The following is a 71,641-nucleotide window of genomic DNA, read 5'->3' as shown; positions in this document are numbered from 1 at the left end:
AAGGCTGGATGGGCCACATTGATATTCGCAGGGCTTTGTGCATACATATTCAAATTGTTTAATTTCAGGGGCATTTGGGGCCGCCTCTCTTGGTCTTCCAGTTGTTGTAGCAGGGACAGAACTGCTTGTTGCCGTAGGTTCCCGGCGGCACGCACAGGCACTTGGCGCAGCACTTTTGGCAGAAGAACAGGCACGGCTTCTTGTACGCCGTCGCCGAGCACCGCCCGGAGCAAGCTCCCGAGCACTCTGCATGCATTTAACAATGAATTCATCATCCATCAGTCGCGCAGTTCGCTCTCTATGGTCGAGGATTATACATGTTTATCAGTACTTACCTTGAGGCTGGAGGCTTCCTGGAGTGGCTCCATACTGCAACCCAACAACAACAATGACAGTGATTATCTGTGCATAAGATTAGCTACGAAGAAGTGATACATGATTTATCGATCACCATGGGGAACTTGATTGGCTGTGGAGTCGGGGCGAGTGGATTCCCAGGTTGTGCAATCGGGGCTGGAGACGACTTGTCCTGCACCGAAAGAATTAATGGTTTATGCAAAGTTGCAGCAGTTCTTTAAAGCATGGAGAGGAGAGGATGAGATATAGACCTGGCCTTGGACGACCAGAGAAAGCAGCATGGCGATGCAGAGGAGAAGACAGACTTTGGTTGCCATGGGTTGTTGGTGCTGATGACAAAGGAAACGATAAGGTGGTCAGTCTCCCACCCTTTGCATGCATATATAGGCGGTTGGTTGCCTCTGCCTTTGTCGATTTGGCTTGTGGCTAAAAGATACTTCATCAATCGCACACTACGCTACAAAGATCAACCATCAATGATATAAATCCATGTGCAGTGGGAATCAAAAGGATGCGGCTTCCACAGCACGTGAATGGATGCACAAAAGCGAGAAGAGGACAAGTCTATCAAGGGAGGACGGCCCCTGCTCATGGTTCCTATCGCAGTCTCGTGAACCTGAAAATCGTCCACACTCGGCAGCGATAGATATGACATTTGGTTTTCGAATTTGGGATCTCCGTGTAGCCATCGTCAGGGGTTGTTTGTAGTAGCTCGTGATCGGGTGTTGGAACTTAGTGCGATCATTTATTAATAAACGCCAAGCCAAGTTTTGGCAAACGACAGAATGAGGTTGCATTGCGTACAAGTGGATGTTGATGAGCCACCACGCAGGAGGAGGGCAATTCTCATTCCATACTAATTCAGTCTACACTTTGTTGATATCCAAATTATCAATCCATGTAGAACGCCAAGTTTAGAGTATTAGTAATGCGATCTCAAGCTCAGATGACAACGATTGATAATTATATTAAATTTTGACAACCAAAGTTACTAAGATAACAAATCAGAAGCTACCATTAGTGAATGCAGATAAGAGAATTTATACCAAACTCAAGAGACTATTTGGAACTGTAGTGGACTGAGCAACAAGTTCCAAGCTAGGCTCTGAGTTTAGTTTGTACGATTACACAGACGTCCAATGTGGCTGAAATTACCAAATCATTCCATCTTCTGGTGGCAAAAGGTCAAGCCTTGCCAGTTGCAACAGGTTTAACAGGAAAAAAACAGTTCATATTAACATTCCGCACTATCAAAAATCTCATTTTGCTTGGGGATGGGAAGCAATGAAATCCACAGCTGCTTTAATCGAGTCAATCTTATCTGCTTCGTTATCAGGAATCTCAAAACCGAATTCTTCTTCAAAAGCCATCACAACCTCAACAGTGTCCAAACTGTCCAGCTCTAGATCCTTTTGAAAATGAGCAGTTGGAGTGACCTACCAAGACCAAAAAACAAGATAGATCAGCATAGGAACATACTACGTTGGTACTGAAGGTCACAGGCCTTCATCATTTGACAATTGAAAATAAGCAAGAAAAAAAAATCCATGAATATCGACCGGCCAAAAAGTACTAATAGAAACCCTGACATTATATGTTATGAAATTATTATTGAATGAAAATGATTCCTAAAGAAAATAGGAAGTAGGATGTGCGAGATTCAATATCATCATAATCAAACCTTTTTTGTCTTAAATATCTAGGGTCAGCCACATGAATTTCATCTCTCTCTCTATTAAGTTGTATGCAAAGCTATCTCTGTTAATTAAATTAGTTTTTATTATATTGACTAAGGATTTCTTCGGTTAACCTCTATCCAATTTCCAATTTTACTTACAAGTGTGTCTCAACTATTTGAAATTTATTACATGCTATATGAATCTTATTTCATTGATGTAATTTTATGTAAGGGTATACTGCTGATAATAACTTAGATTATTTGAAATAATTTGAATTACATTATATAAGAATTTTCTTTAGCCTCCATCTACCTCCCACACCTTCAATATAGTGCATTTAGTTGTCAAATTATATAATCTATCAGTCATCTTCCAATACAACAACAACTAAACCTTATCCCACGAGCTAGGGTTAGCTATATGGATCCATCTACGTCATTGGACTATATCCCCTACTATATTATCATCTATACTTAAATAAATTTTATCTTATTAACTAAGTCTTTTTTTGATCTTCCTCTTCCTCGTTTAGTATACATATTTGTCATAGTTTCATATCGTCTAACTGCATTTATTGGCCGTCTAAGTACGTATTTGTACCACCTTAAATGTGTGAGTTTTCCTTTAATAGATGCAACTCCAACTTTCTCTCTAATGATCTCATTTATTATTCTGTCTATCCTCGTATGTTCACACATCCACTTTAACATCCTCATCTCTGCAACTCTCATCTTTTGCTCATGTGTTCGAGTCATAGACTCATAGCCCAACATTCAACGTCATATAATAAGTCTAACTGTCGTCGTTTTGTAGAACTTCCCTTTAAGTTTTAGAGATACTTTATGATTATATAAAACACCTGACGACCTCCTCCATTTCAAAAAGACATCTATCTCAATCCTTCTATCATTTTACAAAAATGATCCTACATACTTAAAGAGTTCCAGACAAATTGTCACCTCCTATCTTAACAATTATCTCATTACGTCTAATATTGTTAAACTTAAATTCCATATATATTCTGTTTTTACTCAATTAAGCCTCAAACCTTTCACTTCTAATGCCAAAAAATCAGTCACCTTGAATTCAGTCATCTTCCAATATATTTAAATAATCACATTTGATTTTCCACTTAAAGGTATAATTAATCTACATTATTGAGACTCAGCTATGCCATGTGATGGTTACAATTATGTCTGTTAAGGTTAAGGTGATGTTTCTCAAATCATGTGGACCTTCCAACCTTACCGTCAAAGCACGTTTGCTATAGGGTTGAGTCAGTAAAGTAGAAATGTAGAAGGGTCACGACAGATGGATGTAGGACCAAGCGAGAGACCAAGGTGAGTTGTCGAATTTGGGAGAAAAGAGCAGAAAGAAAGTGTCTAACTCTATTATCACTACTCACAGAGGACAAAAATCTTGTTCTCTGCTCCCCAACGACCTATATAGGCCTTGAGTTTGTGTTTGGACCATAGAACTTTTCCATATATCTCAATGCGACATTATCTATATTATTGTGTCCCAATCAAGGCATCACCTATTGATCTGGCAGCCAACATGGCAAGCCATTTACCTAGTTGTTGGAATCGATGCTCAAGCTTTCAATGAGAACAAGTAGGGCATGTGGTCACCCCTACCAGATTGCTTGGTCAATGTGTGTTAGAGGGTAGGGGCAGGGATATCACCCTTCATCAGTTGTCCAATGTGATTGTTTCCAAATTTTTCGCACGTGATCAATAGGCACAATTAAAACTCACAATATTGGGCATAATTCCAACTTGCTTCAATACAAAATACGATCAATAGGTATCTTTTGATTTTTTTTCCATTAATGATTTTATTAAATAAATGTCTTCTATAATTGATCTTCTAAGTAATTAATAAATTAATTATAATTTTATGTTTCATCCCTTTTTTCAAGGATTCTTCAAAAAATTCAATGTTAAAACACATCAACTAATTGCTCTATAATCAGAATAATGTTCAAACATTAGCTTTTTCAATCATAAACTCAACACTAAAATTTTCTACCCAACATTCTTTAGACATCTTATTAAGCTTCAAAATTTTATTGCCTAATTTAGTTACTCAAATTATACACTAACCTTCTAGTCTCTTCTAAACCTCAATACAATGTCTACATCAACACTTGTACATACCTTCATTTTCAAAGCTTCTTTAATCGTGATAAATTAATGTTCCAAACATATATATGATTCCTAAACTTGCATAATTTTGATTCGAAATCTTTTTTTTTTGTTGAGTCCTTGATAAACAGTTAAGTAATACTTTCGATATTAACTTTTTAAAATCAACAAATATTCTATGGTTTTAAGCTTTATAGCTTTATAGATCTAATATTACCTCGATATCTTAATTTCCTTTTAGAGCTTTGGTAATTCAGTATATGGTTTTCTCCTCCATATTTCTTAGGTTGGCATAAAATTATCATATGATTAAACCTGATTAAATTTGTACTTTTTCTAGCTCAATTTTTCTACCTTATATTCATGTACTTGAATATACAAATATTAAAAACCTTTAAAATGTCTTCTTAAAATAATCATTTTTTGCAATTTCTCGCACTACCACCATCTTTAAATATTACACCCTCATCTTCAAGAATTGACCTTATCACATTACTAACTCTCTTTTACCATCAAAGTAGACATGATATAACTTTGTTTCATACTCAAAAATGCATTGTTTTGGCAGGAAGTCTTGTGAAAAAATCCAGTTTAAAGGGTAGAATATTCAGACAAGAAAGAGACTCATTGTCGTATCCCACCATGAATAATAATAAACTGTAAGTAACTTCCTTTTTCCATCTTTGACTGTCCTCTCCAAGTTATCCAAGGAAGATTTTGACAATTTATTAGAATCATAAAAGTCATGGAACTTTTAAGTATTTATCAGTAAGTGTTACAGTTGGAAGTTGCGGATTTGAGACTTCACGTTGCTCCAACGCCATTAATGTTAATATGACTGTTTATTCAAAGTATTAAGAAATAAATGATTAAAAATAATGGGCGTTCCAAAACAAAATAAAACAATAGAATATATTGCGGAAAATTCGTCAAAGCTCAGAACTCATTCACAAATCCCAGTTCCATTAACGAAAAAAGTTTAAGGATTCAATCGAGCATTGCTTGAATGATGATTAGGTAGCGTACCTTGGAGGGATCGACCTTTTGGAAGCTCTTGACCACGGTTATGACTCGATCGAGAACCTCTGACTTATCAAGGAATGAGGCCGTGGCGTCTTGAGAGAAGTAGCGGCGAAGGATATCCGCGAAGGAGACGGTCCCCGCCGGTGCCGGAAAAGGATAACCCACTTTCACCCGGAGGTGTCTGAGGACAGCGTTCCGCATGGCCGCCATCTCGAAGGAGAGGGAAAGCTCGGATCGCGTGGATGGAAGCGGAAGTGAACTGGATCGAGTTAGGGTTATAGTTTTTTTTTTTTTTTTCCAAATTTATGTTTTGCCCTAACGTTTCAAATATTTTTTATTCAATTCAAAAACTCACAATAAAAAATTATAAAATGCACAAATTTACACAAAATAAACATAGGGCATTTGGTCTAGTGGTATGATTCTCGAGTTCAATTCTCGGAATGTCCCTTTTTTTGTTGTTTTTTTTTTTTTTTTTGCTATTCTTATAATTATGAAATGCCATTAGTGTTTCGTTTAGATAACTGACGTCTCCTCACAACCTGTTTTATTTCTAGTGTTACTTTCATTTTAATATTTCTTTATTATCTCACTCAGGCTCTTTTTTATCAAATTATTTCTACAGCCATTGATTTGTGAATCTCCCGAATTAAATCAAAATAAATTTTTAAACTAGTAAGAGTAAAACTCATACAAAATGTGATTGGAGGGTGACATTGAGAAACTTATTGAACTCCAAGAGTGGAAACTAAATCAAATTCTCTAAAGGGTTGTAAAGTAGTTTGATCCTTCCGGTAAATATCGATGAGTAAATCAGCGGTGAGTTGGCTCTATTACCAACTTAATCGTTGAACAAGAATAAGGCTAATGATGTGGTTAGAAGTCTGAACAAAGGTAAACAAGAAAAAGAAGATTAGAATAATGGTCGAGGGTTCCCCGACATAGTCACTCCAACGCCTAAGTTAGAGGATGAAGAAGATGAGTATTAGGGTTTTAATATGTAAGTGCGTATATATACTTGTATACCGAAAAGGCTCCCTCTTATAAGAAGACCACATACTTTTTTCTTCAGTGCCTCTCCCCATGTTATCATTATTTAATTTCTTAACTAATGCGGGACTTATTCATGTCATTGTTTTTTTCTGAAATAATCCCAGATTTGTGCGATGATTTATTCTTTTCTTGAAATAGTTTTGTGTCCTATATCGCCAAAGGCTGAGGAAGCCAAGGAGGTAATGGCCCGAGAGTCAAGACTCAAGACGCTAAAAAGTCAAGAAGTCTGAGAAACCGAGAGGACTGAGAGGCTAAGTTAGGAGGCCCGAGTGGCCTGGAGGCTAAGGAGTCGGGCATCGATTTGACTTTTCTCTATTGGAACCACATCAGCAAGTTTCACCAATCTTCTCTTATCCATGTGGTGCCCACTGATAATTTTCCGGATCACGAGTCTTCCCTTCAAGTCTAGCCAAGAGTCCGACTCACTAGATTATTGTTTAATCAAAATGATTCCAACCACCTCGACTGCTTAAGCCACATGACAGATCCACTATGTATTTCTGAAGAGATTAAGCATTAAATGTCAGCATGCTTGATTATCATGTCCTTAAATGTAATCATTCCTTTTAAGCATGTTGGATGCATCATCCGTCTTGATTTTTGAGCCCAAAATACATCAGTGAGCCTCCAAAATTGCATCACATAAATGTGATGGAACTCACGGCAAAAAAGACTTGGTGTCTTTTAATAAATAATGATTACTCTGAGTTTTTATTTGTCCCATGTGTTTGATATCACGGTGGAAAATTTGTCCAGTTCTTTTAACAATAGAGATCCAATGGTCTCTGTTAAACGAGTCAGGTTATATTGAGTCAGATAAGAATGTTTCTATATGCACTTGCTGATTCTTCAATCGTCGTTTCTTCGTCTTCTTCGTCTCTAAGTTTTCCTCTCCACCTAGTAAGTTATTTTAGTGGGTCTTTCCAATTCTTTCTTCCACCAGTCCCTTGGTAGCACATTCCATGAGCAGAGCATCTTCTTCCGCTCCCTAGTACACATCTAATGCTTCAAGTTTTACCAAGGCATTCCTTGAATAGGTTGAGAACGACTTATGGAGTTTCGACCAATCATCTGTTAAGGCTTCTGAATGACAACAATTGATCATATTGTCCTCCTTCAGGCTTTGTAACCTTCTTTCGAAGTCACATGCTCATCAAGCTACGCTTCCCTATCCCCATCTTCTTTATTGAAGTATCGCTATACTTTCGCATCTCATTGTCACAGCTTGACCCTAATTCTTTTCATATTTTGACTTGGGTAGCAATTATTTTATGTTTGTATTGCATTCCGCTTTCCCCTCACTTCTTTCATTTTTTTCTTTTACCCAAAGAAGACAGAAGATGGGGTCTTCTTCTTTTCCTCCCAATCTGGGATTAACTTGAGCAAGGATCTTCCTTCAGTTTCAGCCCATAAGGGATGGAAATTCGAATTATTTTTTGTCAAACCATTTCTTGGCCGACTCATTGGAGTGAGCGTTGCCCCTGCTTCCGGCTTTGAAAGACTGTCATTTGGAGCAGGGCTATTACAGTGCATCCCAGAAGCTATTAGGCCTACAATTCAACAACAATGTCTTACTCAAGGAAGAACTGTTGCATATGTTCAGACTGAACTCAAGACTGACTCCCCTCAATGCTTCATTTGATAAGAATTTTTCATCATTATAAGTTTTGATATCTAACTAAAAGTATTTTTTTACAGCCGACATGTTAATAAGGGCATCGCTGAATAAGGTGATGAACCTCACTATAGTAGAACTAGAAGCACAGTGTCTATCATTGACCTTACTGAGGCGACCCCCGAAGAAGGAGCACCACCAGCTCTAGCTATAACCCCAACAGAGGGGACTTCTCAATTGGGGGTGAGAGCGTCAAGCCTGACAGGAGAATTGAGAAGGTCTTCTACTAGTCAACCCGATGTCTTGAGATCGACTTCATCTGTGGAGTCGAAAGACCCCCTCAAAATTTTGATAAAAATGCATCACTCGTTTAGACCCTCTGTCGAACAATTAGGCCCATCCATCCTTGTACAAGTCCTGGTCGGATCTTCAGCTTCACTGATCCATTCATCAATTCAACCACCAAATGCATCAGTCATAGGACCACCTGGTTATGGCGCACCTCCCAACATCTCCTAGGACGTCATTTCTCTGCCTCCTGTCAAATCGAGAACTTCTCGCACGAAAGTTGGTCCTTCTCATGCTCCTTTGAATCCGAGTTCTTCAAGTCATTAAAGGAATTTGTTAGGCAAAGAAGGCATCCCCTTCGCCATAGAATTATCCGAAGACCTAGTCCAGGAAGTGCACAGGATAGACCTCTCCCTTTATGGTCCGACAACCCTTACCTGGAAGAACGGGGAAGCAGCAGCCAAGGATATGCCTATCCAAGCTTTAGCATCATCACTTCTGCGGAATGGGGCTAAACACATGTCTTAATTGCTAATATTCGACCAACAATACCCTGAGATCTGCCAGGATCATCGAGATCTGCAAGCCCACATTACTGAACTAGAGACCCAGTTAGTTGCATCCCCTTCTCAAGAAGTTTTGGTTGTAGTTCAATAGAAAATAATCATCGCACAATCAAAAGTCGATCACCTAAAGTGACAACAAGTAAACATCGCTTCTAACCAGGCAACGGTCACCCCATTGAGGAGGGGGATAGCCAAGATGACGATAAAAAGAATCAATCTAGTGCATTGCGTGAGCCAACTATAGGTGAAGATAGACACACTAACAACTGTTGCAGTTGACCATCAAATGGAATTGGAAGCCACTATAGCTAAGGTGGCAGTCATCCGGGCTGGTTTGGATGCTAGCTGGCAGGAGCTGAGGCTCTTGAGAGTAAAACTAGGATCCACTTGAGGGGAGGCTGAGTCAGCCAATGCCTTGATAGAAATCCGATGATGTGATTTGGAGGCAACCCTTATCATAGCCAAAGATGCCTGAGCTGAGACGCTAGGCTAGGAGGTCTCCTTGATAGAGCTACAGACCTCTATGATAGAGTTGAAGGCCCAGAATGACCAGTTGGAGGGTTAGATATCCGAGCTTAAGGAGCACCAAGCAGGAGAGGATGAGTGTTAGGCCATCAAGAAAAAATAAACCTTCGATCGGAGGAATTTTATGGTATGGTCAGCATTCACTTCGTCCGAATGGTGCAACATGAAATTGATGATACCTTAAAGCAACTAGTGGAAAATGGGAAGCTTCACGCCGACTCTCTCCTCCCAATCATTGACCTTTTAAAAATTAATGAGAGTATCCCTGATAAAGATGTTATTGACTTTTAAGAAGTACTGATCTTTTATGTAACAGTTTTTTGTCAATATGATAGAAGTTTTGGGAGATTTGTATTGCTTTCCACCATGATTGTAGAGATAAGTAGGATCTCGACCCCGACTTTGTTCGAGTCCGGGGAAATTTGAACCCTTAAAAAGATAAGATAATATGATATTCACTCGACCCTTGTACGAAGGGGAGTCTACTACCACAGCCGAGAGAATCTCAACCCCGACTAAGTCCAAGTCCAGGGGAGTTTAGCCCCCAAAAGGACAAGTTGATATGACACTTGCTCGACCCTTGTACGAAGGGGAGTCCACTTTCGCAACCTAGATGATCTCAATCCCAGCTAAGTCTAAGTCTGGAGAGTTTGGGCCTTGAAAAAAATAAGATGATACAACACTCACTCAACCTTTATACGAAGGGGGTTTGCTACAGCAATCTGAAAGATCTCAACCCCGACTACATCAAAATTTTGGGAGTTGGGACCTACCACAGTATAGAGGATCTCAACCCTGACTATTTTCAAGTCTGGAAGAGTTTGGGCTATGAAAAAGATAAGGCGATATGACACTCGCTCGACCCTCATATGAAAGGGAGTTCACTATCATAGCCTGGAGAATCTCAACCCTGACTATGTTTAAGTCCGGGGAGTTTGGGTCGTGAAAAGGACAAGAGTATACAACATTCACTCAACCCTTGTATGAAATGTAGTCCGCTACCACAACCTAGAGGATCTTGACCTCGATTATGTCCAAGTCTGGGAGAGTTTGGGCTCTAAAAAAGACAAGGTGATACGACACTCGCTTGACCCTTGTACGAAGGGGAGTCCGCTATCACAGCTTGGAAGACCTCGACCTTGACTATGTCTAAGTCTAATGGATTTTAGGTCCTGAAAAGGATAAGATGATATGATACTCATTCAAACCTTGTATGAAGAGGAGTCCACTACTACATCCTAGAGGAGTTTTGACCCTGAAAAGGATAAGACAATATGGTACCTGCTTGACCCTTGTATGAAGGAGAGTCCGTTATCCCAGCTTGAAGATCTCAACCTCGAATTCGCCCAAGTCCGGGGGAGTTTGAGCTCTGAAAAGAATAAGGCGATATAGTACTCACTCAACCTTTATACGAAAGGGAGTCCGCTATCGCAACCTAAAAGATCCAGACCCCAACTACGTCTAAGTCTGAAGGAGTTTGGGAGCTCAAAAAGACAAGGCGATATGGTATTCGCTCAACTCTTATATGAAGGGTAGTCCTCTATCACAGCCTTGAAGATCTCGACCTTGACTACATCCAAGTCCGAGGGAGTTTCGAGCAAGACTTGAGTATAAAAGAGAAATAATTATTTATTTGATAAAAAATATGTTGGCCCCTTGTGCAACCGGCAAGAGGGGAGGGGTGAATTGCTTGTAAATTAAAAATGGAAACCCCCTTCTCATTATTTTAATGTAAATTAGGAGCACAATAGCAATTATAATAATAATAAATGAACAACTAATAAAATAAAGAATAGGTAAAAGGCCAGAGGTTTACTTGGTTATAACCTAGGTAATTGTTAATGCAAGACATTGAAAAAGCACTAGCAGATCTCCTTCGTTGAAGGCGAAGAAGCCTTTTACACACTTTGGATGCTCAGAAAGTTGCTAGGAAATGAATACCGAAGTTGTTGAATATTTTCTAGCTTCAACGACCTTTTTATGTCTCCTGAAAAATCCTATCCGTAGCTTGAAGGCGCCTCCAAAGAGGTCCAAGGCGCCTTCCATTAGATAAGCTTTATCCGCTGAGGATAAATCTTATCCGCGACTAATGGCTATCGGAAGGGACCTTCAAAGGCTGGAAGGTGCCTTCGTACTATTCATCGAAGGCGCCTTCCAGCCATCGAATGTGCCTTCCACAGAGAAATAAGGGGGCACCTTCAACCCTGTTAAAGGCGCCTTCAGCACTCTTACAGTACACCCTTTGCTCTTTTGTTGCTCCGATCATCTATGTGATTTCTGTTGGATCGTAGACGTTCGAATGTAAAATTCGTTCGAGTATAAACGCAATGGAAATTATAAGCTAAAAGAAACAAGGCTAACACAAACCAATTTTACTCGGTTCGGAGCCTGTGTCGACTCCTACTCCAAGGCCCGCACTCTTTGAGTGCTTTCGGTGGGAAATCACTAGCAATTCGAAATTTATTACAAACTACGTACGGGAAAATCTAATGAAAATGACAGCAATACCGACAAAGGAATGAATCGAAAAGAGAAACGTGTGTTGTCGGAGCTTCGTTAGCGTTGCAGGAGCGTAGAGCAAGCAGTAGAAGATCTCTTTTTTCAGTTGTATATGAAGATCCCCTCTGACCCTCCTTTTATAGGATGCTCGGGGCGTCTGGATCCCTTCCGGGCGCCCTGGTGTGACGTAGCCCGCCCAACCAACGAGCTCCACGTGTCGACGCACGCCAGGGATAAAAATTGCCTCCCGGGCGCCCGGATCCCTCCCGAGTGCCCGGACCACTTTTTCTCCAGAAATTCCTTTATCTGCAAGAAAGAGTTAGTCCGAGGCAAATAATATGTATATCCTGCAAAATAAGATGTTAGCACAGTTTATACTTTAATCAAAGAAGATTATGACTTAGATTTCGTCTTTCCGAGACCGGAATCTAGTCACGATCTCGACTTAGATATCCGAAATGGATCTAAGCCGGATCAACGCCTAATGTTCCCTTCCCGGGAACGCGTCCTCACAGTCACTCCCTTCCAGTGACTTACCTTTACTCACCTACCAGACGTTCGGTCAGTCCTTCGACCCGTCTGGACTTCTCGCCAGCTATCCGGTCAGCCCGTCAACCTAGCTGGACTTCTCGCCAAGCGTCCGGTCAGCCCGTTGACCTGCTTGGACTTCGTGCCAGACATTCTGTCAGCCCGTCGACCTGTCTGGACTTCGTCTGCACACTCGGTCAGAGTTTTAGATCACGACAAACCTAACTTAACCCGATTTGTCATTCATCAAAATCTGAGTTAGACCGTTAGTGCTAACCGCACCAACAATCTCCTCCTTTTTAATGGAATGACAACCTGGTTAAGTTAGTAAAAATATGCGAAAAAAAAAAATTAAGCATGAGGTTTAAGTTAGTTTTTAATTGTATTTTGTTTTTCTAACTTAACCACCTATCCCTCCCCCTTTGGCATTCATCAAACAAGGATATATTTTGAACATTTAAAAATACAGAATACATAAAAAAATATGTAGGAAACGATGTCAAGTTAACTTGAGGGAGTTTGAGCTTTCGAAGATTTGTTTAAAACATTAAATTGATTTTTAAGACTCAGTTTTTAAAGTAGCTAAAGCATGTAAAACAGTCTTTTGAAAAATAGCTAAGTTTTGAAAGAGTAACTAAATATAAAACATTTAAAGATTTATTTTTGCAAAGGTTAATTTTCAAAAGTGACTTTGCAAATTCATAGAGGATTTTCAAATCATAAATTTGAAAAGCTAATTTTCTAATATAAGTATAAGTTTCGAATTTTAGGATCAAGGTAAATTTTCAAAATATGTTTCAATTTTGAAGTGTTTTTCAAACATAAGTTTTGACAATCAAAATTTTAAGGCTAAGTTTTCAAAGATAAATTTTTCAAACAACATTTTTCAAATTTGAAAAAATTTCAAAACTGAGTTTTAACAGATATTTACTTTTCAAAACTGATTGAAACTAAGTTTGAAAAAAAATCTGAGTTTATTAAATCAAATTTTTATAACTTGAGTTTAATAAAATAAGATTTAATAAACGAATTGAAGAATTTAATAAAAGCTAGTTTTAAGAAAATATTTGAAAAATAAGATTTCAAAAACTAAGTTGGAAGAACTTTTCTTTTCAAGACTTATTAAGTTTGTAAAAATTTAAAATTTGAAATCAAAGACCAATTTGAATACAGAAAAAAAAATATTATGTTTAAGGTGGAGAAAATAATATTGATGTTAAGTGTTGATTTAATCGTCCCCCTAAATCGGACATCTAAAGTAGCTGTCTAACCAATTAGGTACTTACTGACTATCAGAATATAGCAGCTTTCACTTGGTTAGTCAAGTCAAGTTCGTTGTAATCAGTTAGCGGTTGACTAAACTGAATAACTTAACTTGATTAATGTATATTTTGTATTTAACGCACAAACTATCGATGCACTGACATAAGCATCTTAAGTCCAGGCAATTGACCTATACATCTCACCCCTTTCTATGTTTGTCAATCACAAGCAAGGTAATCCTAGGGTGTTGGTGAGATGCTCAAACACTAGTCCTAGGGGAGCATGATTTCTAAGGGAATTTTTCTAGTCTAAGGCTAAAATTGTTTTGAAATTCTAAAAGTAGAAAGGTTTTAAAAAAATAAAACAATTTTAACCTAGAACTTAAAACAATTTCGAATTTTGAAAATCCTAGTCTATTAAATTAGAGTATAACCAATCAGATCTGAAAATGAAGATCAATATAATAATATGTACTACAAAAGGCTGTAATAGTGTCAAAACAATGCTATGTAATAATCACGACTACTGAGACGATGACGAAGGTGGTCTGGAACCCATCGACCGAAGCAGTGCCAATATCTCAGTGTGACGAGTCCGGTTGTCCTCTCGTAGGTCTCATCGCAGGTCGGAGATCTCCTGCCGCACATCTCGCCATAAATCAGAGACCTCCTGTCGCACCTCTCGTCGTATGTCTCGATGAAACTCGGAGGACTCCTGCTGGAGGCTCGACATAACTCTCTCTAGCCCGGATACTCGATCGGCTAGAGAAAACAAACATGCAATAATACTCTTAAACTTTAAATAGAAGACAAGAATTTTACCGAGGAGTCATTGCTAGAATAATTTTAGAACTGACGACCTCGGTTGATTCGCGACAGCGTATTAACCGTAGAACGAGAGAAAATTTTAACTTTGAATGCTTTCGTAGTAAAGCTTGGAAGAAGCTTGAACGAAAGCTTGGAGGAGGAGGTGCAAGGGTAGGGGGCGCCCCTACCACCCTATATATAGGGGAGTCCGAGCGCCCGGACCTATTCCAGGCGCCCGGGGTCAAGTGGGGCGGGGCGTCGGGATCCCCTCCGGGCGCCCCGGGTCCGTATACCAGGGGCGCCCACCCCTGATTTTAGACTCCGGTATTGATTTTTTTTTAAATGAATTTTTAAGTTAAAAAATTTAAGTTTTAATTTTTTTAAAAAATAGATTTTTAAGTTAACAAAAAAATTTTAATTTTTAAAACAAATTTTTAAGTAAAAAAAAAAATAAGTTTTAATATAAATTTTTAAGTTAAAAAATTTTAATTTTTTAAAAAGAATTTTTAAGTTAACAAAAAGTTTAATTTTTAATTTTTAACATAAATTTTTAAGTTAAAAAAAATTAAGTTTTAATTTTTAAAATAACTTTTTTTAAGTTAAAAAAATTTAATTTTTAATTTTTAAAATAAATTTTTAAGTTTAAAAAAAAATTAAGTTTTAATTTTTAAAATAATTTTTGAGTTAAAAAAAAATTTAAGTTTTAATTTTTAAAATAACTTTTTAAGTTAAAAAAATTTAATTTTTTATTTTTAATTTTTAAAATAGATTTTTAAGTTAATTTTTTTAAAAATTTTTAAATTTTTAAAAAAATTAATTTTAGTTTTAATTTAATTTAATTTAATTTTAATTTTAATTTAATTTTAATTTTAATTAATTTTAGTTTTAATTTTAATTTAATTTTAATTTAATTTTAATTTAATTTTAATTTAATTTTAATTTTAATTTTAGTTTTAATTTTAATTTAATTTTAATTTAATTTTAATTTTAATTTTAATTTTATTTTAATTTTATTTTAGTTTTAGTTTTAATTTTAATTTTAATTTTAATTTTAATTTAATTTTAATTTTAATTTTAATTTTAATTTTAATTTTAATTTAAATTTAATTTTAGTTTTAATTTTAATTTTAATATAATTTAAATTTAATTTTAAATTTTAATTTAATTTAATTTAATTTAATTTAATTTAATTTAATTTAATTTAATTTAATTTTAATTTTAATTTTAATTTTAATTTAATTTAATTTTAGGTTAATTTTAAATTTTAAATTTATTTTAATTTAATTTTAATTTAATTTTAATTTAATTTAAATTTAAATTTAATTTTAATTTTAAATTTTAATTTAATTTAAATGTCGTTAGTCATCTCACCCGATTTATGTTTTCAATCTGGGAATCCTATAATTTTGTGAGATGAATTAGATTCAATTTTAGAGTTTGTTTTTAACTTGTGTTAGATTCAGGTTTAGCTTTGGGTTCAATAAATAGGTGTTCTCTAGATAAACTTCTGGGTTATGGTGAGTCACTCGGACATCATTAAAGTAATCATACTTTCAAGGTTTTCCAAATAGTCCTATCCACTGGACTTAGTACAAAATCTTGGTATAACTGGTTAGGATCCATAAAAGGTAGCTTCGGTCAATTCCACTTAGCCAAATGCACCAGGTCGAATCTTCCTAGACATGCATAGACTAAGCTTCCCTAACGTATTATCATCCAAAATTTCACCAGTACCATTTTTTCAAATTAAACTTGAACCCTTTTTAACTAATCCTAATTACCCTGTCGGGTAGGTTGGTTAGGGTTACCCTGCCGGGTAGGTTAGTTTTAGAGGTGTCAGCTATTCTGGAGCCTCCCCCTGAATTAATGACCATTTAATTTAATTTTGTTCTCAGTTTATGTCTATTCCTTTTATAATTATATTTTACTTGGTGATAGTTTACATTTTGTTGAGTTTTACTATATTTAGATTTTAAATTTTTTGGTTTAGATTTGTATTTTGGTCTTTGACTTGATTTGTTCGAGTTTATATAAACTATTTTTTCTTTAGGTATGTAGTATTGATTAAGTCCTACTTGCGTGATTAAAAACGCTTTCGGAACCCAAGCTTGTTTTGTTGGTTTGTGTTGGGTTATTAATGACTTGAATGTTTTATTTGAGCTTGACTTATAGCCAAGTCCGGTTTTATTATAAATTGCTTTTTGATTATTTAATATTAAATCTAAGTTTTTGGATCTTGTTGTGAATTTTTCTAACATTTCTTTTAAATCATTAATTTCTAATTTTAAAGATGAATTCTCCTCCTCAAGTGTTAGATTTTGAGTTGGATTTGAATTTTTTATTTGTTCCTTGAGATTTTTATTTTCTTCAAAGAGCAACTCATTTTCTTTTTCTATTTTAACTAATTTATTGTTTAAACAAGAAATAATTTTAAAAAATTTCTGGTTTAAGTTTAGGAATACCTCTTCGGAACCTTCAGAAACGAGTACGGACTCGTGGCTCGATTCGGGTTCGGACCCGTCTTCCGATTCTTCTTCACGGGCCATCAGCGCGAGGTAACTCTTGTTCTTCTGTTCTTCGGCTTCCGATTCATCCGAGGAAGTGTCGTCCCATGTTGCTTTAAGAGCATTCTTTTTGGTCGTCCTTGGTTTTGTTGGGGTTGCAAGGTTGCAAACATAGTCCCATATTGGAAACACATGGGAAAGATCATAGGTTTATAAGAGAAAAGATATCTCCATTGGAATGAGACCTTTTGGGTAGAGCCCAAGAGCAAAACCATGAGGGCTTAGGCCCAAAGTGGACAATATCATGTCATTGTGGAGATATCTAAATTCTTCTCGATCCTACAATTGGTATCAGAGCCCTGACTGCCAAAAGGTTTCACCGCCGACTGTGCACAAGAGCTATGGTCTGATTGAACCATGTGGGTACAATATTGACCTCAAACAAAGAAAGTGGGGGCTCCTATGTTCGGATCAAGAGGACCAGACACCAGGCAGGAAGTCCTAGTTGCGGCTAGGCAAGGAAGTCCTAGTAGGTCGGGTGGACCGAGGGGCAGGAAGTCCTAGTTGCGGCTAGGCAAGGAAGTCCTAGTAGGTCGGGTGGACCGAGGGGCAGGAAGTCCTAGTTGCGGCTAGGCAAGGAAGTCCTAGTAGGTCGGGTGGACCGAGGGGCAGGAAGACCTGGTGGGTCGAAGATCAGACGTGGGAAGTCTATGGTCCTTTATTTGAGGGGGGATTGTTGGGGTTGCAAGGTTGCAAACATAGTCCCATATTGGAAACACATGGGAAAGATCATAGGTTTATAAGAGAAAAGATATCTCCATTGGAATGAGGTCTTTTGGGTAGAGCCCAAGAGCAAAACCATGAGGGCTTAGGCCCAAAGTGGACAATATCATGTCATTGTGGAGATATCTAAATTCTTCTCGATCCTACAGGTTTCTCGTTTTTCAATTTCGGACACTCGTTCTTGTAGTGGCCCTTTTTGTTGCATCCAAAGCATGTCACGCTCCTTGAGTCGGTTGGAGAATTAATCCTCTGAAGGTCCTTTTTGCTGAAGCTCCTTTTCCTCCTGGTAAACATTTTCCTTACCAAGTTCACCAGGTGCTCTTCATCTTTAGAGTTCTGATCAGAGTCGTCTTCAGGTTCAGACTTCTTCTTTATCTTCTCCTTGGAGGAACCTGCAAACAAAGCTACACCCTTCTCGGCCCCGACGTTAGTTTGTTCGTGTAGTTCTAATTCACAAAACAACTCGTCTAATTTAAGTTTAGATAAGTTTTTAGAAATTTTGTAGGCATCCACAATAGATGCCCATAAACTATTACGTGGAAACACATTCAGTGCATACCTTATTAAGTCCCGGTTCTCCATTTGGTGGCCTATCGCGTGGAGCCTGTTGAGGATGTCCTTGATCCTCGCGTGTAGTTGACTTGCAGTTTCCCCTTCCTGCATTTTTTTGATTAAATATTTTATTTAAGAGTAAATCCCTTTTTGTTACCTTAGCGTCGCTGATTCCTTCGTGCAGCTCGATCAGTTTGTCCCACAGCTCTTTGGCCTTCTTATGTGGTCCGACCCGGTTAAGTTCTTCTCTAGTCAATCCGCACTGTAGGGTGTTTATTGCCTTGTTCTCTGTTGATGCCTTCTTTTTTAGGTCTGATGTCCAATCTTCTGGATCCAGTAGATTCCCGGAACTGTCTACTGGTATTTTGTAGGGTCTGGTGACGCTCATCCACTGGTCGAAGTCCGTCTTGAGATACACTTCCATTCGCTTCTTCCAGTACGGGAAATCGTCCCTATTGAAAAGGGGAGGTCGTACTGTGCTGAAGCCTTCAAGCTGAGACATTTTAATCCCTGCACACAATCAAACAAATAGACAGGTAAATTCCCAAGACTTGGTCTTGGATTAGCAGTGCGGGAGGAATTAAAAGATAATAACGGAACTAAGTTGGTGTTGCACCAATTTAGATTTAATTGCAACAAGAAAACTTTCCAAAAAGATAATAGTATCAGTTTGAAATTAAACGTAAGACTGAAAGCGAAAGGAAAAAAAATAACAAGAGAAAATTTCACCCCCCCCCCCCTTGTCTGATTGGTGGTTGCACCAAATCAAAGCGGAACCTGACTCTGATACCACTTGTTGGATCGTAGACGTTCGATAGAGGGGGGTGAATATCGAATGTAAAATTCGTTCGAGTATAAACGCAGCGGAAATTATAAGCTAAAAGAAACAAGGCTAACACAAACAAATTTTACTTGGTTCGGAGCCTGTGTCGACTCCTACTCTAAGGTCCGCACTCTTTGAGTGCTTTCGGTGGGCAATCACTAGCAATTCGAAATTTATTACAAACTACGTATAGGAAAAGCTAATGAAAATGACAGCAATACCGACAAAGGAATGAATCGAAAAGAGAAACCTGTGTTGTCGGAGCTTCGTTAGCATCACAGGAGCGCAGAGCAGCAGAGCAAGCAGTAGAAGATCTCTTTTTCCAGTTGTATATGAAGCTCCCCTCTGACCCTCATTTTATAGGATGCTCGGGGCGCCTGGATCCCTTCCAGGCACCCTGGTGTGACGTAGTCCGTCCAACTAACGAGCTCCACGTGTCGACGCACGCCAAGGATAAAAATTGCCTCCCGAGCACCCGGACCACTTTTTCTCCAGAAATTCCTTTATCTGCAAAAAAGAGTTAGTCCGAGGCAAACAATAAGTATATCCTGCAAAATAAGATGTTAGCACAGTTTATACTTTAATCAAATAAGATTATGACTTAGATTCCGTCTTTCCGAGACCGGAATCTAGTCACAATCTCGACTTAGATATCCGAAATGGATCTAAGCCGGATCGACGCCTAATGTTCTCTTCCCGGGAACACGTCCTCACAGTCACTCCCTTCCAGTGACTTACCTTTACTCACCTATCAGACGTCCGGTCAGCCCTTCGACCCGTCTGGACTTCTCGCCAACTATCCGGTTAGCCCGTCGACCTAGCTGGACTTCTCGCCAAGCGTCCGGTCAGCCCGTCGACCCGCTTGGATTTCATGTCAGACATCCAGTCAGCCCGTCGACCTGTCTGGACTTCGTTTGCACACTCGGTCAGAGTATTAGATCACGACAAACCTAACTTAACCCGATTTGTCATTCATCAAAACCTGAGTTAGACCGTTAGTGCTAACCACACCAACAATTTTGTCCATCTAGAATTGGGCTCACCTGTACTTATCTTTCAACCTTCTCCTCGAGCAGGTTTCCTCCCTGGCTTCTCATCCCTCGAATGTCGTGCATGTCCTTCTCGTCTATTAGTGTACTCTTTCGCATCACCTCGTCCCTTGAACGTACCGAGCCCGTTGGCTTTTTCCCATGTCGTCCTTCTCATTAGCTGCATCTTCTGCTCGACTTCTTGTGTTCCTAAGCTCTTGTACACTCAGACACAATGATCAAATACAGCAGAATCTAACTGAATTTGGTTGACCACATCAAAATTATCCCGGGGTTCTAACAAAATGTACAAAGGATAGCTAAGCATCGGAGAAATAATCCTAAGGTTGTAAAATGATTCTTAAGTAAAGTAAGATTTCAAGCGGTTGACGCTTCATGGTCGATCAAGCTTTTTACTATTTGTATCTTCTAGATAATAGGATCCTGAGGTTTGCTTGCTAATCACTTGAAAGGTTCCTCCCCATTATGACTACTATTTACTTACATTCCCCACCGGTTTAACCTTTTTCCAAACCAGATCTTTGGCTTGGAAAATACAAGGAATAACCCATTTATTATACTTGACACACATCCACTGTCGATACGCCTTGAGTCGAACAACCACTCGTTCTTGATTTTCGATAATCAAATCAAGATCCAAGAGTTATTGTTCAGAATTGTCTTATCCATAATTGCTTCTCCTGATTGACTCTTCTCCAATTTCTACTGGGACGACTATCTTTCCTCTATAAATAAGATGAAAATGAGTCATTCCTACACTCTCTCGAGGTGTGGTTCGGTAAGCCCTATGGCAACTCCCCAACTACCCATAGGATATTGGGTTGGGAAGCCAAGAAGGAAATGGCCTGAGAGTCAGGAATTGGAGGCTAAGGAGTCGGGAAGCCCAAGAGGCCAGGAGGCTAAGGAGTCGAAAGGCTAAGAAGTTGAGAGGCTAACGAGCTAAGCGTCGATTTGACTTTCCTCTATTGGAACCATATCAGCATGTTTCATCAATCTTCTCTTATCCACGTAATGCCCACTGATCATTCCTCGGATCACTTGTCAAGTCAAATTGAGAATCAAATAAATTAAACCATTAAAATGATTATTCAAGTATATTTTAGTTTTTTTAAAAGTTTGGGATTGATACAAGTTTGAGATTGATGTAAGTTTTACTTGAATTTGATTCATGTAACTTCTTCAATTATTTGAAATGTATATATTACTAAACTTGTTTGGTTGATTGTTAAATTTGATAATATAAATTTATTTATTACTATATTAATAAGAGTTTTATTGATTAACATAATTCATAAACTTGTTTGTGAATATTATTACAATCTTTATTGATGATGTGTGTAAATTTATTTATTTTATTTAATAAGTTATTCAAATTTATTCATTTAATTAACCTTATGTATATTGAATGAACACAAATAAAGTCTTATCAAATTGAACACCAAATTTTTTTATTCCAAGTATCTAGTTTTGCAGCCGATTAATCCTAGAGGTGGACGGATTGACCCCTCTCCTTGGTCGCTAGATAATCTGGGAAGCGCAGATGGCTCATAATATGGCAATCTAGTATCACGTGTAGTTTGAGCACTGCGAGCATCTAATATGTCACGCAAAAGAATTGAATCCTCATTATTTGGGTATTCCACCCTACTGTTGGCGCTACTCGAAATTCCGTTATGTTTCCCCTATACAAAAATTGTACAAGCACAGAACTTTTCCTAGCAACCCATGTGCTTTTTAGAAGTTAAACTTGGATTGCAAAAGAAACTTAACATTATTAATCTAAGTTCAACCCATGTGTTCATTAGAAGTTAAACCATATTACAGAAGTTGATTAAATATCTATTTAAAGGATTGGCTTCCAGGTCGTTGGCGAGACACTCAACCTTCTTGGACATGGGATCATCCACCACTTCCTAGTCAAAGCCTTTCAAAGAAATTGAATATTTAAACTCTTTACAGTAAACCCTAGGTTAAACTACAGAGACCTCAATCAAAGCACAAGATCGCTAGCCTCTTGTGTTGGTACTTCAGGATCCATACAAAGGAAAAATAAACTAGTACACAGTGGAAACAATTAACTAGTTATACCTTTCTTTGTAGCTTAAAGACCTCTTGATCTTCTGTTGTATACCTCTCCTCCTTTTGTATGTCGTGTGGGCGACGATCTACCAAGATGCAAAAACCACCCAAGTCATTCTTTCTTCCAAGACTTTCGGTCACCAAGGGATCAAAGGTAGGAACACCACCTCTTGTTCTTCTTTCTTCCTTGCAACCCGTCGGCCACAAGATGGTTGAAGCCTCTTGATACCATCGGCCTTAGGTGAGAAAACAAGGGGAGAATAAGAATATGAGGGGGCCGACCACAAGGAGAATAGAAGAGGAATAGAAATTGTGTAGATGATTATTTTCTCTAAGACACCATCTATCTTCTTTTATAATCTTTGGTAATGGCTAAAAAGGAAAGATTTTAACAACAATTAAAATCTCTCTTTTAAATTTCCCATTGAGGATGGCTACAAAAGGAAAGTTTTAAAATTTAAAATCCCTCTTTTAAACATTGTAGATGACTATAAAAAGGAAATATTTTTAAAATTAAAACCTCTTTTTTAAATCATGATTACTAAAAAGGAAAGTTTTAACAAAAATAACATATCTCTTTTAAACCATTGTAGATGAGTACAAAAGGAAAGATTTTTTAAATTTAAAACTCTCTTTTAAAACTATGTGGATGACTTCAAAAAAGGAAAGTTTTTAAAATTTAAAATCTCTCTTTTAAAACATTATAGATGACTAAAAAAGAAATATTTAAAAAAATTAAAACCCCACTTTTAAACCCATCTTGGCCGACCCCTTCCTTGGTACCCAAGCAAGGGGTCGGCCCCAAGCAAGGGGTGGTTGACCCCTTGCTTGGGCACCAAGGAAGGATGTGGTCGACCATAAGGTTGATTTGGGTGGATGCGAGGCTTTACACATAGAGGCTACAACAGGGACCTAGAGGAGAAATTGGTTTTGGCCTCATGATAAGCTTGAGCTTCCTGTGTCCGACCCGAATACCCAACTCAAGTTCATCAATAATAACTCATACCACTAAAGAATTATTATTGAACTACTGCATCAATCCCATATTATATTATGAGCTCCTTCTTATCATAAGTGTGTTAATTCCCATGTGTTTAAGATATCGAATGTCTATTAATTAAATGAGTTACTGACAACTCACTTGATTAACATCTAGCTCCAAGAGTAGTACCACTCAGCTTCATTGTCATGTCGGAACTAATCCACCTACAAGGTTTACATGATAATCTTTATGAGCTCCTCAAGGGGGCATAATCATCCTAATAAATAGGACATAGTTTCCTTCTATAATCAACAACACACCATAAAAATAGTATTATTTCCCAACTTATCGGGCCTATTGATTTAACGAATAAATTTCACCCTTTGATAAATTAAAGAAATAAATACTAAGTACATGTGTTTGTTATTATATCGGGATTAAGAGTACGTACATCCATAATAACAGAGGCTCTGTTCTTTTATGCAGTCAATATAAAAGGAACAACCTCAAATGGTCATGCTCTATACACACATAGTGTACTAGTGTAATTTTATAGTTAAGATAAACTAGTACCAAATTACACTACAACTATTCTAATAGTTTGTCCCAATCCATCTTGGTTGTGAGTTTCTATTTATAATTTATAAGGAACTGATAACATGATCTTCTGTGTGACACCACACACTATGTTATCTACAATATAAATTAAATGGACAACTGTATTTAACTAAATACAGACATTTAACCAATGTGATTCTCATTTCAAAATAAATATTTATACAAAAAGTTAGACTTTTAATATATATTCTAACACCTACTACTTACCACCGTGTCGTACCTCGGGGACAAATTGAACATTAAACTTGTTCAAGAAATACTTGATTCATTTAGTGTCCTAATCTTTATTCCATCAGAATGCATGTGTTTACCATTATTCCTCCTCTCTAATCAATGATAATTTGGAACCGTTCCCAAGTCAACTTGTAAAATAGATCCTCCACTCAACTAGCTTTGCTCTCGTCGGGCCCAAGTTTATGTTGAACTCAACATAGCCTATGAACTGCACCATTTTCTGCCCAGCCTACCTTATGGACCAAGTTGCCCCCGCCTAATCTGACTAATAGGATACAATTATCAATAAATTACTTAGGTAAGCTTTCATATTATTCAAATCGTGTAGTTAACTTTAAAATACCCAAATCGTGTATCCAATACTGATTTCTCCCTTTGAATAGATTGCTACATTTTAGATACTATTCATTAGCACATGATGTGTTGAATCGATTGTTACACTAGTAATCAATTAAAAATAATCGATTCATATTTAAAAAATTATTGTTCTCAATATATTATGTTAAATTGATTTTTGAGAATATGAATATAATCAATATAACTAAACGAATACACATAACCTGATTTTATATCATTCCAAGCTCTCTAAGTTCATCAATCGATATTGACCGAAATTGATTGTTAGATTTAGAGAGCTCGGAATGATATGAAACCAAATCTTATGTGAAATCGATGTCTATATAGTAATTTTGATCAAAATTATTACATAAGCGACCAAACTTGTTATATTGACCTAAACTAGTAAAATTAAAATTTGTGAATCTTGTTTGTGAAATTTAGGTTGGTTAAAGATCTCAATAAAAGGGAAAATTTAGAATGGAGAATTTAAAATTTCTACTTCTTACTGTTGTATGAGTATAAACAATAAATGCAAATACACCAAAAGAGGGAAGAAAAAGCCATAAATATATAGATAAAAAACGATAGTGTAGATTAGAGAAAGGGAGACATTGATGAAATTAAAATACATTTGCAGGAAGACAATTAGATAAAGCAGAGTAGAGATTGCAACTTAACCTAAGATTTTAAAAAGGTTATTGTTCTAGTGGACTTATAGAACTGTGATTTTTTTGTCTACAAGTTTGGGTGATGAATTAGCTTGAAAAAAGGTGTTTTTATGAGTGGGTGAATGATTCAAGTGTGTTTAGATGGTATTTAAGACTTCCTCACAACTTGATATGCACCCTAAAGAAAAGTGCATGGAGGCTAAGCACCCAGAGAGAAAAATGAAAAGCAAAATTTTCCTTTCTCTATTTCATATTTGCGGAAAAGAATAAGTAGAATGCAAGTGCGACAAATCTAGATAAATCCCGCCAACGACCCACTCATTCAAGACCAGAGAAGAAGTTTAATTTGGAGAAGAAGATTACCTCATGTCCTCAACTTTCTTATTCGATGAAAAAGTCTAGTGTAAGTACTGTTGGTGAGTTCATCATTCTGTGAAGAAGAAAGCGTCGTGTAGTCGTCGCTGCTGTCCCTGTTCTAGAGATGAACAAAAAAAAAGAGAGAAAACCTTGGTCGTGTCATCAGTATCGTCACTTCCAAAACCGAATAAAAAAAAGTAAATAAGGTTAGAAATAACATGATGTAACATTTACTAAATTTTATTTTTTAAATTATTAAAACAAAAAAAATAGGGCTCTATAAAAGGTAGGGCCATGTGCGACGATCCCACCTCTACCATCCTAGGATCGGCTCTGTATCCAAGTTATTAAACATCAATTTGATATAATATATTTAAAGAATTTTAAGTTATACACAATAGCATGCAATAGATTAACATTCTTATTTATAATCATATGGGGCAGTGAAATTACTATTTATAATCATAGAACTTTATGGAACGATTGCTACAGTAATTAATTCGGCAAACGAAAGCGAAGGACTGAAGGGTCAAAATCGATCGATTTAAGTATTTTTCAAATTGACTATGCAATTTGAATAATATAAAAATTTACTTAATTAGAAAATAGATCGATTTTATCATTATTATCCTGCGACACTAGGAGAAAATTACATTTTCAGTCCTGTAATTTGTATCCTTTTCAATTTTAGTCCTATGATGAGTTAATTTACGTTCTTAGTCCTGTAATTTGTAATATTTTTCAATTTCAATCCAAAATCAAAATTGAAATTTTTCAACGGAAAATGTCTAGTTTGTTGTTGGAATATAAAAAATACATGGGTCATAAAAAATCAAAATCCCCAAATTCAATTTATAACTCATCATTTTACGTTGAACAATTTCAATTTTAGAGGAAAAAGGATTGAAATTGGAAAATATTACAAATTTCAGGACTAAAAATATAAATTGACTCATAATAGGACTAAAATTGAAAAAAGTGTAAGTTACAAGACTAAAAAAATAATTTTCTCTACACTGAGCCAGTTACGATCCAAGTCATGCTGGGCTGAGCCGGCTCACTGACCATCCCGCCCATTTTGACAGACCGTCAATTAAATTCTTATTTGGCAGTTAGGTACGATACAAAAGTTGGACAAGAATTAATTGTTACAGTCTTTTCGAGATGATCTAGTGATTAACACATAAGATGTTGTCATCATGAAATCTGAGATTCAAATTTTGATAAAATCGAGATAAATATTTTTTTTATATGTTAGTTTCTATTCTAAAGAATAATAGTCATTCATGATTTATTTTTTCATATTCATCCTGAAATAAATGGATAGAATCGCTCGTCCTGTGGTTGCACGACAGGACACTTCGCCTTTACCTCAAGAACTAGCCGTTGCAAGGTTCACAAAGGACGAAAATCAGGCGGTAGCGAATCGATGCACTTGGGCCCTCGCGAACCGGCAATTCACAGTTTCTCGGCTGGGCTGTTTTTGAGTATAAGCTAGACCGGACAATTACCCTTCAAGTTGTATATTATTACTCTCTCTACCCTTTTCTTCCTCAAAAACTATTATAAATTTAATGAATCTCGAAAGAAAACTTATCACTAAAATCATAAATATTATCTATTTTATCGTCAATAAATGATTATTTCTTCATATTCTGGACCATAAAAAAAATTATCGTGAAATTAGGATGAGCCTAAATTCGAGCAACATGTAAGGCTGTATGGTATTAGCCCAGAGTGGCATCAAGTGTAAAATTCTTCATAGTCAGTGGTATTTCTCTTTAGCTTAAGTTCCAAACCGAAATATGTCAAACATAAACAAACGGCAAAATTCAAAAACTCGAATAAGAAATGACATGTTCGAACAGCGACAAAAAAAAGATCTTGGGAGGAGCGCCTCGATTTAAACTACGGCGAGGAAAGCGCCGTTGTCTCCAGGCCAGGGCAGACGAAGAAGAAGAGAGGCTCCAAGGTCCGCTCTTCCCTCTTCTCCTGTTTCTATTGCATTTCCCATTTTGCCTCCTTTCTCGCTTTCGATCGATCCCTGATTCATCTTGTGGAAGAATGGATTGAACAGGGGAAGTTAGGAGTAATGTAAGGAGAGAGACTTACAGAGTTTTGCTTTATTTGAAGTTTCTCATACAGACTGATGCATGCTAAGCTCCATCTCCAGTTACCTCTCTCCTTTCCTCCAATTTACCCACCTGTTCTTCGTGCTTCGAGTCGTTTTCCCTTCCCCCCTTCTTTTGTTCCTTCTTGTTAAAAGTTGTTTTTTGAGCAATTGTGGACTCGGTATCATCTTGATCATGTTAGGTTTTGGCTTATACGCCAAGATCAACAAAGTAAATGAAGAGTTCGAGTAGGGTTTATGGGCGTGTTATTTGTAAAATCGCTCACTTTCGAATTTTTTTATTGTTATTATGTTTGATGTAGGTAAGTAGGTTAATATGACGGTGCAAACGGGCCAATCGTACTCATGGTGGTTTGCTAGCCAAGACAGGCGCCAAAATTCAGCACAATCTTCATGGCTGTCGATGACGCTTTCCGGTTGGTTATATGCTGCTATTTCCATGTTGTTATAGTATTGGGTTAGATGTTGATGCATTGAATATTTTGTTTTCTTTATATTAAATTTGTATGCTTGTATGAGTATGACTACTTGTGCTGTAGGTTGTACAAATCATTATTTGCTACATAGTTATAGTTTTTAGTGGATACTTAGATGATTATAGTGAAGAATATGCAACAATGTTTAATCTATATATTTTAATGCACTACCCAAATTCAGTGGTTTATCGCATTAAACCACACACATCAACATGCCAACGATTGTCATAACTAATAAGTTTGTCGGTGCCAGAGAGTTTTCACTTGGATTTTTATCTTAGATTTGTTTCACAAGTGGATGTCTACTTCTTGACTCTAAAATTTGTGACTGAGAGTTACACTTCTAGGATGGAAGGTTAATCCCAAAGGATTTAGAGGAGCTTGTCTAAGATGAGAGATATCTCATATATAAGATTTCCCATTATTATGATCTCAGTGATATTATCCATAATGAAGACTAAGGATAATCGCTCAGGCATCATGATCGACAAAGTATCAAGTCTCATCTTTATGACAAGAGTGACATTAAAGGATTAGTGATGAATTTGTTAAGGCATCCCTATAAAAGGAAACCTTCAGATTGTATTTAAATAATCCAAGAAACTCAAGCATTCCTCATCTATTTAGTTCTAACTGTCTTCTTATCTTTTTGTTCCAAGCAAATCCCAAGCATCTAAGGTCCAAAGTACTACTATTCCATAATGGAGGTCGATGCATCTTAAGATACGATTGTCATTCCATTGAGGACTACTAAGTAAATCTGTCTTAAAGAGAGTCTAACTCGCACCTTGACCCAATGAATTCCTCTCTTATACTTCAAGATTTGTTAGGAAAATGATTCCTACCTTGTGGTTAGCCTTAACCACACTGTTTTGATATGTTGTCAATCTAGTTTAAGTAGATTTTTCTTGTGGTTTTTATATGTGCTTCAAATGTGTAAGTACTTGGATAGTGCACATGGTTGATCATTGAGATTGTGAGGGTTGGAGGCCTAGATTGAGTGCAACATGGAGCTCAATAGATTCAATGAGATTGAGTTATTGATGTGGCAATCATAGAGATTGTGGAGCTTGGCAAGGAGTTTATTGCTTGAGAGCTAGTCTTGAATTGAGTTGGTGCACAAGAGCTCGGGTGGGAGCTTAGAGGACTCATAATTGGAGGCTTGGGTCAGGCATTGGTGTTGAACCTCATGGAGCTTGTAGCCACGGAGTTGGCTTGGATTGAGTTGGTGTACTAGAGCTTAGTGAACTTGAAAGTTGAGACTCAGATTGAAGTGTTGCTTTGGGTTGGGTTGCCACACCAACTCAGTGAGGAGTTCAATGGATTCAAGGAGTTGAAGATCTAAAGGTATGAGATCTATGAGGGATTACGGGGTAAATATAATGTTTTAGTTTTATCTTTGGGCATGTAACATCTTGTAATGTGATTGTCTATTGTGTGTGAGCTACTTAGAGCTTATAGTTGTGAAGCCTTCTATAGTAAGATGATCTCTCAAGTCATATTTTATCATTGGCTTGAGTCCTGACCTTTGCATAGGCACTGTAGAAGTAATTATCAACCCACAAAGTGGGTCTAACATGCAAATCCAAGTGAAGATACTCCACTCCAATGACAATAATTTTAATTGGTTACAAAAATAAATTTCCACAAACTTCGCAGACTGCTTGATGTATGAACATTTACTTTGTCCAAGTCTTACCTGTAGATCAAATATTTGACCTAACAAAGGGTTGCGAATTTCAAAGTCTTCGTTTTGATAATCTGTGGACAAGCTATGCGTCAATTTACTCAATGTATGCAGTTATATTTTGTTCCATGTATTCAAATGATTTGAAAGCGGAGGCATCATTTTCCAATGGTATAAAGATTTGTATGTAATATAAACAAATTTATTTCCTTTTTCATATTGTTTATAATTTTTGGTGTAGCTTAAATGCTTGATATCATGAGATTTACAAATATCGCGTCAGTTGTTGGAAGTTGACTGTCCATGGTCTTGGCAACTTACTTTTGTTACTTAATACTGTGTTCTGTACAATTTTGTAAAGGGTTTATTGCTGGAACAGTTAGTTTCAAAGTTCAGACTAAATAATGAAAAAAGAAGTGCTGCTTATGAAATTAAGACTATAGAAGGATAAAAAAGAAATGTGTTCTAACGCTTGGTTATGCAAAGTTCTCATTAAAATTTAGTAAGGTTCAGGTGTTCAGTATGCTTCTTTCTTAAGCAGAATTGGAAGAGAAAACCAGGCAGATGCTGAACCTTGTAGAGGAAGATGCTGACTCATTTGCTAAGCGTGCCGAGATGTACTATAAGAAGAGGCCTCAGCTCGTGAACATGATCGAAGATTTCTACCGAACTCATCGCTCATTGGCTGAGCAATATGATCAACTGAAGTCCGGATCTGGAGTACGCCGTTCAATATCAGTTGTTCCATCCTACTTCAACCGAAGCTTGTCACAGAGTATGAGCAGCAGTGAAACAGACGAGTTAACCAAATCTTTATCAGATTCCTTTGATTCAGAAGACTCAGAAATTGATGATCCTGAAGAAGAAATTGTGGCAGAGACAAAGTTAAGAGTGATGCCAGATGAAGAGAGCAATGGCTATTCGGTGAAACTGAAACAAGAACTGGAAAGACTTAAAGAGGAGAATGCTAAACTAAAGGTTGAAATAGCCGGGAAAAATGAAGAGAAAAGGGAGGTCATCAGACAGCTTGCTTTATCTATGGATATCCTGAAGGAGGAGAATGTTACTTTGAGGAAATGCATCAAGGATCACCAGGAGGAGAGAAAGGGTGGCTTCTTTGAGCTTAAGAAACTGACCAAGGGTATGCTCTCTGGAAAGCTGTTTCATGGGAAATCAAAGAACCAAACTACAGTTGTAGCTTTGTAAGGACTATATAGACTTGGATTTTACCTCTGTACTTATGGAATTAAGTTTGCTAAGCTAAATCAACAGAATGTTTCATCGAGCTAATTTACCTATAGGAATTGTACTTAATTTGACATTGTATTGGTGCCATGATATATATTGAGTTATATCGTTTCAAGTATAATTTGATATTAAATAATAGATAACAAATAGATACCTATCTCATTTATTGTTTTCATTGTTAACAATTGATTGCATACTGATTTAGTTTGGGATAACTCCTTGATTAGGTAACTATATTAACGGGTTTGTTATCACTTTGTATCATTGTATGTATTGATGGGTTATGCATACACCTTTATTTAATCATTGTGAAATGGTAGCATATCTAGATAATGATGCTATCTAGAAGATCATCCTGGTATCGTGAAGCCTTTGACTTGCTTTCCACTTTCGTCTCCATTAATTTCTCTGTCTTCTTTGTTTTGTGTTACTGCAATAATCCTCCTAGTAGTCATCTACTAGTTAAGTTGTGAAATTGTTTGTGCCACCGGAGAATTTTTTTTTTATTATCTTATTTTTTTAATTTCTTTTCCTAGTTAAGTTGTGAATGGGAGCCTTGGCGCAACGATAAAATTATTGTTATGTGATCAAAAAGTCATGAATTCGAATCCTAGAAATATCCTTTGCAAAAGAAAAGTAGGATAAAACTGTATATAAAAAATATATCCTAAATGAGAATGCATCAACTTCTTAGATTACCGTGGAACTAGAGTCCAATAATTGATGTGATTCATGAAATATATAATTGATCAGAAGTAACTATTCTTAGAAAATTGAATTGCCCGTAAAAGAGTAATTCTGTTAAAAAGATCATAAGAATTGATAATTATATCTTATGATTTTTTTATCAAAATTGAAAGAAAAAAATGTAGGGGTCTTAAATAACATTTTAAGCACTTAATTAAATTTTGGTCCAAATTAAATTTAGAGCTAAAATATGTTATTGGTCCTAAATATCTAGGGGATGCATAATATTTTTTTATATATTTTAATATTTTTAAGGGATTAAAGATATTTTTGAAAAAGTATGTGTGTATGACAATAATCAATATTGGGGATTTTTTAGGGTAATTACCGTATAATACTTTTTTGTTTAGTTTAGCAAATAAAATAGATGCTTTATTCGTGGATATATTACAAGTAATTGACAAAAGCATGATGATAAAAAAATTTTATAAAAAATAAATTGTTCAACTAATTTAGCTTTATGACTAATTTAAACTCACAACTGACTTGTCTATTTGTTTAGTATGCCTAGTTCGAACAGTCTATTTAACTTTTTATTGTGCTTGTGATCTATTAATTTGCTTGAATCATTGATGTTCTAATCTAATTCCTATCTCAACTGATTCAATCTAATTGGTTTGCTCCATCTAGATGGCTTATCTGTCCCTGATCCACCCATTCAACTTGATTAACCAATTAAATTTGATTTGTTCCGGGACTATTGATAATAAAAAGGTGAAATCGTCATCTCGACGATCCCTCCATAATGATCCCTACTATTTGAAAGAGAGATAAATTACGAGAAACTTAGCCCAATAATAATAGTAGCAAACAACAGGGCATTCCGCACTTCGTCAGATATCAATCCCAGATCTATTGACAACAACACCCTTGCTCTGGGATTATGATGCGATGGTAAAATAAGAGGTAGGATATACTCTCTAGGCAATGAAGATTTAATCTCATCCACAACATATTACATATAGGAAATTTGAAAATTTTATACTGTTGAGTAGTTTGTCCGGAGTTATTTGTTTTTTCAAATTTATTTTGATCAATAAAAATTTTTTTATAAGATTGAACTAATCATTTTTAAAATTAATTGGATGAACGAGATATTTAGATTTAAAAAAAAGTTTGATTTGCTCATTTACTATCATCAAGTGGATTGATCTAAGTAGATAATTTTCAGCCCTCTTGGATAATGCGATTTTTTTAAAATATAAAATATTGCTACATAAAATTTTGAGATCAAAATTCTCCACCTTTCTCCGTGCCTTTTTTTTTTATTTTGTTTTGCCACATAAGTGGGTAATCTTCACACTTGGCTCATCTTCTCCAACTTATTTGCCACGATGAGCGATTGGTCATTTGGTTTGACGAAGTCAATTGATCTTCATACGTTGAATTCCCGCCTTCCCCAACCACCCAAATCCACCCACCGCGTACCCGTACATCCTGATTTCTCCGCAGCTCACCAGTTGTTCCCATCGGCAGCGGGCCCCAGTTCCTTGCCCACCGGTAGGTAGCCGGGAGATCTCTGCGGGTCCCAACCGATGGCGACGTGAAACCAATCGCCAGTGTTTGCTTTCGTCTTCGATCAAGAAGGTCAGTCCACTCCTGCCCCAAGTCGCATCTGCCCTGGACAGCCCTCGCCCATCGCGTACCGTTACCCATCCGACGCGGCCAGCTACGGTGCGGGTAAAAACTATGTGTACACGTTAGTCAAACCGCATTTCTGTCGCCCGGAGAACTAGAAAGGAACGTGCCAGAAGTGGTCTCGAACGCTTTCACGCGTGAGCCAATCAACTGAGAGAGACGCGAATCAGCAACCTTCTCTTTGGGCGATTCCTCATCTTATTGACAACTCATCGCGTTCCCTGCCCTGCTTACTCAATAGTGCCCGGCGACCGTTTGCTTACGTTTGAGAGTTTCTAGGGTTCTACGCCATCGATTTCTCTCCTGCGTTGTATTCTATGTACCATTTTTGATCGTAGATGCTGTTCTCCCGAAGCGGCTGACCGTGGAGGAGTCCACTCTGCGATCACAGGTAGTTATTGTTGTTGCTGTTTCGATTTTAGATTCATTTGCTTAGTCTGTTTTCTGGTTTAGACGACGCCGATGGGAGTGGATCAAGTGCTCGTGGGGATTCAACCTCAAGAACTTAAATTTACATGTAAGTCGAAAACTGGTTCATTTAGTCGCTCTTCAAGCTTCTAAGTTTTTTCTTTGTTCCTTCGGCTAGGCATTGAAGATTCATTGCCTTGCCGTGTGGTCGAGCAGTATATAATTGAATTGGATGGATCGTCAATTGGGCATTTTACGCTACACTATTGGTATCTGTTTTTGAGTACGCTACACTATTGGTTTCTTACCAAATCACGCCACAGTCAGAAGTAAAACCAACAAAACGGGCTTGATTTGGTAAAAATTTGATCACCAATCTAATCCTGGAAACCTGGTCTGAGTTGTGGTCGTACCAATCATAATAGTCATGGAACTAGATTTGTCCCAGCTATATGAATCTTAGCTATTCATTGAACTTCATGACACAAGTAATATAGCGTCATAGTTATGCTTATCAAAAATGCTTTTCCCGAGATGGCACCATTCCTTGATAAAAAGAAGGGGACTTATTTGTTACATGTTTTTTTTGTTCAGAATCCAGAGCACTATAATTTTACAGCTTAAGATTATGCACTATGGTTCCAATCTTTTACCGAACTTCATGCACTGAACTACTTAATTTAAACATGAAAGGTTGATTGATAAGCAGGACAATTAAAGGCAAACTTTCTCCCGATTTAGGAGTGACAAATATAAATGTAATGATATGTTCTATCAAACAGTGGCAAATAGATAAAGCACCTTGAACAGGGCGAGAGCTCAACATCTTGACTATGGGTTTTCAATTCATATAGAGAACTCAAGCTATTGTTAGGGTGTTAGGAAAACATACATGAAACCATAAGCACAGGCAAAGATTACTAAGGTGGCGTTTGGTTTAGGGGTTTGGGAATAAGGAAATGGATTCATTCCTAAACCTTATGTTTGGTTGATGGGAATGGAATCAAGATTTTGGAATGAAACCCAAAAACTTGGATATTGATAAAACCCTCCTCTTCCCTTGGGTTTTGATAGAAATGAGAATGAAAATTAAGTTTTGGATAAAAATACCCTTAATATATTTGTTTAATTTTTCTTTATTTTCACTTTCTCTCTCCTTGTTCTCTCTCATCATACTTGTTAGGACCCTTGGCGGCCGACTTGAGGAAGTGAATTGCCTGAAAAAGAAAAATAACACCTTTCCCGTTCTTTCAACTCAAATTAAAAGCAACAATAATAATAACTCAAATTAACAATTAAAAGGACGAGATACACTATTTACTTGGTTACAACCTAGGTGGCTGTTAATCTAAGGGCAATGAAAAACTCTAAAAGATCTCCTTCGTGTATGCCTATCTTAGCTTTGCCATTTTCTATGTAACATTGAGATAGGTGCTTGTGTACACAGGATAGTGAGAAACACATTATTCTGTTGTTATAAACTAGTGATATGCACCTCCAAGATTCTCTTCTGTATCTTACATAAATTTTTAGTCTATCTTGCTGCATGCCTAACCTGTTTGTATCCTATTCCTTATGTTGTCTATGATTTGATTTCCTTAAGAGGAAGGTGATTCACCTTTTCTATTTGTAACAACATAAGAATTGGAATGCAATATATTTTTTTTCCGTGATCTGCTGCCTCTTCTTTCTAATTGCATAACTGAAGCTATCTTTAACTAAATTTAAACTGATGCTCACATAATGCATTTCTTTTTGTTGATTCAAGTTGAGCGGAAGAAACAAAGTTCATGTTCTGTCCAACTTATCAACAATTCAGGAGAATGCATCGCTTTCAAGGTTAGTTGTTGTTGCTATATGTATGGCTCTAGTTTAAAGTACATGCACAGAATAAAATAAGGATGAATTTCATGTTCTGTATTCTTGTAAAATTTCTGTTAGAACAATGTTAATACATATATTATTTATTATCGCTTGTAGAATTTAACATTTATTTATTTTAGAGTACATTCTGCTTTCTGTAAAATCAAATGAGTGCTTAATCCTCCATGGTTTGTCTAGCTCATTAGCCTTTCTCTTTGCATCTCTGATTCCCCTGATTACTATTTCATTCCACCCCCTAACTGTATTTGCTATGTGGCAAGATCTGTATAGTGGTTCCCAGATGATGTGGGCTTGCAGTTTGTCACTTTTTTTTGTCATCAGATATGACATAGCTGACTCAATCATATATTATTAGGTTAAAACAACATCTCCTAAGCGATACTGTGTGCGACCCAATACAGGCATCATTCTACCCAGATCAGCATGTGACTTTACAGGTTTGTTTTATGACTTTATTAGGTTAAAAATATGTAGCTTTTGTGTGCTCTATTTCTATGGAAGTTTTTATTAGTATTGTCTTAGGCGCACTTTGTGGAGAAATTTCATGCTTAAAATCCTACAAAATAGAGACCTTATGATGTGACACTATGAGCCATTCTCATTCAGAGAAGAGAAATGTCACAGCAAGAAATAATAATAATAATAATAATAATAATAATAATAATAATAATAATAATAATAATAATAATAAAAATAATAAAATGTAGAATAGAATTGCATTGAGGGATCCAAACCTCTTTTATAAAATGAAATAAAGGCTGATTCTCCCAAAAAAAAGGGGTTAAATTTCATTTGGATAATAATACTTTGTAGACACTGATGACTTTGAAAACTTCTGAAACTTAAAACTATAAGTAATTTAGAACCTTAAATTAGTTACTGCATTACCTTCCTATCTTTGTGAAGGGGAGCCTTGGTGCAACGGTAATGTTGTTGCCATGTGACCAAAAGGTCACAGGTTTGAATCCTGGAAATAGCCTCTTGCAAAAAGCAGGGTAAGGCTGCGTATAATGGATCCTTCCCCGGGACCCCGCATGGCGGGAGCTTCGTGCACCGGGCTGCCCTTTTTTTTTTTTTTATTACCTTCCTATCTTATTAGAAAAAGTTCATATGAACTGGATATAAAGATTATGACTAATTTACTCACCTAATGGACGAAACGTTGAGACGATATTTTTTTTAAAAAAAACTATTATATAAAGGGACTTAAGTAGTTCGCTATTTGGAGAATTCTTCTATAATCATTGTGTATTTGTTAATCGATATTGTATTACATACCATGAGATGGTCTATCTGGTTGTGAATAATTGCTTGTCTCACGATATGGCATACTTTGTAAAGGCATTTCATTAGATGGATTTTATTACCCTTGTCATATTTCTCTCTTCTTTAACTTCTCAAATCAAGTGATAAAGAGAAGCACATTCTTAAACAAGAGTGTGCTTTTCTGTATCCATAAATATTTTATTTTATTTGTATCTTTTAATGTCACCATCATTGGACATATGCTACTGGAGAATGGTTTTTCTGTTCGTTAGTTAGCAATGAAGTGATTGTTTTCTTCAATTAATCTCAATATTTCAAACTATACTCATTATTTATCGACGAATGCCTATTATTTTCTTGTTTATAATAATGTGATTATGTGATTTTAGTTACCATGCAAACACTGAAGGAAGCTCCATCTGATTTTCAACTTAAAGATAAGTTTCTTGTCCAGAGCACAGTTGTTCCCTATGGCACAACGGATGAGGACATTGTGCCGAGTTTTGTAAGAAAAACATGCAATCTTATCTTTGTATCTGCAATGATTGATTAATATGTCTTGATCTCCAACTTTTTTTGGTTCTGCAGTTCTCTAAAGAAAATGGTAGATACATTCAAGAGAACAAATTAAGAGTTGTTCTTGTCAGCCCTCCTACTCTTCCATTACCAGAACCATTTAATGGAACTTCCATACAAAAGCCAGTTTTAAAAGCATTCAGTCAGTCTGCTGAGACCTGTATTGCTAGCAAAGGCGTTTCTCAACATCCACCAGCTAATGAAGTTTCTGATTCGAAAAATCCTTCTAACTCAAATAAAGTTTCTGATTTGAAAAAGTCTTCTGACTCAATCAATGATAATGTGAAGCATGAGCCCCTTCATCAAAATCATAAGTCAAACGCGACACATATTTCAAGTGATCAAGCATTCACTGAAGCGGACAACACGCCTCCTCTTGTAATATGATTTTTTCCAAGAAATCCACATTCACACTATTTGTTGTCCATATTTTTGCTAATGATCTTTATTACATAGATAAATTCGCCTGATAACACTATTTTCATAATTGGTATATACTTGATTACAAAAATGAAGAACAATAGATAGTATGAATTTGCAAATGGTTGAATGCCCCTCGTGTACATGTTTACAGATAACATAATTGACTTTGTCTTTGATGTCCATGTTAGTTTCATTTTTTATTTCAAATTATCTTTCTTTTCATCCTTTTGTAACAAAACAACTGTGGCTAATGTTTCTTTAGGTTGCCAAAGATATTGAGGAACTAAAGTTGAAGCTTGCCAATCTTGAATTGAAACTAAATGAGGTTAGTTAATCTCCATTTATCTCTTTCATGCAATTGATGACAGTGTAGTTTTTCCTACATGATTTGATGACATCAAAGAGGTCTGTGCCTCTTATAGTGGGTTCTCCATAGGTTCATTTTCTTATGTTTGAAATGCAAGCAATTATTGAGAGTCAAAAGTGTTAAAACAGTAAAAGCAATATTGTTTGATGAATAATAACAGATTGTGTTTTCTCCTTCGAATAAGTGCTAAAGTCAGCTCAAGAAAAATGTGACCCGCTGGACTATTGCTTATACAGTATGCTTATTAATGAACTAGAAAATGTCAAATTGTGCATGCAATTTTCAACAGCCAATGATACTAGGGACCAAAAGATTTTAGTCTTACTGTCGTCTATATGTAGCCATTTGACCTGATGATAAATTCTGATTCCTTCAGCCTGAGTGTTTTGAAAATAATGATTGTAGTCTGGATGGAAAATTTTGCAGGCTGAGAAGATGATAATGAATTTGACACAAGAGAGTGATGCTGTCTTGCAGGACGGAAAGAAATTGCAACAAGAAATTGTGAGTTAATCTTTAACAAAACCAAGTTTCGTGCTATTAAGACCAACAGCCCCGGTCCTAACAATCATCTAGCTTTTCTAGATGTAAAATCATCTATAATATTATTAATTTCAAGATTTTCTCTTTTTCAATACTATAATTTAAATAAACGGAATAAAACTATAATTTAAATCAATTAGAATAATTACACCTAGATGAAAAAGATGAGTAGATGACAATCCGCAACCGCCACAGCTCGCAAACCTCCGCACCGTAAGCTCAAAACCTTTAGGTGCAGCGTGCCGGAGGTGCTAGTGCAGCCGTGTAGAAAAGTGGCAAAGGCGCAGCCTCACTATGACGCCGTCGCGGTCTCGCAGAGTCGCGGGTAGAAAGGAGAGCAAACAAAAAACTGAGAAGTAAAGAGAATACGAAAGAGGAGATCGTCGGCAGAAATTCAAAGAGCTTGAACTTTGTGTAGCGGCGGAAGAACAGGTGCAACAAAGAACAGACAACAGTGCAAGGTTTACAAAACCTAATTCTTAAAACAATTAATATATATATATATATATATATATATATATAAAATCATTTAAAATTTAAAAGTTGTGGCCCCCTCCAAGAACTTGAGCCTTGAGCTTGTGCGGGGACGGAAGAGCAGGTGCAAATGAAGATTTATAAAACTTAATTCTTAAAATAATTAATATATATATATATATATATTATATAAATATTTAACAGTGTGGGCCCCATCCAAACTTGGGGCCCTGGGCAATCGCCTAGGACCGCCCGGCCTCTGGGCCGGGGCTGAAGACCAACATGTGTTTTGGAGCAAAGGTGAAGCCATCACCTTAGCAGTCCCTGCATATTGGCCCCACACTCTTTAGAAGGGAATAAATCACAGGGGGCATTTACCCTAACACAACGGTCTTTTACATGGAGAAGGTCAGACACCTAGCGAGACATTTTGCACCCGTTGGGATTTGACCTCAAGACCTATATATTGGAGTAACCACCTATGCAAGTACCAATTGCGTCAACCCGTGTGGGCTAAGACCAACATGTGTATGATCCAATAGATGGTGTGAAATTCCTAGCCATTAATCTGCTTAAGTTCAGGAAATTTGGAGGGGAGGATCCGAAGATAAATCTGTTTAGTTATATGCAGTGAGCCAAGTCTCATCCAAGAAGAACTCTTGTAAATCTCTATATATACATTGGTGATCTTACCTCGGTTATGCTTACTAAGAGCTATAAAGATTTCTTATGAATGTTCATTTGATGAACAATTATCGCATGATCAAGTTACTTCGCACTAGCAGATCTTACTAAAATAAAAATATTCTGCTAGAGCAACCTTGCTGAACGACAAAGATTCTGATCTGACAACCTTTTATAAAAGCTGCATGAACAGAAACTAGTTATTTTGAATCTCTACTCTTTTTTATGGTAATATGGGCCATTATTACCAATCTCTCGTCGTCTAATAATATCATCGGTTGGTTTTTTGCTCTTCTTGTAGGCTTTGCTGAGGACCAATTGTTCAGCTAGAGTGCGGGTTGGCTTCCCTTTTCTCTTTGTGGTTTACATGACACTCGCTGGTTTGGCACTTGGACATTTGTTGCACCTGTGAAGATCATCCGGAACTTTGAGCACATTGCTGGAACTGATATTTTGTAGTTCTACAATCACCAGTATATCCCCATTGCACCTCTTCAGGCTATGACCATGTATATGACTTATACACTTAAAATGACATTGTAGTCAACTTTTTATTTTGTAAAGACAAGACTCAAAGGATGCGTTAAACTATATAGACTTGGACTCATAGAATGATAAGATCTCTTTATGTGAAATTGATTGTGCCACCGGAGAATTGTTTGTATCTTACCTTTTATTAGTCATGCGGCCCGGGTAACCCAGTTGGCCGTCCCTTCTTAGCCACCCTGTTCAGTCAAATGCCCCCTAGGGGTCATAGCAAGCTCCAACCTTCCCGACTCGTTCGGCTTCCCCTAGCAAGGCAGCCTATGTTGAAGGTCACATCTGACTAACAGGTTTAGAATGTTAGAGGTACGACCTAACGACTATCATCCATGCATGAGGTCAGTCTGCGGGCAGGGCCGGCTTAAAGTTGGGCCCTAGGCGAAGAAAAAAAAAAGCCTTCAATAATATTTTTTTTTCAAAAAATAATTTTTTTATTCTTTTTTTATTTAGACTTGGGATCGACAACGACATATTTAAATTTTTTAAATAATTAGATTTAAAAATTCACATCATGTAATTTTAATTTGATAATATTTCAAACTTCGACTATTACTGACACAAATATATAAAAAAATTCTCATACAATTACTAATAATCTAGATTTGGGTTCATAGTTCATTCATTCCATAATTTATTTATGCAAAATAATAAAGAACATTTCAAGGAAAAGAAAGCGAAAAAAATATTATCGAGTGAGATAGGAAAAAAATGTCTTCTTAGAGAACTAATGATAAGAGAGGAAAAAATACATGGACACTAATGAGATAATAAATAGATAATGAACTAATTATAAAATAAGATGAAAAAAAAATAGATGTAAGGTCTTAAATAGTTATATTGTAGCATCCGAATATAATAATTATAATTAATATGTAATTAAATATAGTTATCATTGGAATTAATTGAAGTTCACTATAAAAATAGAAACAACAAAATCTAAAATAAAATTGATTGTATTGGAAGTTAGCAAAATCAAAAGAGCACTATAACAGAATTCAAAGCAAACCCAATCTAGAGCAAAATCTGCATACATGCATAATGCAATCTTGGAACTAGACAATGTAACTATTAAATGTAAATATTAAATAATAAATCTATGTTTTAATTAATAACGGGCCCCAATAAAATTGGGGCCCTAGGCATAGGCCTTAATGGCCTATGCCTTGAGCCGGGCCTGTCTGCGGGTGACACTTTACTCGTGCTATCACCTAGGGCTCATGTGGCAACCAACGTGGGCATTCTTTCTCGTCGACTATATAAGACTCGACAGCGGTAAGTGAAAGTATGATTTTCTTCTCTCAAAATGAGACTATTCTTCTCTCTCAAAGCGCTCTATATATCTTGTGTGCACGTGATCTTCATCTTTATTGACCTAGAGCTGACTCAACTGTCAGAGCAGCTACATTGGCAACACCGGCCCCCGCTAACAAGCTCTTGATTCATAGGTTACCGAAGTCCGACCAATTGAAGAATATAGTCAGTCGCGGTTCCAATGAGAAAAGAGAGAGGAGTGGGCCGAGCCTAAGGGAGGACACCATCAATTTTTTTTTCCTAGTAAGAGACGTAATGAGAAGTCATCAACTTCTTAGATTATAAGTTGAACTAGAATCTAATAATGGATATGATTCTTGAAATATAGAATTGATTAGAAGTAACTATGAATGAGTAATACTTTTAAAAAAGATCCTAATATTGTTCCTAAATAACTAGGAGATGCATACTATTTGTTTTTATATTGAATTATAAAGAAAAACAACGAACTAATTTAAAAATTACTAATTAAATTCCTAACTTCTCATCTCCTTGTTTCAGTAACTTCCAAAGTAAATTCGTTTCCTTATTGTATCTCTCTTTTCGTGACGTTCTGCAGAAAAAGTCTGTCCTTGTTAACGAATACATCTGACGGCTAGGATCATACTCCGGTGCAATGGACGGCCTGATCGCCTTCTTTCTGCACAAGGTGAGTTCATCAGGTCATGGAGCTATGGCATTAATTTGCTCATTTAATAGTCGCTCTCAATATTTAATTGTGGTGTAATTGCACCCGTTTTTCTCCGTTCCACGCGCATTGATCCAATTCCCTCTTCTTCTTCTCCTCCGGCGAAATGGGTTGCGGCGGCTCCAAGCAGAAGCAGCAGGGCCAGCAGGACGTGGCCGCCGGGAACGCGGTCGCCGGCCGCCGCGTGCTCCTCCGAGCATCCACCGTCGCCAGGGGGAGGAGAGCTTTCGCTTTGAGCGCTGACCCCGACGCGTCGAGGCTAAGCGAGGCCGCCGTCGCAGGGGAGGCGAAGCCGGCGTCGAGTGGCTCGTCGGAGGAGGAGTATTTCTCGTCGAGTCGGGAGATGGAGAGCCCCGAGGCCGGGGAGTACTTATCGCCTGGCGAGGGCGCCGACGCTAATGCCGATGTGGAGGAGAGTGGAAAGGTTGCCGCTGCCGCCTCTGTCGCCGCCGCCACCGCCGCCGACGCCGAGGAGGAGGAGAGGGAGGACAAGGCAGCGGATGGTATCTATTGTCGAAATAAATGCTAATAAAATTTACCCTTTTACATCCATTTTGGTCGAATTCCTCTGTTTTTGTTTTATAAAATAATATTAAAAAAGATTGAATCATGGATAATTTTGTCATTTATGAATTTGTTCCAAATTTGGGCTTTGCAAGTTATTTCATTGAAAAAACAAGATCAATTTGAAGAACGATTTTTTAGAGAAAATATAAGGTATAAATGAAGGATCATAAGAAAATTTATCTTTAAAGTATTTTAAATTAACGTAAATAGAAACTGAATCTTCAATAACGTAAATAAAATGTGAATTTTTAATAAATTATTTTACATTAACTTAAAATTAGTTCAAACTTGGCTTGTGGATCAGCCGAGCCTAGTTTAACTAAAAAATTGAGTAATAGAAAACTGGCAGACAACACAAGTTGAGAAATGATAAAGAGGTCCTGATGAAAAGGGGGAAAAAAGGGCCAGCACAGAAATACGTAGAAACTTTCACATGAAAAATATGAATCCTAGGTGAAAAATTGAATATGGGAAGCCACCAAGTGTTCCAAAGGTCAAATATTGTAAAGGCGAGCATCAAGTTAAGATAAGTCAATGAAGATAAAATCTATTTAAGTAGTTCACTTGAACTCCGTTTAGGTGAGCACCGCCTCCCAAGTCGGGTTGGACCCACTAATCGGATGCTTTATACTTCTCCCCAGTTGAATCTAATAGAAATATATCCACTAGATAATTCATTGAACTCCGACCGGATGCTCTACACTTCTTCCTGTTCGAATCTAACAAAGACATCCACTCGAATAACCACTTGAACCCCAACTGAATGCTTTACACTTCTCCCCAGTACGCCCTACTGACCAAACACACGTCATTATTCCTTAATCGACCCAATTAATCAAGGGCACATCACTCGTACTGATTGAGCCCGCTCTACTCATCTCTACTTAGCCTTGATGATCCAATGTTCATTCACTTAGCATGCCCTCGACCTCCGACTCGACCCAAATATCTTGTGGCCCCAAAGGCCTTATGGATTTCATTATGGAGTACAATACCTACGCTAACACGACATGTGAATTGTCGGAGCGCATAGGGGCATCCTCGTATATTAATCTACATGATACTAGCAAATACGATGGGGAGCGCATAGGGACATCCTCGTATATTAATCTACATGATACTAGCGAATACGATGGGGCATTTTCTTTACTGCAGTATAATGCAAGCCCCAACAATTAATACATGATTAATAGAGGAAAGAGATTCAACAACAATATTATAAAAGACGTGACGGATATACACTGACATCTTTATTCATATTACTGTTCATCTTCTCTGTTATTTTCCATATTCTCCGTCAAAACTTATTTATTTGAGTATCGAAATGACAATGCCGAGACAACCACAGCCGCCATTCTAATCCTCTTTCTCCCTTTTTCTCCTTTCTAGGATTAGCTCCTTCTTGGCGGGCTTTCTCCTTCTTGGCGTTCATCACAACTCCGGTCAACATCCTCTGGGCTCATTTTTCGACGGTCTCGGAGCCGGAACATCTGCATTTTAATATTTTCTGATGCTTCCTCTGAATATTTTTCATGTGCCATCGTAAGTTATCTAAGGACAAGCTTCAACAAGGCACATCACAGATTTCAGGAAAAGCTACCGGAAGACATGTAACAAGAAAGAAAGCAAGGATGACCACAGCGTGCATCTTTATTCACAGAAAATTTAGCAACATGAAACATGTGACGACACTGGAGAACTGACCAGCAAAACTCTTGACTATATATATCTTTCCTTGGAAGTAAAGCATATAAATGAATGGAGCTGAGGATCTCTATTCATGTTTGCTGCCGAAGCTACCCAGTTGATGTTTCCTTTGCCCCTCTCTCCAATTTTCAGTCCATTCTTTGGCTTCTGCAACAGCTCGCTCCCTGTGATCATCCCGGTTGAAATTCTTCAGGGATTCTCTTGCTCTACCAACATGAACTGGGCTATCCATCCGAGATTCCTGGGCTTCCAATTCCTCCAAACCCCAGTTGCGTCCAGAGCCACCGCCAGAGCCATCCCTTCCCACTTTTGCACTTCTATTTGCTCCCTTGAGTGGATCTTTTTGCCTAAGATCTGGAGAATTTCGATGTGGAGAATTGAGGTTGCCAGACCCAGCTCTAGACCTTGGGGTCGAAGGCTGAGTATTAGCTGTATATGGATCATAGCTTTGAGAAGCTAAATAAGAAAGTGCCGTCACGACATCCCCTATAAGAGGTCGAGTAGCTGCTTGTTCCTGCAAACACATGGCAGCAACAGCCAGTGCCTGATATAGGCCTCTTGTTGGATAACGGCCTTGTAGTAATGGGTCAGCCATTTTAGGGAACTTTCGACGATCTTTAAATAATGGACGAGCCTGAAACAGATATTAATGAGTATATGAATTACAGTAAATTCTGAAACAGAATCTCATGATAAATTCAGGAATCATAATCTCTAAAGTGAAGATTCAGAATACCTACATTATGTTATCTTTTTTTTTTTCCTGAAAACAGGGGCATCATGCTACTGGATCACATAAAAAATGATCATACTAAATGACCAAATACAGTTTTGAAGTGTAGTTGCAGAAAGAGAACATACCCATGCTACAAGATTTTGATCTCCAGAAGGTCGAGTGTTATCGATCGCTTTCCGTCCAGTAATTAGTTCCAGAAAGACAACACCAAAACTATAAACATCAGATTTCACAGTTAGCTGCCCTGTCATAGCATACTCAGGAGCACAGTAACCATATGTTCCCATCACCCTTGTTGAGACATGTGTTTTATCACCAACAGGACCAAGTTTTGCAAGCCCGAAATCTGACAGCTTAGGATGATATCCTTCACCAAGAAGGATGTTCGAAGATTTGAAGTCACGATAAATAACAGGAGGGCTTGCCTTATCGTGCAAGTACTCCAAACCTTTAGCTGCACCAGCTGCTATCTTCATCCGGGTATTCCAATCAAGTGGTTCCTTATCAGCTGGGAGATCTGTGAGGAAAAAAAAAATGAAAAAGGGGCATTCAACATAATCAAGCTAATATGTTAGATATCATTTAATTGTACACTGATCCAGACATCACAAGAAACTAGAGTTTTCTGTGCCCCTATTCTACAAAAACAGAGGCAATAATCAGAGTTCCAAACATATAATTAGTTAATTCCCTTAAAGGGAACTAACAGCAATTGATAACTATCAGAGATACAAAGAGAAGTTCAGACAACAAAGATCCTGTTAGTAGAAACTCAAGGCCCTTTTGAGCTGATCATAAATTCATTTTGTAAGTGAATTTCACGTTCCTGATGAATTTCTAGGCAACTAACATAATGATTTGCTAATCATTACGTATCATCAAATTGGCAATGTTTGAATCAATTTCAACACCTTTTCTTTCACTAACGTTCGCAGTATCTGTGATGTGCATGTGAAAACAAGTGTGCTAGAATATATAGAAAGGGGTCCCCTAACCTGTAGAAATATTTCAGAAAGAAAAAAAAAGGAGATATTGTCAAAAAGTACTGCACATAATAACCATAGAATCAAACTAAGTTGATTAGCAACTCAAATTTGCAGATCAGTGAAATATAATAACATATGCATATTTGAATATTTATTAATCAAGTCTTTGTAGAAATAGGCATCCCAAATCATGGTTAAAATTTCAAGCTGTATCGGAGTTTCGGTCTATGACTGGAACAATACGATTTCGGTATCGTATCGTAACATGTCGTGCGGATATAGTTTTATTTTTTTTAATATAAAATATATGAACTAAAATAAAAAATTTAACATAAATATTTAAAAAATATAAATAATAAATAATAAATTAATGAGATAATTTTATTAGGGTTTAATAAAGTCTATTTAGATTATCTCTACTATAGTTAGGAGTTGATTGAAATTATTAATATAAGTTTAATTAGTTTGATTAGCGCTAAAAAAACCCCCCAACAAAAGAAACCCCAACAAAGGAAACTGTTTTCCTGCATGAGTCTTCAGCAATATGTTAAACAATCTTCCAAGAAACTTCATGCCCCCTCAACTATCCCATTTCATCCGAGGGAAAATTTAAATACTAATGTTCAGACACTTGACTGGTCAACTTACTTAAACATTAGACAATTGCTGTCATAGTCTTTGTTATCATGCTAATCTTTGCTTCAGTTTTCCCACAAGTCACTCCTACTCTAATTCTCAGCATTTAATTTTCAGATATTGAAGGCAAGGTTTTAAATCTCGAACTGTCCCAAGGTTTCGGTCTCAGTCCAGAATGATACGATTTCGATATCGTATCTTGCCGATACAATTTCAGCATTTTTTTTTAATTTTAAATATAAATGTATATTATTTTTATTAATATTTGATTATTAAATATGTATTATATTTTAAGATGTTGAATTTATATTTTAATATTTTCTCATAAGATAATGTCTATTAAATTTATATTTTTTAAAATAAGTAATTTTCAAAATTCGAAATTAAATTTAAAATTATATAAAATCATTTGAAAGGCCAAAAATAATTATAAAATTATTTGAAAATTTTGAATTATTTTTTGAATGTAGTTGTAAATTTTTAATTTTTTTTGAAATGTTTAAGAATTATATTTAAAAAAAATGGATTATTTTATATTTATATTTGATTTTTAAATTAAGTTTAAAATTTTTAATTATTTTATAAATATTTATTAATTTTTTAAATTATTTAAAAATTTTAAAATAATTTTTAATATTTTATAACTATTAATAATAATTATTTACTTATTAAAAATATATATTTAAAAATAAAAATTAACTAAACCAAAAAATATAAATTTTAAGAATATATAAAATTTTATTAGAATTTTAAATAAATTTTATATATTTTAATGGGATAATAGAATTTTAGGGAGTGAACGATTTTAGTTAAGAGTTGTTAGGAGTTGATTGATTAATTAAACCTAAATTTTTTAAAACCTGAGTTCCACTCTGTTCCTCGTGCTTATTATTCTCTTCATCGTGCGCCCGCCCTAGCACAATTTCTTCCTTTCTCCCCACTGCTCCGGTCACCCTCTCCTTCGCACTCGCGCGTCCTGCCATAGAAGCACAGCTTCCGTCGCGACGCCCTCAGCGACTCCCGCGGAGGGACGCCACGGAATCATAGTGCCCTCCACAACCCCTGCGGAGGGACGCCACGGCACGACATTTCAAACCATGATTGAAGGTACACTTGATACATAGATTAGATTTCTAGCGTGTGATTGACCATTGGAAGGGTCTCTAAAATATAAAGGTCATTTACCAAAAATAAGCTTCACTAATTGGAACCTGGTAAGTTCTCTAATATCCAACAAGTACCAGCATCGTCTTACACAAGGATTTGCCTCAATTGTACTGATGCCAATTGTGGAAAGGCATGCTTTTGATGTCCAATCTTCTTGACAGAATTGAGTTCTTCTAATCGAGGACATATCCAACAATATAAGCAATTCAATACAAAGTGTAAACTGGTTAAGAATCCAAAATATAATTTTATTTTGTTTCTACATTTACTATTTTAAGCACATCTGTTTTGGCAGAGTATTACTAAGAACAAATTGGAATATTGAAAAAGCCTTTAAAGAAGTCTCAATTTAAAATTTCTAATCATTCAAGAAATTATTATGTTTACTTTTAGTTACCTTTTCTATCTCGATAGATTGTAAATTGGGACATATATCCCTCAGCAGAATCATCGTCTGTCGCTTATACTCACATCTTGCACTAGGTCGAAGGGTAGGAACGGTTTTATAAATCATGAAAGCTACATGTTTAATGCAGCTTTCATTGGACTTCAAAGAACAAGGTAGAGGTTTACATAATTCTAGTTCATGAAAAGCAACCTTTTGAGCAATAATAGATTTATGAATAGAGGACCATCTAAGGTTCTCAACCACGCAAAACTATAGTTCATCTCCTTACACTTAAGATAATGAGATTAATTGAAAGACAATAGCTATTAACAACTACATTCTCCAACTTGAACTAGTGAATGAAGAACACTAAAATGTTTTGGATAAGCTTATCATTATCTTTGTAAATAGCTTTGCTATCCCTTTGTAGTTGTCTTCAATGATGTAAAATGAGGCAAAAGCCAATTTATTTAAGGATGAGGTTCAAAGCGAACAAAAATTGGACTATAAGAAGAAATAGGAAAACAAAAGGCATGATAGTGGTCTAGAGGTTCAAATTCACCGGTTAAAAATAAGAAATCCTATAAAAACATGATGCACAAGCTATAAATTACAATAGGTCTAATAGAAAATAGAAATATATGACTGCCTTCGGAGAGGATTAAATGAGATCATGGAGGAAAGAAAAATAGAAACAAATATATGTAGAAAAACAAATGACAATTTACTTAAAAGAAATCAAGGAAACCTAGTTTATAACTAAACAACTCACAATTTTATTTTTCAAGTCCAAGTCTAGCAATCCCAAACAAGATATTGAATTTAATGTAAATATATTGAACTATATAAACTAAACAAGTGGTCTTCAATAAACCCTAGCACCTTAAGTTTTTGGTATTCATCAAGGGAATGCTACTTATATTAAAAATCCTGGTAGATGATGGTATAACAAGTACTTTACAAATCACACTTTGTGAACTAAACCTTGATTATCAACTTCTAAAACTAAATCTAGAACTGGAATAATAGCAGAATGGAAATACGAAAATCACACACAAAAGAAAAGAGATAAGACTTCTAACCATGCAAATGATCTTCCAATGATCCCAATGGCATAAACTCATAGACGAGTAATCGTTGATCCCCATCAGCACAATAACCAATCAGATTGACAAGATTATCATGATGTACAAGACTAAGCATAAGGACTTCAACGAGAAACTCTCTGTTCCCTTGTAAACCATTTCTGTCAAGTTGTTTGACAGCAACAACCTGAAAAGTTTTGCGCCAGCTGTAAGCTGTGTGCTCAACATAAAGAAAAAATACATGGCTCATCTGCAACAGCCTTAATGTACTCAGAGATGCTTTGCAAGTGATCAAGAAACTAGTTGATGGGTAAACAAAGCACATGAGTACTAACTAAGTAGATTATATATCAAAAGGGCACTAACCTGTCCAGTTTCCAACCTTCCTTTATATACACGACCAAAACCCCCTTCACCCAAGAGGCAATCTTGCCTGAAGTTCTTAGCAGCAGCAGCAATCTCACGGAAAGTAAATAACTTTACTTCGATATGCTCAGCACTGCCTTCTTTGGAAATTGATGCTTCCTTTGTCAAGTCTGAATCTGTCCTTGGTTTTGATTTGTCTAGTTCAATAGGAATATTACATGATGAACATGAAAAATTAATACACTTAGCATGATTCCAATAGACCAACATGAAAAGAAATGTTAAATTTCAAGTGTAAAGTACCACGGTTCAAATCCAACTATTGAGTAGACTCTAGAAGTATGCAGGCATGATAAATTTCATGCTGGAACATAGCTCCTGGGTCTCATTGGCTCAAAGCTAACTACTGAGTAGACACTATTAGTAACATCATTATCACCATCATAAAGGATTGTTTGTGCCAACTATTTGAGGTAAACTACATTAATTGTATTCCTCCATTGAGCTCTATGCAAAGCTATGCCATCAGGGACATTCAGATCAATTAAATCATTTTCTACATTGACTGTACTTATTCCTTGGATAGAACAAAGATGCCCATTTACTTTGGGAGTGGTATACATTTGGGCAAAAACTGTCGGGGATCACAGACACTAACCTTATCTACAAATTGTGTATATTTATTTAGCACCAACAAGAATAGATTCTAAAATATCCACGTTTGCCTATCTTGTTCCTACATAGGGTCGTTACGACATTCAACAGTTCTCCTAATGAACGTTGCCAGCAATATCAAGAATTTCCACGGATCGAAAAACAAAACAGTCAAAACTAAATAAACGAACATTTCTCCAAAAAGAAAAAGAAAAAAGAAAACAAACGCATCAGATCTAGACCTCTGACAAAAGATAGTATTCCTCGTTAAAAAAACGATCTTTTTTTTTACCCGAAATGCGAAGATGCGACGAAGGGGCAGCAGAAGACTCCTTCTTGAACTCCGCGCCACCTTTCCTAGGATTCTTTTTCACAACCTCCTCCTTCGGCGACTCAAAGCACGGAAAACAACCCATGAGAAATCCGAAGATCCCTGATAAATTCACCCAAAGCCTACGAATTGCGGCCGGGACAGCAGCTCAGCTCGATGCTTGCCGATCGCGACGGAGCCGCACCAAACCTCGGCGATCGCTCAGTCCACTAGCCCGCGACCAATGGAGCGATACCAGGAGAGAGAGGAGGCCGAGAAGGGGGCGGAACTAGAGGCGAGACCACCCGAGTTGTAAAATTAAATTAGAAAACGAGAGAGAGAGAGGGCAAGCGGCGCGTGGGGGGTGAGAAAATAGCGAGTCATCAAATAATAATATTCTGAGTATTCTTCTGCAATCCTGCCCGCTTTATACAAACAATTTCCAAATATACAAAACGGCCCTAACCACATACCGGGACTTTTATTATTACTAATCCACTGCGGAGACCACCCGCGTCCCAGCTGGTATCCAGTCGAACAGCGGTGAAAAGAAGGTGCGAGTAAATTTGAGGACGCGTTCACGATCGGGACAGTGCGGGTCCCACGGACCAACCACTCATAGTATCGGTAGGAAAAGTGGGTCGAGAAATTGGTGAGAGGATTAATATTTTTGCAACTGGCAGGTTTTTGATTGTGTTATCTTTTGGGGAATCGAATAGTTTAAAATTGGAAAATAAAATACACGGATATTTTTTAGTTTATTTTAAGTAAAAAAAAGTCGCTTTCCTTTTTAAGAATTTTAATTTTTGTGGGTGATCAATAATCAACTGCGATAATTATTTCTCAAGATTTATTCCCTTTTTAAAAAGTATACATTCCATCTTTACTCCTACTATAATTATAATTATAATTATAATTATAATATCTCCATTACCATAGCGGAGCTGATATTTAGATAAAGAAGCGTCAAATCTAGGATTCAAATTATGAGGTATATTCTATGTTAGATCCTCTCATCTAGAAAGTCAACTGACTAAATGACTCCTGTTATTTGCTCTCTTTCAATATATTTATTAATAATAATAATAATAATAAATAATCTAACGCCATTAGGGAATTAAGTAATTTGAAGAGTTTTTTTCAATAAATTTGATAAAATTGTGAAGTCAGTTATTATATATATATATATATATACACCCGTGACTGTGCACGCGCAGGTTTTAATTTTTTTTTATTTTTGAATTAAAACAAATAATTAAATTATTTTTTAAAAATTTTATTTTTAGGGTTCAAATTTTGGGTTATAGTATCAAAGCTATTTTTTTTATTTTATCTTTAGGGTTTAGGCTTTGGATTATAGTATCAAAACTATTTAGGATTCAGACTTTCGATTATAGTATTAAAGCTATTTTTTTTTAGATTTTATCTCTAGGATTCAGACTTTGGGTTATAGTATCAAAACTATTTTTTTTTTTAAATTTTACCTCTAGGGTTCAGGCTTTGGGTTATAGTATCAAAACTATTTTTTTTTAGATTTTACTTCTGGGTTCAGACTTCCCAATTAGGCTATAGTGTTTGGTTTTAAAAAAAATTAAAATAAAATTAATTTAAGTATTTATTGAGTATTGTAATATATTGAGGAGATATATTAATGTATTAGAAATTTATATAAAGAAATGTTAATTTTTTAAATTTAAAATATTAAAAAAAATAAAAAAATGAAAAAAAAAATAAAACTGTTGATATCCTGCGCGACGGGCACAGTCGCACAGGATATCACTGTTATATATATATATATATATATATATATGTAACAGTGATATACTAATGATCGTACACACACGTCGCGTGTGTAATATAATACATTGAAATCACATTGAACATTTATAATAAAATTATATATTAAAATATTTTAACATTAAAATACTAAAGTAGAGGATAAATTATTTGGATTTTCGAGTATCATCCTTACGACTTTTTTATGAAAAAAATTAATTTAATTTAATATTATACTTATCTTAGTAAAAAAAAATTAAGAAAAATATACTTTTTTTACATTGTCGGCCTAAAATATTTATAGAAACTTCTTTGATTAAGTGTTATCAATTTTAAGATGTGAAACTAAAAAAAATTATATTTTTTTTATATAAGACAACTAGAGAAAATTAATAATGAAAAAAATTCATAATAATATGCCGCAACTAAGTCTCGAATTCTAGATCACTTATTATTTCATTTGTGAAATTACTAATAAATTTTGAAATTATTTTTAGTGTGGACAGAAAAAAGGATATTAATGTAAATTCATTTTAGACTTCACGAAAAATTAATTAGTAAAGGGGAAAGTTTTTAATAAAATAATAATAAGATATATCAATGTGTACAGAATGTATCACGGATTACTTAATCCTCATATAAAAGGCACGGTTTGAAAATTTTGAAAAACATTTATGATTGCAGGCACAATGTCAAATTCGCATGCATGGCCCAATTGTATATTATCAATCAGCATCTCTTCTCCTTAGGCATCTTCAATCCATCATCAAACATCAAATTTAATGTAAAATTAACATCAAAATACTCTAATTTATACATTAAATTTCACTTCAAATATAAAATATAATATGATAAATAGTATAACACCATATTTAGTATTGCACTATTTACATCACCATATTTTGTATGAGAAAGGATTTTTAAATTTTAATTTTACTATATAATTAATAAAATTAAAATGTAATTAAATTATAATAAGAAAAATAAAATATTCTAAAGAATACATCCATATCGGCAGAATTTTGTTTTTTTAGACAAAAAATACCTTGAAAAAATGCACAAAGTGCCAGGTAATGTTTTCTTGACGTCTGTCGGCATTCTACAGAAGGCAGATGCAAGGGTCAGGTAGATATGTTTGCTACCAAATTAAATGTTTGTCTGATAATGCAACTTTGTGAGGGTTTGTGAAATCTACCTGATAACTGGGTAGATCAAAACAGTTGCCACACTCTTGGAGATTGCACCGAGTAGACAAGCTGAGATGGCAGAAAGAGAAGCAGGAGATGATTCAGCTGTTGCAGGCAGCACCACTGCTCGTTCTCCTCCGAAGTCTTGGTTTTAACTGATCCAACACTGTATACTGCACAATTCGTCAAGTCAAACATAGACCTGAAACATCAGAAGTCTGTGTGAATTGAAATGCTGTTTAATCTAACGTCAGAGACCTGAAACATGGCTTAGATAAAAACATATCAATCTTTGTTTAGTGCCTACAAATCAAAAGCGACTAGTCTGGGAAAATTTCTAATCAGTATGTAGATTGATGGTTCATGTAAAGCTGCCATCCTCAATAATGTCTTCGATCTCAAAAAAAAGATCATATACACTCATAACTGTTGGATCTTTGTTCACAATTTATCAGAGGGATAGTAATTATTTATCTGTCAAGATAGCTTGAGTTGATAATCGCAAATTGTCAGCGTAGTGGAGTAGGTCGATTGCCAATGTCGTCTAGAGTTGTCCAAGTCCGAGTCGGAGAGGAATTTGTCAAGACGTCGATTTGCTTAGTTGTCGAGTCGGCAAATGTTCCAAGTGTTGAATGAAGCTGATGTCGATGGCTCGAGATGGACTCTGAACATATCCGAAGCCTGAGTTCGAATTGCATGAAGAGCGTCGCCGAGGAATAAAGACGCCAAGTCCTATAACGAGACAGTCTCCTTAAAATAAATTTGTCCCCTCTCTGATGATAATAAGAGAACATATTTGGATGTTTATTTCCCAGGATAAAATGACAACACCATGGACACAACCTAGCACAGATTAACATGATAAATTGAGCATATACCTAAACACTATCACATATATCTACTGAGTGAAAAGTTACACGGCATAACAAAAGGAGGAAGTAACGAGGGAATCTTTCTTTTCTTCCTTCTTCTCACGAAGAATAGCTCATACCTCTTTGCCTCTGCATCATTTCCTTATATAGAAACATCCATGGCAAGCTTGGTGGCATTTGCATGCAAGCCATATGATACGGGGCATGCAAGTCATTGCAACCAAAACACATGGATTTATGCGTACAAATCAGGATGACAAAAGGTGAATACGTTTGTCCCCAACGCCCCCATCAATCCGTCCAAGGACTAACACGAATGAGATAAATCACGAGTGACTAGCACATAAGGGAGACATTTATCTCGGCTTTGTCGATATTTGAACCCCAGACCTCATGATGACAACACCTCATGCGCTAACCACTAGACCGTCTCGAGGAAACTTTGTGCATGCAAACCATGTCACACATGAGCGTGCATTGCATTGTATGCTAGGCATGTAGCGGCCACTACCGTGCCATTTGTTTTTGAGCAGGAAAGAGCATTGCGGTGAGCTGACTTATTCACGTGGATAAGCATGTACGAGAGTATTTTTTTATTAGAGAAATGATATTCTTAAGGAAAAATCTCAAGGAAAACTCTTAAGGATAGACACATAAATGATGGGACCCACAAAAAGTGAAATGGTGGGTCCCATCATTTATGTGTCTATCCTTACGAATTTTCCTTGAGATTTTTCCTTAAGAATATCATAGCTCTTTTTATTATTCCACTGTGATCATTAAAAGCCAGAATGTTTATCCTTCATATGATCACTGATTTATCATGTCATTTCTTGTAGTTTTCATGTAGACGTATTTATCACATTCATTGATCTCAAATACACTTACTTTCATGACATTATCAAACTTTTCATGTCATTGTTTCAGAGCTTGTTTTAAGTCGTATATGTTGGTGCAACCTTAGGTCAAGGTTGACCTGGTTGACCTGACTCGAGTTGTATTTTGATGTTTGACTTAGGAAGATTGTTGGTGCAACCTTAGGTCAAGGTTGACCTAGTTGAGTTGTATTTTGATGTTTGACACTCGTGGAAGAGTTGTATTCTTGATATGGGACAAGAATAGATGTTTGGGAGATTATGGGTGCAACCGTAGGTCAAAGTTGACCTGGTTGACCTGATTCGGGAAAGAGTCCAAGTATGGAGACTTGGCACGGAAAAGTCCAAGTATGGAGACTTGGCACGGAAAAGTCCAAGTATGGAGACTTGGCACGGAGAAGACCAAGCAGGGAGCTTGGCACGAGGGAAAGTCCTAACTGGGATGTTAGGCAGTGTGGAAAGTCCTGGTGAGTGAAGCCAGGCAGTGGGAAAGTCCTAACTGGGATGTTAGGCAGTTGGAAAGTCCTGGTGAGTGAAGCCAGGCAGTGAGAAAGTCCTAACTGGGATGTTAGGCAGTTGGAAAGTCCTGGTGAGTGAAGCCAGGCAGTGAGAAAGTCCTAACTGGGATGTTAGGCAGTGTGGAAATCCTGGTGAGTGAAGCCAGGTAAAAACCCTAGTAAGTGAAGCTAGGTGAAAGTCCTGGTGAGTGAAGCCGGGCAAGGGAAAATCCAGATGGATCAAGGGTGATCGGACATCTGGTGTTGGGAAGTCCAAGTAGATCAAGGGAGTGATCGGATACTTGGCACGAAGAGGAAAGCCCAAGTGGGTCAAAGGGATTGACCGAACACTTGGTGGAGAATTCTAGCAGGTCAAGGGAGTGACCAGATGCTAGGAATGATGAACCAACAGGTCAAGGTTGACCGGATGTTGGTGTAGAAGCCTGAGGTTTAGGGCTGGGGAGTTTGGATCGGTCTGGGGACCGATCCAGTGATACACTGGATAGCCTGATCGGTCACCAGACCGATCAGTAACCATCCAGTAGCCTACTGTAGGTTATCTGATCGGTCTGGAGACCGATCAGACAACGATCAGGAGGCGCAAAGAAGTTCGGGAGAAGAGAAGCCTGATCGGTCTACGGACCGATCAGGAGGTTCCCTGATCGGTCCATGGACCGATCAGAGACGGAACAGAAGCAAAGGCTAGGGAATGGATCGGTCTGTGGACCGATCCACATGGAGCCTGATCGGTCCACAGACCGATCCAGGCACTAGCCGTTGCGACGCAACGGCTAGATTTCTTCTGTGTTTCTTCGTTTTCTTCGCAGGTATAAAAGAAGCTACAGGGCTTCGTTGCTGCTACTGCTTCCTCCTTAGAACTTCTGTTCTTGTGCTCTAGAGCTTCTGCTCTTACCTGCTATCAGAGCTTTGCTGAGCTCCTCGCAGCTGAAGCTTCGCGTGAGCTTCTCGACTGGATTCTCGTCAGCTGCTGCTGGTGTGAAGCTGCTGCTTCATCACTCCAGTCAACAAGAAAGGCAAGCAAGTGTTTCATATTGTTTTTTGCTTTCTTGTATCTGTTGTACTCCTATCTTGCTTGTGCAAGAAACATTGTGGCGAGGTTTCTCCACCCAGAAGGAGTATATTGTATTAGCCGGTTCTCCGGGGACTCATCCACCGACGGATTGACTGGACTCGTCCACCTTACGGACACGCCGAGGAGTAGGAGTTCATCTCCGAACCTCGTTACATCGGTTTGTTTTTCTTCTCCTTAGTTTCTTCCTTGTATTTCCGCTGCGACTAACCCTAACTGTAGGAAGAACGCGAGAATTTGGGGCGGCTATTCACACCCCCCTCTCTAGCCTCCGTACGAAGGATCCTAACAAGTGGTATCAGAGCGAGGCCGCTCTTCGACGGATCAACACCCGGGGGAGCACGGGCTAGAGATGGATCTCTATGGAGAAGATGTCACGATTCAACCCTTCTACGAGTCTCACGACAACTTCACATATTGGAAGGTAAGGATGATGTATTTTCTTAGGACTAATATGTTAAATTGGTTTTGTGTACAAGAAGGGTTTTCCCCTCCGATGGATGAGGAAGGAAAACCTATCAAGAAGAAGGAGTGGACGAAAGAGCAAATCCGACAATCCGAAATCAATGACGAGGTAACAAAAATTATTGAATTTGCTTTACCTAATAATGTTTTGTGCAAGATAGATAGGTACAACAACGCCAAGGAATTGTGGAACAATTTGGCAAAATTCCATGAAGAGGAGCCTAGTGAGCCAAGTAGCTCACATCATGGAGGAAGCGAATTGGGAGTTGAGGGCTACTCAACATCCAAGGAAGAAGAGGAGGAGAGCTCTTGTTCAAGATCGGAGCAAGAAGAGGCATCTACCTCCGGAAGGGATGAAGAAGAAAGCTCATCTACATCCACAACCCTAGGTAACTCAAACATTATGATTTCAAGCAAATTACACATAATGTGTTTTGAGTGTAGGAAGTTTGGGCACTACAAGAGTAAGTGTCCAAAGAGGGTTAGAAAGACTCCACCGGCACCAAAGGTCAAGGAAGCCGGAGTCCCGACATGCAAGAGCAAGAAGCACGTGGTGTGCTTCCAATGCAAGCAACGGGGACACTATAGGAGTCAATGTCCAAGGGGGAGGCAACCTCACAAGGACAAGAGGCTAAACACATGTAAAGGGGGAGCTAAGGCAAACCCTAAGGTAACATTTAAAGCTCATTCTTGCAATTCTAGTAGGATGCATGCTAGTAGTCTTATTGCCATTGTCAATAATGATAAGCATGTTAACACTAGAAATCGATACATGTGCTTAGGAGCCAAGCATGTTAGCCTAGATAAGAACAATTCTAGAAATGCTAACCCTAGAATTAACTCATCTAAGGCTAAGGAAAATCTAGATAGAAATCCCAAATCATCTAGACACATGCCTAGGAATACCTCAAAGAAAAATGATAAATCAAAACTTGAGGTATTAGAGAAAGAAAATCAAGTCTTGAGGTCAAGACTTGACTCTCTAGGAAAGGCTCTTAAGGATTTGACTCTAGGGTCTAAGGGACAAAAACCAATGTCCAAGGACAAGAAAGGTTTGGGTCACAAACCTAAGTCCCAAGTGGTCAAGCCCACTTATCATAATGTTCCATTCGATTATTGAACAAAATCTAGGGCTAGGAAGACCATCACCAAGGTCACAAGGGGAGTCACCCCTATAGTTGACCTTGATGAGACCCAAATGACCAAGGCTTTAAAGCCTAAGAGGGTCATTAGGAGGGTTGCTAGGGAAGTTATCCCTAGTGAATATTTAGTGAACCCAATGAGCTCTAATAGGTATTGGGTTCCTAGGAGCATCTTCTCTACCCCATAAATGGGTTAGAGAGTGTCAACTCTGATTAGAAGGGTAGTTAACCCAACTTTGAGGAAATTGACACTCAAGGAGCATTTTCAAGGTTTTGAGAACTTTTGAAAATGAAATGGAATTATCATTTACTCCTTTGAAGAGTTAAATGTGCCTAAAGATTGGAAATTTCATTTTTAATCTCAATTGGCACAATTTGGGAAAATCTAGAGAACTCTCGAGGAAAAATGAAACATGCCAAGTTTTGAGGATAAGTTTGATCTTTAAGTGGCATGAATTAATCTAGAGTTCAAGAAGTGTCAAAATTAGGATTTTGGCATTTTGGGGCAATCTAGGATTAAATTTGAAGTAAGCCAAGTGATTAAGGATACTTAGATAGGTAATCTAGGTATATTTATTTATGCTAAATCTTGCCATGATTGTTTGCCCTCACATGTCATGACATCATGTTTAGTTTTATTATCATTTGAAATGTCATGATAATGCTTAGGCTAATTTTTATGTCATGTTTATTTAAGTTTCAAACTTTATGACATGACATCATGACATTGGCACATGTTTTCATTTATAATACCATTTTATGCCATGTCATCATCTCTTGCATTAATAATCAATTGAATTGATTTAAGGATGAAAAACATATTTTGATATTGAGATCAAATTTGTGTTTAGAAAATGCATGAGACCTTAGTCTAAGATACCTAAACCCATATCTCACATCAAAATTGACTTGAATGTGTTTGATATACCTTAGATGTGTGTGAGATATTAGGATCATGAGTTAGGATCAAGGTGCATAGTTCTTGTACCTAGATGAGCCTAATTCAAGAAATTGGGGATCATAGGGAAAGCTTTTGTACAAGTCATGTACATTTAGCCCTAAGATTATGGTCCTAAATTAAAAGGTTTAAAATCATTTTGAAATTGATTTGGAAAACCTTGATGAAGCCATCTTAGTGATTGCATTCATCATTGAACATTGTGATACAAAGTTGAGTTAAACTTGAACTATTTCAAAGTTTTTGAACTTTGTATCAAGATTGAAAAATGGAAGTTATTTTCATAGAAAACTATTTTTCCATGATAGTATATGTTATGAGGAATGTATCCTCAAAATTTCACAATTTTTTGAATTTTCTGGAATTTTCTAGGAGTTTCTGAATTTCGGGAAGGAAATTTCCTGTCAGAGTCTGGATCGGTCTGGGGACCGATCCAGGGAAGTCCTGATCGGTCTGCGGACCGATCCAGTGAAGCATGGATCGGTCTGCAGACCGATCCAGTAAGATCCAGAGAGCTTGGTGCGATCTGGTGAAGGCCTGATCGATCTGGTGACCGATCAGTGACGATCCAGTGCGATCAATGAAGCATGGATCGGTCTGGGGACCGATCCAGGGGGTTTTTGATCGGTCTTAGGACCGATCAGTGCGTGCTAGTTTCTGATTTTCAGCAGGTGTCTGAAATTTCAGTTTTTAGGAGTTGAGTTTCGGGTTTCTAAAGGTTTGAAACTCTCCAAGACATTGTTGGTGCAATGGTCAAGGGGGAGTTGATCTTTAGGGGGAGTTTTTACCTAATTGTCAAGGGGAGTTGACTCTTAGGGGGAGTTTTTACTCCTTAAGACTTTTGAGGATTAGTGACATAGGATTGTCACTAAGTTGATTGTTGAGTTTAGTATCAAAGGGGAAATTAAGAGTTTCAATGAAAGGTATGAGACTTTCATTAGGAGGAAACTCTTGACCTTGATTCTCTCTTTTTTATGTGTGTCAAAAAGGGGGAGAGTGTTGGAGAATGGGAGAATGTTCAAGGAAGAACATTGAAGAACATTGAGAAACCTAAGTTAGGTTATCGGATTAACCTAACTTGATTATGGTTTTGTCAAACATCAAAAAGGGGGAGATTGTTGGTGCAACCTTAGGTCAAGGTTGACCTGGTTGACCTGACTCGAGTTGACCTGACTCGAGTTGTATTTTGATGTTTGACTTAGGAAGATTGTTGGTGCAACCTTAGGTCAAGGTTGACCTAGTTGAGTTGTATTTTGATGTTTGACACTCGTGGAAGAGTTGTATTCTTGATATGGGACAAAAATAGATGTTTGGGAGATTATGGGTGCAACCGTAGGTCAAAGTTGACCTGGTTGACCTGATTCGGGAAAGAGTCCAAGTATGGAGACTTGGCACGGAAAAGTCCAAGTATGGAGACTTGACACGGAGAAGTCCAAGCAGGGAGCTTGGCACGAGGGAAAGTCCTAACTGGGATGTTAGGCAGTGTGGAAAGTCCTGGTGAGTGAAGCCAGGCAGTGGGAAAGTCCTAACTGGGATGTTAGGCAGTTGGAAAGTCCTGGTGAGTGAAGCCAGGCAGTGAGAAAGTCCTAACTGGGATGTTAGGCAGTTGGAAAGTCCTGGTGAGTGAAGCCAGGCAGTGAGAAAGTCCTAACTGGGATGTTAGGCAGTGTGGAAATCCTGGTGAGTGAAGCCAGGTAAAAACCCTAGTAAGTGAAGCTAGGTGAAAGTCCTGGTGAGTGAAGCCGGGCAAGGGAAAATCCAGATGGATCAAGGGTGATCGGACATCTGGTGTTGGGAAGTCCAAGTAGATCAAGGGAGTGATCGGATACTTGGCACGAAGAGGAAAGCCCAAGTGGGTCAAAGGGATTGACCGAACACTTGGTGGAGAATTCTAGCAGGTCAAGGGAGTGACCAGATGCTAGGAATGATGAACCAACAGGTCAAGGTTGACCGGATGTTGGTGTAGAAGCTTGAGGGCTTGGGAGTTTGGATCGGTCTGGGGACCTGATCGATCACCAGACCGATCGGTAACCATCGAGTAGCCTACTGTAGGTTATCTGATCGATCTGGAGACCGATCGGACAACGATCGAGGCGCAAAGAAGTTCGGGAGAAGAAGCTGATCGGTCTACGGACCGATCGGGAGGTTCTGATCGGTCCATGGACCGATCGGGCAGAAGCAAAGGCTAGGGAATGATCGGTCCACAGACCGATCCAGGCACTAGCCGTTGCGACGCAACAGCTAGATTTCTTCTGTGTTTCTCTTCGTTTTCTTCGCAGGTATAAAAGAAGCTACAGGGCTTCGTTGCCGAAGCTGCTTCCTCCTTAGAACTTCTGTTCTTGTGCTCTAGAGCTTCTGCTCTTACCTGCTATCAGAGCTTTGCTGAGCTCCTCGCAGCTGAAGCTTCGCGTGAGCTTCTCGACTGGATTCTCGTCAGCTGCTGCTGGTGTGAAGCTGCTGCTTCATCACTCCAGTCAACAAGAAAGGCAAGCAAGTGTTTCATATTGTTTTTTGCTTTCTTGTATCTGTTGTACTCCTATCTTGCTTGTGCAAGAAACATTGTGGCGAGGTTTCTCCACCCAGAAGGAGTATATTGTATTAGCCGGTTCTCCGGGGACTCATCCACTGACGGATTGGTAGGCTTCGTCCACCTTACGGACACGCCGAGGAGTAAGAGTTCATCTCCGAACCTCGTTACATCGGTTTGTTTTTCTTCTCCTTAGTTTCTTCCTTGTATTTCCGCTGCGACTAACCCTAACTGTAGGAAGAACGCGAGAATTTGGGGCGGCTATTCACACCCCCCTCTCTAGCCGAGTACGAAGGATCCTAACAGTATAACGACTTAACTAATCTACAAACCTTATTTTTCTACCCTGACGTAGAAAATCCTTCATGTTGTTCTATGTAGATTTCCTCTTTTAAATCTCCATTTAGAAAAATAGTATTTACATCCATTTGATGTATTTCCAAATTCCATAGAGCGACAATAGCTAACAATACTTTAATAGAGGTTATTCTTGATACCGAAGAATACGTATCAAAGTAATAAAAACCTTCTTGTTGTCGGTAATCTTTAATTATCAATCTATACTTGTACTTCTCAATCGTGTCATCTGATTTCCTTTTCTTCTTGAAAATACACTTGCAACTGAGTGATTTATTTCCCAGAGAAAGAACCACAAGTTTCCAAGTGTAATTTTGTAAGACATAATCAATTTCAGATGCAATTGTCTCTTTCCATTGAGGTCCCTCAAAATAGTTTACTGCTTCTGAATAACTTTGGGAATCACTTTCTAATATGAAAGTGATAAAATCCATTCAGAAGGATTTTTTCACCTGAGCTATTTTGCTTCGTCTAAGCTCAACCTCAACAGGTTCATCAGCTTCTTCTTTTCTTTGTGTTTCATATATCCGTTTTGAGGAGCTAATTTCCTCTTGAGTCTCATATGAAAACGCATGTCCAAAAAACGAGGCATTTTTCGATTCCATAATCGAGTTTTTGTGTATCTCTGATATTTGAGAATCAAACACAAGGAACCTATATATATATATATATTAAACCCCTTCTATTCCATCATGTTACGCGACCCTCTCAGGATAGCGTGACGTGTCTAGAGGCGTTGCCAGGCTCGCGTGATGCTTCCAGACACATAGCCGGGATCGCGTGACACGTCTCGAGGCATCGTCGAGCTCGTGTGACCTATTTGAATGCTAAAAAATCTCTCTTTAACACATCAAAAATCTTCTCCCAATATTCATCTAACCATGACAGTGAAGGTTCCTTACCTTCCATTGTTTCCAAATGCTCTCAAAATTCCTCATATCACAATGAAGGTTCCCAACATTCCATTATTTTCAATGCTCAACCTTAAACATACATGATACATCCATCTGTAATTACTCCAGATAAGTTTTGATATGATCAACCGGATTAAGTTAGGTCCTATTGTATTTAATAGGGACGAGGTGTTACAGAAGAGTACATTGACGGACGAGAATAATGCATGCAATGCTTCCGAGGGATGAGAAGCCGGAGCAAAAGTTTGCTCGAGGAGAAGGTCGGAGTTGGGTTCAAGTGAGCTCAACTCTAAACAATCGGAGAATCACCCAAGCGACCAAAGTAGAAGCCAAATAAGCAGGCATCTGAACCATATCCTGGTGCCCGGACTCCAAATGCTTGGACAGGGTCACGACGCCCAGACCACCCTAGCACAGCAGGGGCACCTCGTTAAAGAGACGTTGCTGCGGATGACATTCGGGTCAACGTCAGCAGCACTCCAGGCACCCAGACCGGTCCAAGCTCCCAAGCGAGGATAAAGTCTTAACATCGGACCGTTGCGTAGCCGTTTCTAGAAGATAAGGTGCACCGCTGGGGACACTCGAAGATACCACATCAGCAAAACGACTAGTTCGACCAGTAGACTATAAATAGAGCTATAGTTCTCTTCATTTAAGAACACACTTGTACTTTCATCTACGAATTCTATTTTTCTGTCGTGCTTCAACTTTGTGTAAAAGGTTTCTCAGCCTACATCGAAGGAGAATTTTAGTGAGCTTACACTGCCTTTGATTGACAATCTTCTAATTACAAACCAAGTAATTCCTTATGTCTCTTACCTTTTATGTCTCTTTTACTTTGTTTATCTAATGTGTGTGTGTCCTTGCTAAGTAGTAAGAGATTAGTTTTAAATTATACTTGCATGCAATTCACTCCCCTCTTGTCGGCCCCACCGAGACTAACAATTGATATCAGAGTCTGGTTGTCTCTAAAGGACTAACTGTTACCTGAAGTAGCAAAGAGATGGCTGGATCTAACATCTACCCGTTGAAGTTCGAAGGAGACTTCACTACATGGAAGAAGATGGAGGTATTTTTTAAAACAGAATTTGATATATTACTGACAATTAAATATGATTTTTTAGCACACAGAGATTAGCAAGGAGTTGAAAAAGAAGATCAATTTTGGAGCAAGAAGGAGCAAGCTAATTCTGTTGCAAACGACAAAGCAAAGTTTCATCTGCTAAACATTTCGCTACCGCAAGAAGTCAACCGGATTGACCTTTACAACTCCGCCAAAGAACTCTAGGAGAAATTCCTGGAGCTGCATCAGGGATATTGGAGGTCAAGCTAGCAAGACGGAACTTGCTCAGAAATCAACTAACAAACCTCTGGATGCAAAAAGGAGAAACGGTAACCCAATTGCACAGAAAGATAAAGAAGTTCATCACCAGACTGACGAACCTTGGAAAACTGGTAACAAACCAAGACTCAATCCGATGTGCTCTCAACGTCTTTCCAAGAACTCCCAAATAGATATCGATCGTAGAACTTATTACATCTCCAAAGACCTTGAGGTAAGTAGTCTAGAAAACTTATTTTCTATCTTTGAATTACATGAATCTAGGTGTAGGAATGAGAAAGGACAAGGAGCCAAACAACAACATCACCCTAAATACAAGAAAGGTTGAATCATATTCTGGCACATCTCTAAATGAAGATGAAAAAGTCTATGTGGTAAGAAAATTCTCAAAGTTCTTTAAAACTAATAAATTCAACTAAGTCTCAAGCTAAAAAACATCCACAAAACAAAAAGAGAGTACGATATTACAATTATGATAAAGAAGAGCACATCAAATATGACTGCCCAAAACTGAAAAGAAAGGAGAAAAATAAAGAACCAAGTAAATCGAAGCACAAGAGTTTGAAGACAACATAGGACGAGTCATCAGAGTCTGAACTAGAGAAATATGTCAGACTAGCACTAATAGTGAGTCACCAAATGAAGAGCATTGAAGAAGGGAGAGCTATGTTAAAGGAAAGCAACAATGAAGGGGGAGAGTCAAACTTCGAAACCGATATAATAAGTGAGGTATGTCTTCTTCCACTTAACCAATTGTATAAAAGAATAAAATTAATGTCTAAGTCTTTATGCAAACTTATCTAAGAATAATAAAATAAAAAATAACAATTTAGAATTAAAAATTATTTTAGCAAAAACATATCGATTAGAAGAATTTGATAAAGTAAAAAATGATAATACAAAATTGAAAGAATAAATAAAAAATTTTAAAAACTCTGTATGTTCAAATTTTACTATTCCAAATTTAAAAAATTATTAAGGGTTAAATTGGTATTTTAGGTCAAATCAGAAAAGTAACAAAAAAAATATATTCCAAGAAAATATCTTATTAATATAGTAGGTAATAATTTATTTTGAGTACCTAAATCATGCTTAGTTTAAATAAATTTTTATTCATGTTTTAATTTTAATTTGCTTTAATTTTGTTTACAAATTATTTAGTTAGTATGCTTGCTGTTCATATTTCTTGTTGAAATTTTTTATTGTATTGCAAAAATGAATATTTGTCATCGATTGTTTAATTTTTTTATTAAAAATATAATTTAAATTCTAAAATCTCTTAGGAGATTAATTTTGAAATTTTTTATTTTTCGAGAGATTACAATTATATTTTGAATATTGAAAAAAATTACTATATTTTTAGACATGAAAAATTATTTTTAAAATTTCAATATTAAAAACAATTTTATCTGTTTAAAATATTTTCTACAGTTAATATAAAAAATGTTCCATACTTAAAATTTTTATCAATTTCTCAAATTATTCTTACTACTTTTGACTAAAATTTTTAAAAAAATTTTACACTTAAAATAATATAATTTTTAAATTATTTTTAGACAAATCTGGTTTTTAAGTTTTAGAAATTAGAATATTCGAAAAATTATTTTAAGTGTAAAAATTTTTTAAAAATTTTAGTCAAATGAAGAGAAGATTGAATTTAAGGGGTATATGTTTTAGATTTTACAAATTTTCTTTACTTGTTATAATTGCAAAATTTTTGTGGTAAATTGCAAAATTAATATTTACTTATGCTAGTTTGCTTTTAGTATCGTAACTTAACTTGGGACTGCTGTACATAAAAAGGAGGAGATTGTAAGTACCCTGGTAAATTTTAATGTAGTCAATCGGGTTAAATTAGGTCATGTTGTATTTAATTATGTGTCTAAGTATGCAGAAACTTAGGAACATAGGAAATCGAGTGGAAGACATAGCTAGCAAGAAGGATGACACGGGAAGCGAGTCGACGGACTTGGTACATCCGAAGGACGAGGTGCTGCGAAATAGTACACCGGCGAACGAGAAGAATGTGTGCAGCGCTTCCGAGGGACGAAAAGCCAAAGCGGAAATTTGCTCGAGGAGAAGGCCAGAGTTGGGTTCGGTGAGCTCAATTATGGATGGCTGGAGAATCACCCAAGCGACCAGAGCATAAGCCGAAAAAGTCAACATCATGTTGACTTGTCTAAGCGCCTGGATAGGGTCCAGGCGTCCGGACATGCCCAGGCCACCCTGGCACAGCAAGGGCGCCTCATCGAAGAGACGTTGCTGCGAATGGCGTTCGAGTTCTTGTCAGCAGAACTCCAGACACCCAAACCAGTCCAAGCAACCGAGCGCGGATAAAGTCTTATCATTGGACCGTTGCATAGCTGTTGCGAGCTGATAAGGTGCACCTCTGGGGGGCACCCGGACCAAGTCTAAGTGCCAAGAGATGCCACATCAGCAAAATCGCTAGTTCGACCAGTAGGCTATAAATAGAGCACTGGTCCTCTTCATTTAAGAACACACTTGTACTATCATCTACGAATTCTGTTTTTCTGTTCGTGCTTCAACTTTGTGTGAGAGGCTTCTCCACCTACATCGAAGGAGAATTTTAGTGAGCCTACATTGCCTTGGATTAGCAATCTTACCTTTTACCTTGTCTCTTACCTTTTATGTCGTTTACTTTGTTTATCTAATGTGAATTTTATCCTTGCTAAGTAAGCATCAAGAGATTAGTTTTAAATTACACTTGCAGGTAATGCACCTCCTCTTGCCAGTCGCACCGGGACCAACACCATCATCCTTCTATAGATCTTCTTTCTTATCCAAATCATGCATTTCAGGTGAAACTCCCCCTCAAAGCATGCTCTAAGGAGTTCCTAAACCTTTGAAAATCTTAAAATTAAAGTCATGAGGTTAAAAATTCAACCTTGAATCTAAACCTTCTTTAACTCCAAATTTGTTCCCTTTAACCATTCATTTCTTACTTTCATTAAAAAAAAATACTCTTAAATATTTGTCCAAGTATTTCATAGGGTTGGGAATAGTTAAATTAGCGAAACATTGTGTAATCGACTTAAATAAACTTATTTCAGTTGAAATCAACAATTCCCAATCGATTGGTATCAATTACCAATCAATTCTAGCATGTGATAATCGACTAGTGTGAGGTGACAATCGATTACAACACGTACCAATCAATTGTCAACAATGTCCAACCGATTGGTATTTCTGATTTTTCAATTCAGAAATACATAAATAATAGTACGATATTCGAAAAATCTTAAAATTTCATGTAGACATTATTTATATCATATACTATTAGGAAAAAATAGTTTTATATGAAAATATATCTCATTTTTAAAGAATGATATAAAATTAGAAACTATTGAAAATTTCAATGTTTCACTCTAACTTTGTATCTAACTGATTTTAGTTATTCATATCAACAAATAAATTTTAACAAGGTTTTCTAAAATAATTTTCAAAAATAATTTCAAACATGATGCTAAATGCATATGACTTGTAGATTTGTTTTCTCCATAATTGGACTTTACAAAATTCGTATTTTGATGAAGTTAAAACTCAAATAGATGCATTAAATCAAATCTTGAGCTTTATTCATCTGCCTATCATCTCACTTGCATCTGATCTGTCTCAATACACATATATACAAGTCAACTCTATAGTCTTTGTGAAATGTAAAATGAGTTTTTCCTAAACTAAAGGATCATACATTTCTATTTAAGCATTTTAACTTTGATCATTTTGCATAGGATGTCAATTAATGTCATTGTCCTTAATTATAAGGAATTTAAAATAATGTACGATAATAACTATGACATACGTCAAATATGTATTTCTCAAAAAGGAAACTATTATGGCTTAATGATATATGTATGACATGACATATAGCAAAATAACAATATGAGTATATGATGGCATGATATGTGATAGGACACACAAACATGGTAGTTCTAGTTCAAAGTAAATACCTAACACAGAAAAATGTCTAGGTATGCTTCTAAGTGTCATCCCTTAATTATTATGTCAAAAGAAGAATAAGTGGCCCTAGCTTCCTAGAAAGTGTCAAAATCCCAACTTGACACATTAGTAAATTTCATCCTATTTGTGCCAATTTGATTAATACCAATATTTTAAATTTTATTGGCACATCATAAACTCCTCAAGAGTAAAAGTTAACTTCTCATGTTTAAGATATCACAATACCTTAAAAACGTCCTAAATGTCAACTTCACCATGGATGGATTAACTATCCTACCAAATAGAGTTGAGACACTCTAAACCCATTTAGTATGAAGAGAACACACTAACCCAAAACTTATTGGTACTCTTTGGGTGTCCTAGGTATTTGTAGGATAGAAATTAAGAGTGCGATAGAGGGGGGGAGGGTGAATATCACGCTTTTAAATACTTTTCTTTTAATCGTTTAAATCAAAGTCGTTCAACGGAAAATAAAGAACAGGTTCGGTTATTTGGTTCGGAGCCTAAGTCGACTCCTACTCCAAGGTCCGCGATCCTTTATTGCACTGTTAGGCAATCCACTAAAACTCTTCTTTCCGAAAATCTCGGAAAGTAGTGTGTACAATATGCAAAAATATAAGATAGTAACAACCTACTATCTTATGTGAGTTTAATTACAATACAAGCTTCTTAAAATAAAAATATACCGACACTTGTATGGAAGATGATGCTCGATCGGCGCTTGAACGAGGTAATTGCTTGCGTGAAGACAAGTTGTAGAGCAGTAGTAAGAACAGCAGCAACTAACACAGCGATGAACTTCGAACCCACCAGATTTCATTCCCTAGCCTCGGAACTCGAGCTCACTTTTATAAGAGTCGTCGACATTCGGTTGACCGATCCCTATGTTCGGTCGACCGAACCAGCTCCCTTCCATCTTCGCTGAGATCTAATGCTGATTCAATCTTCGGCATTTAATGACATTAAGGTGTTCGGTCAATCGATCCCCTTGTTCGGTCGACCGAACAGAGATCCTTCCCTATTCGCCAAGATCTGGAATTAATGTGCCATTAAGTGATGATGGTTCGATCGACCGATCCCCTGATTCGGTCGACCGATCAGTCGCTCTTCCTTCTTTGCTTCTGCTCAATCTGAACTATGCTGAATCATCAGGGTTCGGTCGACCGATCAAGCTTAGATTGGAACGTGCTCTGCTTTGGTCTAAACTGATTTCTGATTTGAGTCAAGCTGGTTCAGTCGACCGATCCCTACGTTCAGTCAACCGATCAGGCCGAACCTGCAACACAGAGTTAAACAGAGTATTTCTGCAACACAAAGATTAGCACAGTAATATATATAATGCATAAGTAATATTAGATAGTAGAACTGTCTTGATCTCAATTTGGAAACTTTCCCTGTTTCTTCAATTGGATCAGCGACCTTAGGTTGTTCCTTTCATGAACACGACCGCACTGTCGCTCCTCTAGTTGCATACCTCAACTTACCTGCCAAATATTGATCATCCAGATCTGTTTGGACTTTGTCTGCTCAGTGTCTGATCGTCTGATCCACTAAGACTTTTCTTGCAATACTACATTAGCCAACAACAATAATAGTAATACAGAATACTATGGTAAACCTAAACTTAGATTTACCGAGATCCACTGGTCCGGTCGATCGCGTCCGATCAACCTTGCTTGGAGTTCACTCCTCCAAGAATTCTCGCTACCTAAGGTTATCTCTCCCCCCTAGGATTTTCACCATCTGGCTTCACTCACCAAAACCTAAGGTTACCACCCCTTGGGGTTTTCTCCACCTGGCTTCACTCACCAAGACAGTATTCGGCTACCAAGGGATCAGGTCCTCTAGACCTATCGAATCCACCTGACTTCCACGATCTACCGAGATTTTCCTTGCCTAGCCTGCAACTAGGACTTCCCTTGCCTAACCGCAGTTAGGACTAGTCACTCGATTGACTTCTCACCCTTGCCTAGCCACGACTAGGACTTCCCATGATCAAGCTCAATTAAACATACTTAAACATATTTGTCGGACATTAAAACCTTGGAGGTCGATTGCACCAACAGTATTCATTAGGGATAACTTCCTTAGATACATTCCTAATGTCTTTCCTATGCTTCTTAGAACTCTTAGTCATACTAGTCTCCTCAAGGTCAACTCCAGGGATAACTTCCCTTATAACCTTGGCTTAATTCCTAGACCTAGGGTTAGTTCTATAACTATATGGAACTCTATGGTAAGATGACATATTCTCCTTGGCTTTAGGTTTGTATCCCAAACATTTCTTGTCATTGAATGACTCTTCCTTCCTAAACCTAGGTTTTGTTTCTTGGAACCTTTAACATTATTTGTCATTTTCTCTAGGTATTTCTCTAATTTTTTAAATTTTAACCTCAAAACTTGATTTTTAATTATTAAATTCTCAAGTTTTGGTTTTTCCCCATTACCTTGGATTTTCCTTTTTCTAGGTATATTTCTAAATTGCTTAATATTTTTGCCTAGATTATTTTTTACCTTTCTATCTTCGACCCACGGTCACCCAACCCAAATTTTTCTACTAAATTCAGCACTAACACATGTCCAATAGAGGATCAAACCGTGGTACTCTCTTTAGCTCCGCTATAC

At 37.0% G+C, this 71,641-nt stretch overlaps 5 protein-coding genes across 9 annotated transcripts in view; 2 read left to right on the top strand and 3 right to left on the bottom strand.

The window, feature by feature from the left end:
* Nucleotides 1-738, bottom strand: part of LOC121998410 (gibberellin-regulated protein 5-like) — an 843-nt gene extending 105 nt beyond the window's left edge. Inside the window, exons 1-4 of the mRNA XM_042553342.1 lie at nt 609-738; nt 452-529; nt 336-369; nt 1-246 (exon numbers count right to left, since the gene is read on the bottom strand). The exon at nt 1-246 is cut by the window's left edge and continues 105 nt beyond it. Of these exons, the coding sequence (XP_042409276.1) occupies nt 65-246; nt 336-369; nt 452-529; nt 609-674 (360 nt within the window). The 5' untranslated portion in view covers nt 675-738 and the 3' untranslated portion in view covers nt 1-64. The remainder of the gene's footprint in view (nt 247-335; nt 370-451; nt 530-608) is intronic.
* A 607-nt stretch (nt 739-1,345) lies between these two features.
* On the bottom strand, nt 1,346-5,497 carry LOC121998409 (acyl carrier protein 2, mitochondrial-like). The gene is made up of 2 exons (XM_042553340.1): nt 5,210-5,497; nt 1,346-1,793 (listed from the first exon to the last, which is right to left on the bottom strand). Exons 1-2 carry the CDS (start codon nt 5,414-5,416, stop codon nt 1,617-1,619), a joined length of 384 nt encoding a protein of 127 aa, XP_042409274.1. The 5' UTR covers nt 5,417-5,497; the 3' UTR covers nt 1,346-1,616.
* A 21,682-nt stretch (nt 5,498-27,179) lies between these two features.
* LOC121998408 (protein NETWORKED 3C-like) lies at nt 27,180-30,997 on the top strand. 2 transcript variants are annotated; one of them, XM_042553338.1, is made up of 3 exons: nt 27,180-27,309; nt 27,771-27,884; nt 30,173-30,997. In XM_042553338.1, the coding sequence occupies exons 2-3, from the start codon at nt 27,785-27,787 to the stop codon at nt 30,835-30,837; spliced, it is 765 nt and encodes a 254-aa protein (XP_042409272.1). In that variant the 5' UTR covers nt 27,180-27,309; nt 27,771-27,784; the 3' UTR covers nt 30,838-30,997. The 2 variants fall into 2 exon arrangements, with proteins under 2 accessions (XP_042409272.1, XP_042409273.1); XM_042553339.1 differs by having other exon boundaries at nt 27,295-27,431.
* Nucleotides 30,998-33,351: 2,354 nt separating this feature from the next.
* LOC121998406 (vesicle-associated protein 1-3-like) lies at nt 33,352-40,524 on the top strand. 4 transcript variants are annotated; one of them, XM_042553334.1, is made up of 9 exons: nt 33,353-33,655; nt 33,718-33,781; nt 35,441-35,511; nt 35,912-35,993; nt 37,212-37,327; nt 37,411-37,779; nt 38,084-38,146; nt 38,615-38,692; nt 40,191-40,524. In XM_042553334.1, the coding sequence occupies exons 2-9, from the start codon at nt 33,727-33,729 to the stop codon at nt 40,299-40,301; spliced, it is 945 nt and encodes a 314-aa protein (XP_042409268.1). In that variant the 5' UTR covers nt 33,353-33,655; nt 33,718-33,726; the 3' UTR covers nt 40,302-40,524. The 4 variants fall into 4 exon arrangements, with proteins under 4 accessions (XP_042409270.1, XP_042409268.1, XP_042409271.1 ...); XM_042553335.1 differs by having other exon boundaries at nt 33,355-33,655; nt 37,411-37,776; XM_042553336.1 differs by lacking the exon at nt 38,615-38,692 and having other exon boundaries at nt 33,352-33,655.
* A 4,090-nt stretch (nt 40,525-44,614) lies between these two features.
* LOC121998405 (receptor-like cytoplasmic kinase 185) lies at nt 44,615-51,417 on the bottom strand. The gene is made up of 5 exons (XM_042553333.1): nt 51,016-51,417; nt 50,070-50,266; nt 49,701-49,890; nt 45,567-45,958; nt 44,615-45,339 (listed from the first exon to the last, which is right to left on the bottom strand). Exons 1-5 carry the CDS (start codon nt 51,137-51,139, stop codon nt 44,773-44,775), a joined length of 1,470 nt encoding a protein of 489 aa, XP_042409267.1. The 5' UTR covers nt 51,140-51,417; the 3' UTR covers nt 44,615-44,772.
* Between the last annotated feature and the right edge of the window lie 20,224 nt (nt 51,418-71,641).

The sequence above is a fragment of the Zingiber officinale genome, chromosome 6A, assembly GCF_018446385.1.
Source record: "Zingiber officinale cultivar Zhangliang chromosome 6A, Zo_v1.1, whole genome shotgun sequence".
In the NCBI taxonomy this organism is placed as follows: Eukaryota; Viridiplantae; Streptophyta; class Magnoliopsida; order Zingiberales; family Zingiberaceae; genus Zingiber; species Zingiber officinale.
Note: the sequence above shows the minus strand (reverse complement) of the source record. Positions and strands in the feature narration are given on the sequence as shown.

Coding starts and splice junctions, on each gene's coding strand:
- LOC121998409 (XM_042553340.1), bottom strand. CDS start 5,416: ATGGCGGCCATGCGGAACGCTGTCCTCAGACACCTCCGGGTGAAAGTG. Junction 1,794..5,209: donor AAAAGGTCGATCCCTCCAAG/GTACGCTACCTA, acceptor TGGTCTTGGTAG/GTCACTCCAACTGCTCATTT.
- LOC121998408 (XM_042553338.1), top strand. CDS start 27,785: ATGACGGTGCAAACGGGCCAATCGTACTCATGGTGGTTTGCTAGCCAA. Junction 27,885..30,172: donor GCTGTCGATGACGCTTTCCG/GTTGGTTATATG, acceptor TTTCTTAAGCAG/AATTGGAAGAGAAAACCAGG.
- LOC121998406 (XM_042553334.1), top strand. CDS start 33,727: ATGGGAGTGGATCAAGTGCTCGTGGGGATTCAACCTCAAGAACTTAAA. Junction 37,780..38,083: donor ACAACACGCCTCCTCTTGTA/ATATGATTTTTT, acceptor ATGTTTCTTTAG/GTTGCCAAAGATATTGAGGA. Junction 38,693..40,190: donor AGAAATTGCAACAAGAAATT/GTGAGTTAATCT, acceptor CTCTTCTTGTAG/GCTTTGCTGAGGACCAATTG.
- LOC121998405 (XM_042553333.1), bottom strand. CDS start 51,139: ATGGGTTGTTTTCCGTGCTTTGAGTCGCCGAAGGAGGAGGTTGTGAAA. Junction 45,959..49,700: donor ATTGGAAGATCATTTGCATG/GTTAGAAGTCTT, acceptor TTTTCCTCACAG/ATCTCCCAGCTGATAAGGAA. Junction 45,340..45,566: donor ATCAAAATCTTGTAGCATGG/GTATGTTCTCTT, acceptor TATCTGTTTCAG/GCTCGTCCATTATTTAAAGA.